The sequence below is a fragment of the Loxodonta africana genome, chromosome 9 (genome assembly GCF_030014295.1).
Source record: "Loxodonta africana isolate mLoxAfr1 chromosome 9, mLoxAfr1.hap2, whole genome shotgun sequence".
In the NCBI taxonomy this organism is placed as follows: Eukaryota; Metazoa; Chordata; class Mammalia; order Proboscidea; family Elephantidae; genus Loxodonta; species Loxodonta africana.
In genome coordinates this window covers 33,169,323-33,232,729 of record NC_087350.1, presented here as the reverse complement: position 1 = coordinate 33,232,729, position 63,407 = coordinate 33,169,323, and the positions used below count along the sequence as shown (strand labels likewise).

Below are 63,407 nucleotides of genomic sequence, written 5' to 3'. Positions count from 1 at the left end.
CAGGGCCGGCCTCCTCCCGCCCACTTCACACCACCTTTAGGGTTGCGTCTGGGAAAGGTACTCGCCCAGGAGTCAGGTGGGGATCTGGAGGCCGGGCAGGGTGACAGGGAAGGCGCCTAGGAGGAGTCCAAACGTAACTAACGCAGACAACCTTTGGCACCTCAGAGGTCAGCGCGTAGACAGAACCCATGAAAACTGAGATGTGCGTGTGTACCTTTGCCTTCCTCCCGGTCCTGCGCGTCGTCCTACCCGGTCGGTGTTCTGCGCGCCTCCTCACGCAGTGCACAGCTGTCTGCGGAAGCCTTGGGATGGCCTGGCCTAGATCCAGGGTGAGGACTGCGTAGGACCCGCCGCGGGCTGGAGGGATAGAAGAGAGGGAATGAATAAAAAGCTGCTCCTAAAGTCCCACATCTTTTTTTTCTGGTAAATTTCTACTCCCCTCCACAGAGCCAATTAAACGCAATAAAATCTAGCAAAGCGTCGCCAACAATTGCCTAAGGGGTAAACCAAATACGCCTGAGATAATTACACTAAGCCCGGAGCAATGATTTGCCTGCCAGCGTCCTCAGCGCCAGCCAGTATTTGGACAGTGTAGTAGTTGTTTTTAAAAAAAAATTACATGCAGAAATTTGAAACCGACTGGTTGGTGCCAGGGTGGTTACATGATCTGTTTTTCTTGAACTGAGGTCTGCAAGCAACTGGAGCGCGCGCGTACAGGCCCCCGCTACTGCTGCCGCGCGCCTGCAAAACTTGCCCGAAATAAATCAGCCTCCTGGGAGGGAGAAAAAAGAGGGAGGGTACGCCCTCGACAACGGCCCCAGAGAGACAGCCGAGCCCCGCGCCAAGCGCGGAATCCGCTAGGATCCTCCGCTACAGTGGCTGACGGCCCCTCTCCAAAATGGACACACGCCTCTCGCACACAGTGTCGGAAGTACTTTCTACCCCTGCCAAGCCCACTCTGAACGCGGAAGCACGAGGCTCGGGGCACTTCGCTCGGCCCTTGCGGCGCTATTTTAGTTCAAGTTGTGCGCAGCCGCCGGGCCAGAGGAACTCAGTTGGCTAGCCAAAGCAGATGGCTCTGGCCGCGCGGCTGGATTCCCCAGGAGCCGAACCCAAGGCCGTGGTGGGGGGGTCGGCCGGCTCTAACTAGCTCACTCAGGAAACGCCTAGCTCACAGCTTCAGTGCTTAGGGGTCGGGTTACGTGTGAATAAAAGCCTTGCGGCGTGCCCTTGAAGGGCCACTTGCCTCACTCGGTCCCCAGACTCCGCGGAGTTCACTTGCCGGAAAGGACACCGCCCCCAGCTGCTTCCAAGGAGCAGGCACTGCTGTGCCGGGAGCCCCCCTGCCACTCCCAAAAGAGATGCTCTCGCGAGGCGTCAACAAAAGATCCCTTTGCCTGAGCCGCGCGCGGGGCGGGGACCTGGAGAACCTTTGAGTTCCCTGCGCCCGAAACTCCCACCAGCTGCCTTACCGCAGCCCCAGTGACCCCAAACCCCTGGGCAGGAACAGGGCTGTCTTCGCACCACTTTGGCCAAAGGAGGTCGTCTCGGCCCCAACGGGCTCTAGTCACGGGAACGACGGTCATCCTCTGAATCTTCCATGGCTTCGTGGGACCAAGAGGCCGCCAGCTCCACGGCTCCTTAAACTGTCTCAGTGGGTCGAAAATACCCTAGAAACTCCTTTGGCGGGAGGAACGTTCTCGACATGGAGTGACATTGAGAGCGTCCTCATCTGAGAGGGTGCCCTTTCCTCAGGACAGGCCAAGAGGTTGTTCCTCGCTCTTCCCCCCCTCCCCCACCCCCATCACCGGCTGTCTTGCACGCTTTACCTTAACGCTTATTCTAAGATGTGTGCTGGTCTGTACAAAGTAGCCAAACTAGCTTCTACCTAAAATGAAATTATGAGTTTACCCCGACCACCTTGCACCTGCGACTGGGCGATGCTGTTTTCGACGTACAGACAACCCCTCCTGCCCCCCTGCCCTCCTCCCCTTGTACAGCTCACTTAGAGCCGGAAGCTGAAAACACTCGACCTGGTGTCACCGAGGTTTTGGGGAACCCGGAGCCTCCATGCAGTCTGAGTCAACGACCTTCTACCTTCGGGTTTAGGTACGGAAAAGAAATTTTAAAAAACGAGCGAACCTCGGTCCCTAACTGCTCTATCACTGAACTGGAAGGAAACCGTGAAATTTCCAACTTCAGACACCTCATTTCACAAATAATGAAACTGAGGCCTCAAAATGGGAAGAGGGCATATTTGTTTCTAAACTTGGCTTCTCCTTCTAGCCTGCGAGCAAAGGCAGTCAAAACCAGAATATAACTTCAGGTTTCCTGCAGTCAGTTGGGCTTCGATGCAGGACGTGCGGATAAGTGTAGAGAGGAACGTGCTGCGGGGACCCGGGCAAACAGGAGGGCCTCAGAGCTGCGGCTCATCCATCTTTCCTTCGCAGGTCACACCATAGCCCTTTGTATTGATAATCTGACCTATTTTAGTTCTCTCCCATTCCTTCGACATCCTAAGAATAGCAGTTTCGTCGACACACCCAGGTGATGGGACCCCAGGAGCGCCTCCTTCCGGCCGCAGCTCAGACGTCACCACTCCAGAGAAACGTCTCACCCTGTCCCACCCACCCGCTCCTGGGAAACACGGTGGAGCCTCCATCCACCCTTAGTACCTATTCTAATTTCCTGGGTTTTGGTCAGTCTATCCTCCTAGACCGCTGTCTGGAAATGCGGAGAGCGCGTCTCGTGCTTCCCTTCCTTGGCGCCGAGCACCAGGCCTGACATGTAGTACGCGCTCAAGAATATTGTGATGAACCTGACATTTGACGAAAGTGTCCCAGGCACTCCTCCCCCAAAGCTTTTCCCTCCAACCCTCCAGGCAACCGGATCTCTTGCAGAGAAGAGGTCTTGAGGAAATGGTGCCCCTGACTTGGCCCAGAGTGCTAGTCGCGGTAAAAGGGAGTTTAAGGAGGGAAAAGCTTGGAGTGCGTAGGTGCGGAGACGTAAGGGTAAAAGGGCGGGGACAGGAGGGAGATGCAGGAGAAAAAGGGAGAGAATGCAGTGTGCTGTACCCCTCGGTCATGCGTTGCCGCCCGGGTGGGACGCAGCAGCGGAGACTGCACCCGGCGCTTTGCCCCCTCCCGACGGGCAGCCGGCGCTGGCGGCCCTACCCAGCCGCGGATGGGGGCTGCAGAGCCGGTGGTGAATGCGGGGGGTGGGAGCGCCTGAGCGGAGGCGGAGGAGGGGGCGGGAGCGAGGCACCGCGCCTTCTTGCCCCTTGCTCTGTAAGAGACGCCGCGGCGGCGGCGTCCCTCAGCCTCGGTCATGTGATAGTCTCGAAGCGCGAGCTGCGGGGGTCTCGGCATCTCGGGGACCATTACAAAACGCAGTCAGAAGAGCGCGTCGCTGCCACAGCCGCCGCCGCCGCCGCCGCCTCTCCTCCTCTAGCCGGGCCGGGAGAGCGGCGGCAGCTGCATCGCTGACTGCAAGCGCGTCCAGGTCAGCTCCGCACTCGCCTCGCGTTCGGAGACACCCCCACCGGCCCGCAGCTCGTGCCAGGCGTCCAGCGCCCCCGCCCCTCCGCAGAGCTTGCAGGCGCTGCTGCCGCAGAAACCACCAAACTTTTTTCCCCGAGCGACCGCTTTGGGCTCTGGTGTCTCTTCTATCCCTGACTCTGCCACAAGCCGCCGGAGAAAAGGGAGGCGCAGGCTGCCAGGAGCGGAGTTTCCCTCCGCTTACCTTGCCTCTCCCCTCCAGGAAAACCCGAACTCCAGAGCAGGCTAGCTAAGTGCTACGACAGAGGGCTGAGTCCAGAGCGCACGCTAATCTCGCCGTCCCCGGCTCCAGGACCGCAAGCAGCAACTCAAATGTAAAGGGCCAGAGTCCCAACAGCCCAGTCCTTCTTCCAAGCAGACTTGCCCTGGGCTTCCATCCGGCGGAGAAAAAGCTAAGAGGCTGGAGGGGAGCACAGCCTGTGGCCACTCGCATCTCATCTTTCAGCTCCGGCGCTCAGCCTCTGGCCGCCGCGCGGGGAAGACACCGAGAGGGCGGCGGGTAAAACTGGAGCGTCCCGCCCGCGACTGTGCGCGCCGGGCCTCGACCGTCGGGGTCAGAAGTTGCGGGCGTCTGAGAGCTGAGTTGCCCCGAGAGCCCAAACCAGGCGACCCCAAGCAGCTCGGAGAAGGCCGGAGACAGACGACTAGAGGACCTAGGTGGAGAGAGGGTGGGGCGCGGGGCTGGGCGGACGCAGTGCGGGTTAGTGAGGGCAGCCAGGCCTCGGGAGCCGGGTGCGGAGCGACGTTGAGGCCCAGTGTGGGCCGGAGGGCAGTGGAGACGCCGGAGGCGATGCCGCGGCCGGGGAAGAGCTCGTACAGCGACCAAAAGCCGCCCTACTCGTACATCTCGCTGACCGCCATGGCCATCCAACACTCGGCGGAGAAGATGCTGCCGCTGAGCGACATCTACAAGTTCATCATGGAGCGCTTCCCCTACTATCGCGAGCACACGCAGCGCTGGCAGAACAGCCTGCGCCACAACCTCTCCTTCAACGACTGCTTCATCAAGATCCCGCGGCGGCCGGACCAGCCCGGCAAGGGCAGCTTCTGGGCGCTGCACCCCGACTGCGGCGACATGTTCGAGAACGGCAGCTTCCTGCGGCGCCGCAAGCGCTTTAAGGTGCTACGTGCGGACCACGCTCACCTGCACGCAGGTAACACCAAGAGCGCGCCCGGCACTGGGCCCGGAGGGCACCTCCATCCCCACCATCCGCACCACGCGCACCACCACCACCACCACCACCACGCTGCCGCGCATCACCACCATCACCACCACCCGCCCCAGCCGCCCCCGCCCCCGCCGCCGCCGCACATGGTGCACTATTTCCACCAGCAGCCGCCGCCAGCTCCGCAGCCGCCGCCACACCTCTCGTCGCAGCCCCCGCAGCAGCCGCCCCAGCAGTCGCAGCCTCAACAGCCGTCCCACCCTGGCAAGATGCAGGAGGCAGCGGCTGTGGCGGCAGCAGCAGCGGCGGCGGCTGCAGCTGCAGTGGGCAGCGTGGGGCGCCTGTCACAATTCCCGCCCTACGGGCTGGGCTCCGCTGCCGCCGCGGCAGCCGCCGCCGCCGCATCCACGTCGGGCTTTAAGCACCCGTTCGCCATCGAGAACATCATCGGCGGGGACTACAAGGGCGTGCTGCAAGCCGGCGGGCTGCCCTTGGCATCGGTCATGCACCACCTGGGCTACCCGGTGCCCAGCCAGCTCGGCAACGTCGTCAGCTCTGTTTGGCCGCACGTCGGCGTCATGGATTCTGTGGCCGCGGCCGCTGCCGCTGCTGCAGCTGCGGGGGTCCCTGTGGGCCCCGAGTATGGGGCCTTCGGGGTGCCGGTCAAGGCCCTGTGCCACTCGGCAAGTCAGAGCTTGCCTGCAGTGCCTGTGCCCATCAAGCCCACGCCTGCACTGCCGCCGGTGACCGCGCTGCCCCCGGCGCTCACCGTCCCCGCGGCTGCTCAGCAGCCGCCAGCACAGTCCACAGTGTGCCCAGCGGCCGCGGCCTCGCCCGCAGTCTCCCTGCAGCCCACGGCCCCGAGTGCAGCCGAGAGCAAGGGCAGCGCCCTGCACTCGGTGCTGGTGCATTCCTAGGGGGGCCCGGCGGGATGGCAGGCACTAACGCGCGGGGAGAGACCTGGCCCTGGACAGCACCAACCCCACCCCCCACGCCACCCCCAAGAGGGAGAGGGCGCCCTTACCGCGCGGGGCAGAGCCGGTGACCCCGAACCTTTGCGGGAAAGGAAGGTATTGAAACAGACAAACCCAGAAGTGGATTCCCTAGTAATCTGAATAAATATAACACTTCTGGTATCTGTGTTTATACTATGTTGTACAATCAGATTAATGAAAGCCGATTTTCAGGTAAGAGTTTGTATTGTAATTAATATCATAAACCAATAAGTTATGGAGAGAGGGAGCGAAGGTGATGGGAGAAGGCCTCATTCCCTGGCAAACTGAAAATCAATTCCGACCCTTATTCCTGGAAGCAGAAGCTGGTGGAGGTAAACCTCCCGGGGAAAAATCCAACAGAGAGGGCCACTGAAACCAATGTCAGCCACCGAGGTTCTCTCGGCTGGTATCTTCCCCAGGCAACCGCCTCTCGTGAACGCTGAAGACAAAACTGCTGTTCACTACGGATCTCTCGTTTTAATTGAGGAGAAGAGGCAGCGTTTTATACCGTTATTTTCCTGGCCAGTTAAATGGGCGACGACATGGTGGCATGAATAAAGTCGCTTTGGGAGTGGGTGGGGACCTCACGAAGGATCTTTGGGAAATGCAGTTAAGTTTCTCGGCTCTGACCTGGGGATCCAGAAGGATGGAAGGAGCCGCTAAAGCAACTAGTTTGCACAAAAGAGAACGGCAGCGGCTTAAAGAGCAAAGCCCCAGATTCCAAAAGTAAAGCCCGTGGAACACAGCCAAAGAGAGACCCACAAAGGCGACTTTCAACGTGAAATTCGTTTGTATATCAATCCGGTGAGAGCGTTAAGGCGCCCAAGAATAATGTGAATTACCACGATCCGTTCCAGTTGGAATTTAAAAAAATCTCTCCTATAACGAGATTTTGTTCCCCTAATTTATGAAAGCAAGGAAAACCTGGCACATCACTGCAACTATAGCTCTTCACGCTCGCGAGAGCGTTTCCTGGCAGTTCCCTTCCAGCTTCCTCCGGACAGACGCGAGGGAATGACCCTGTCGCCTTAGCAAGCAGTCGTCAGTTTGATATTCTGTGTGGGTGGGTACGTCTTTAAAGCGAATTCTTCAGTTTCATTTCGTGAATGAAAAAGAAACTTGCCTTGTTGCTGTTGGCGCTGCCCCCCCCGCCCCTATTTTTTTTTTTTTTTTCCCTGAGCCCTGGGAATAGCACTTTAAATAAACTTTTAGAAACCAAGGGGGGTGGGGTGAGGAGGAGGCAGCTGCCCTTTGCCTCTGTCACCTCTGGCTTGTGTCCGCGCCGCGTTCGGGTTGTGACTTTGTGACAGGTTCTTTATGTCTGCGGGTATTGTACGCGGTGTTCTCCATTAAAGCTTCTCTCTGGATATGCCGGTGCGGATGTGAACGTGTCTCGCTTCTCAGGAGAGGAAGCTGCGATTTGAGAATCCAGTGGTGGGTCAGGGGACTTTGCACATCCTCTCCTCCTCCACAAACACGTTATTTCTTAAATTGAGAACTTCAAAGGGGTGAGTTCACAGGCGTGCCACCAGGAGGGACAGGTTTGCTCCTTGGCTCCTTTTTCCTGCTGACGGAATTGTTCCTGTTCTTACTTTTTACCCATCTTTATCATAAGTCCCTAATTGAGCTCTAGCTCATCTCAATGCTAGAGAATAAAATAGCAAAACCCGGCCACAATGAATTGTTTTTCTATTCTTTTTTTATACCTGAGATTGATCTCCACACGCCATGAACGCGACCACTGACCACCCTTCTCTTTTGTGAGGTTCCGGGGGGCGGACCACGGCCGGGCTGAGCGCAGCACAGGGCTCTGGGCCAACCGCGTGGGTGCCCGGTGGCGTCCCCTTAACCTGCAGGCGGGGCCTGGGGCCCGGGAGGTTGGCGCCGGGACGCTGCCGCAGCCGCCGCGGCTGTTGTAAATGAGGCCAGGCGGGACCTGTTGCGCGCGGGCGCGGTGCTGCGTTCTGGGGCAGCGGCAGCCTGGAGCCGGGAACCGCCGGCCGCAGCCTCTGCGGAGCTGCGCGGGAAGCGGCCCTGGCGGCCCCGGCTGCGTGTCTGGGTCCCCGCTGCCCTGCCCACACCCTCTAGCCTCTGGTTAAGGCTTCATCTTGAACCGGCTTCTTTCTGCCCAGGCAGGCCCAACCGAAACCTCCTCTGACCTTTCATCAGAAGAAAATAAAAAGCCAAGAAGATGATCCGTACGTAGCAATGACGCTGGTGGGATTTCTGTTACATTTTTACGGGATATTTCCACTCACTCTTTATTACAAGTCCCAAAATTGCTGCGTGCAGCTAAGTTTTGGCCGCTGCCTCCTTGAGGGCTCAGACAATTCGGGAGTCTATTCCATTCTTTGGAACTCTGCAGGGTTTTCCTCACTAGTCTGAAGCTGTTGAAAGAGAGAAAGCAGGGAGGAAAGGACGCTGACATGGGGGTCATGTATTTGGGGCAATTTAGGAGTCTGGCTTCTGTGTACTTCACACGAGTTGGTGGCTGGAAGCCTTGGGCCCGGATCCTAGTTTAGGAGCGGCGAGTCACTGTGTCCCAAGAAGGGGACTGTGGATCCCACGGGTTTCTTTAAAAGACGGTCCTTCTTCCTTCCCCACTTGGCCGAAAGGTCCAGCGTGTTTTCTAGCGGTGGCCGCGATCCCACTTCCAGGAGAGAGGGACTGCCTAAGGTGAGGTTCGGGACTGAGGGCTGGCCCAAGTGACAGCGCCCTGGAGAAGTAAGGAACCTGTGGGTTGCAGCCACTGAGAAGGATAAAGAACTGATCACCCTTCTCCCAAATTCAACCTCTATCGTGGAACTCCTACCACAATGGTTGGGGAAACACTGTTGATTTGTTTTCATGGTAAAGGGAAAGAAAGGAAACGGGAGGGAGAGCAAGCTCAGAGATGATTCTACTAAACTTTTCATACAGGAAGGAGTCCCTGATACCCAAAAGAAGTGCAGCTTTTAGGGGGAGGGGCTTTTCTGCCAAAGCCCTAATCTCAAAAAACCAAAACTTGGTGCCCTGGGGTGACTCCAGCTCATATCGTCCCTATAGGACATAGTAGAACTGCCCCATATGTTTCCAAGGCAGTAATCTTTACTAAAGCTGACTGCTACATCTTTCTCCAGCAGAGTGACTAAACTCTGACCCTTTGGTTAGCAGCCTAGTACTTAACCACTGCATCACCAACGCTCCTTTCTGACCCCAAGGGAGGCCTCAATTACAGCCCTCAACACCACCCTGAAAACCCCTCTTGACTAAGATGGGATCTACTCTTGAACCAACTGTGAAACTCTTCATCCCCACAAACAACCACTGCCTCCCCATGGCCAAGCTGGGAAACTGGCCGGATTAGTCTCCACAGACCTCTGCAAGGTGCCGGGACTGGTTGAATTCCAGGCCCTTGTGCACTGCCCCTCACCAGAATCAGATTCTCACACCCATGTGCCAAAAAACACCATTCAAAAGCATTGAAGCCAGATTCAGTGCTTATTTTAAACATGTTAATAGGAGTCAAGCCATTAAAAATTATGTCCTGGTGAGAAATGAGAGCCACTAAAACTGGTACAAGAATAATTAATTAACTGTGATATATTGGTTACTCTTAACTAAGTTAGGCATATAATCTGACCTTATGGGTATTCTAGAACTCTGTAGGTACATGTTGGAATAAAGGGAAAATAAGTTGGGACAAATGTGACACAGAAGTAGAAGCACTTATAAAATAGTAACAATCTCAGTTTACATTAACAGAAATCACTCTTGGTGGGCTAACCACTGGTGGGGATGGTATGAATTATGCTCCTGGTTTCCAGGATGGTAGGAAAGACTGTAGTTGCTTACTATCCCTCTTACCTGAATGAATGCACAGAACCCTGAGAAAGGTAGGAAGAAGCAATGCGGAGAAAGAAAAGCTGTCTTTTAATTTTATTAAAATAAAAGGAAAAAAGCAACCTGGAATGATCTATTTGATTATGTTTCCTTGGGAAGCCGAGAAGAGAGCTGAGGGCAGATGAAGCTATTTTAGCTGTGGTCCCAAAGAGAACAGGACCTCCTGCAAAGGCCGGAATTGGCACAGTTGGCATCAGGCACTTAGGAAGCCTGTCAGTCAGGCTGGCTTGTGGTCAATTATCTCCTTAAGTAGACTGGCATTAGTCCAGACAGGGAGGAGGGCTAGTACCATCCACCGGAATCGGAGCCAGTTAGCTGGAAGTGGCATTGCTGAACTCCAAGCATCTTTGCATTGGGGGGCTTTGTATAGCTGATCAACACATCTCCTGGGACTCAGGGGTGGCATTTGCCTGTTTGGCACTAGTACAGAGAGACTCCAGAAGAGAAAGGGAATAGAATGACTTAGGAGAAAAAACATCACAGCCACTAATTCCCCTTAAATTTCTTTCGCCTGACGAAATTGCCATTTCTGATATGCACAAAATTACGCAGACAGCCTTGTAAATCATGATGGGATTGAGATCCTCCATTGGAAAAGAATTCTCACTCTTCATCATACCCGACTGTGAAATGCGGAGAAGGGATAGTATGGAGGCATGTTCGGGTTTGGATGACGTGACAAGAGTTTGAAGAAGTATTAGTATTACCTCAACTGGGTATCTGTGATTCTGCACAGGAGTGTAGGGGCAGGCTGGAGTTGACATTGAGCACAGGAAAGTAAAGAAATGGTTTCAAAAACCAATGATAATCACTATGTGGGTGAAAAAGCAGAGTGGGGATCCAAGTTTAAATGGGAAGGCTTGCATTCCAATGGACAAACCAGTTCTATCAAGTCCAACTTTCTCATTTTGCTCATTTAAAGTATTTTCATTAACTTTATCTTTCAACACTGAAATGGTACCTTATACCCTTTGGGGGAGAGTGAAGAGATCTGCCTGGGATTTGAATTCAATCTTCAACCCTTGTGTACATGGTATGAGTCTGGCAAAATTCCAGATGTACTCTGTCCCAATCACTTTCCCCCTTAACTATCCCTTGTGTATTTTATGGAAAATTTAAGCCACATGTTGCTCTTTCCCCCTTGCATATGAATGCAGTTTTATTGAATTTTAGCATGGTCCATGAAATTCAAATTCTGAGTCGTAACCCATAATATGATCTACACACAGTCACATGATATGCATACATGGTATCATTAAGCAGAAAATAAAGCATGTGAGAACTATAGTTGTGTTATTTTAGTAACATTTCTTTATACCGAAGTGCCATTCTAAGAATGCCATAGTAAAAAGGATTTTGTACAGTTATCAAAAAGTTCAAAAACCCTAACTTAGTAATATGAAAATATTTTAAAAGAATATCACTAAGAATGTATTTTGGTTGTTTAATTTGATCCAAATAGCTTTCTCCTCCCACAAGGAACAGGTTTTGTGTGTGTGTGTGTGTGTGTGTGTGCATGTGTGTGCATGAGACGCCCAAGTTTTGCTTGTAAGTCATCAGACCTCACTACTGTGGCATCATTTTAAAAATGCATTAGAATATGCTTTGCCATCTGAGCTGCTTCCGGTCCTGTCAGCACCTTCACTGACGGTGTGTTTGTACTGTTACTGCAGGATGGATGCTTAGTGAGAAGGGAGCTGCAGAGCTTCACTCCAGGCAGCTCAACTCAGATTCATTCCAGAAAGGATTCACAAACATTCAAACATGCAAATGAAAAATGAAAAGAAAGGGAGAGGGAGGGAGAGAAGAGAGAAGGAGGAAAGAAGGGAAGGCAGAAGGAAAGAAAGAGAGAAGGAACAGAGAAAAAGACATGTGCATCTAATATGGATAAAACAAAAAATATATATTTTAGTTATAATTTTCTAACCTAATGTCATTGCTTTGATTTTCTCTCAGGAAACTACAGATCAGTTATTTTAATGTATCTGACAGTATCTATCATGCTACTTACCCGAAGTAATCTTGCCTTAAAAATAATATTCCTATTCTCTTAAAAATGTTTCTAAGATAGAGGGGACAGTGCCTTGTATAATTCTTTCAGCCTTACTTACTGCCTAAAAAGATGACGCTTTGGTCTAGGTAAGACTTCATCCCAGGTGAGGCATTTACTACGTTAACTTTGTTGCAATTTATTTTATAGGGCTTAGCCTAAATCTCCATAGGGGAATGTTTAAATAAATTATACTATTTGCATACTATGAAATATGCAGCCATTACAAATAATGTTTATGAAATTTTACTCACAAAGTTTTATGAAATCTAATTGAAGGAAAATACTATATACAGTATGCTATATTTTTTTTATATGTATAAATATGAACTCAACCATACAACGTGCACTGAAAACATATTGGAAGGGACTAACTAACTATACCAAATACAAGAAGTGCTAGCTTTAGACTGGTGAAACTTTAAGTAATTTTATTTTCTTGTTTTCTACATGTCCTAGGTGTTTTGTTCTTATTTGTTTTTTTGATTGTCTACATTGATCATATTTTATTTTTATAATCAAGGAGCCAAAAAAAAAAAAATCATTGCTGTGAAGCTGATTCTAACTCATAGCAATCCTATGGGACAGAGTAGAAGTGCCCCATAGGGTTTCCAAGGAGTAGCTGGTAGATTCGAACTGCCAGCCTTTTGGTTAACAGCTGTAGCTCTTAACCACTGCGCCACCAGGGCTCCAATCAAGGAAAGGATTACTCAAAAATCTATTCAGCCATTCTAACTGGCATTTCAACAAAATGTAAATTATTACTTAAAAACCTAGTATCTTAAGTATTTGGGGGAGGTGTAAAGAATCACCTGATATAAATATACTTTGAAACCAAAGGGCAGCAAAGACAAATGGAACTGCACACATAGTGCCGTCTTCCTGCTGTGCCTCTGCCAGGAGTCCTAATATAGCAGACATTTCCATGTGAAGAAAAGAAGGCTGTCACTTTAAGCTACCACTCAGTGAATTTTTTTAGAATGGCTGTCCCATAAAACTGGAGTGGGAATATATTAAGCTGTTAGAATTACCAAAACGGCTTGCCAGAGAATAAATCTCATATTCTTCTATCACTTCTTCTAGGGGCTTCCTCTCTTTTCGTCTTTTGCACTTTATGAATTTTTGAACTAGCCTCAAACCCTTTAGGAAACTAGGCAGATAATGAACATAACGATAATTTTATTCTGTGAGTTTAAACACTTCCTTCCAACTGAAACACAACACTCTTCTAAAATAGCAATATAATTTTTCTTTTTCCTAGCTGACAAATTCTTTTTGTGTAGTGACAAGGTCTTCAAGAGGAATGCTACTTATATTAGTCTGAGTAAACCTGTATGATGTCTTACCCGTCTAAACTGAAATAGTTCTTTTCAAAAAAAAAATGCAAAAGTCTACAACTACCAAGAATATTGCATGTTTTCAGAAGACTGAACCTGTCTCAACTTCTATAGACAAATATATCCTGCTTCACCAACCTGGGGTACAAAACAAGATCATATGGCTTTAATATATAGAAAATTTGAACTCTTATCCTGGGTGCTATTGGGAAGTTTTTCCTCTTCTTCCCCAAGTCAGAGAACCACAAAGGGCTGACTCAAGCCTGGTTATTCTCACCTTACAAAGAAAAAATGGAAAGTCTGTCAGTCTGCTAGCATTGCTTCTCAAACTCTACCAGTTGCTGTTGAGTTGACACCCACTCACGACCCAAGCGTGTCAGAGTAGAACTGCACCCCACAGGGCTTTCAATGGCTGATTTTATGTGCCAGGCCTTTCAGTTAACAGCCCAGTGCATTATAACCATTTGGACCACAACTTTAGGATACAAATTATCTGGAGAGGCTTTTATAACACAGATTGCTGGGCTCCGGATCACACTTGGGGAAGTTCTGTGCAAAAGGACTCTGTCCTTCATCTGCTATCACTGCCATATGGGAGTTTTACTTCAAGGGTCCCAGAGATTTCTTTTCTTTTTTTTTTTGTCAGTTTACTCTGACTGCAGACATCTCAGTCCATCCAAGACAGCCAAATGAATTTCAGCATCATAGGGAAAGTGTTAAGATCTCTAACCCCTTCCTTTCAAAAACTCATTGGTGCTTACCAAATCCACCCATCTTCAACCTAGTCATCTTTGAGTACTTATCTTAACTTGATATAATAGTAATGTTTGAGGTGTGGTAAGATTGAACATGTACCGAGAGAGACAGAGAGAGAGAGAGAGAGAGAGGCAGGAAACTTTTAAAGACATCACTCTCACAGTCCCTGGTGTTCACAACATGGTGGGTGGGGCCATACAGGGAAAACAAGGTGGATGGTCACAAGGCAGAGATGGAGCAGAGGTGTGGGCAAGCCCCTTTATTGGATTTTTTTTTTTTTTTTTTTTTTTGCCTGAAATGCAACAGAGAGAGATGTGAGCACACAGGGACCTGTCAACTACGTTTGAATCTCATGCCTTGGGGGTTGCAGTGTTTACAAAGGGAAAGTGAGGGAGCTTTTTTAAATCTAGGTATAGCAGACCTAGGTGGAGAAGGGTAACTTGGTGTGGATGTTAAAACATCATATTACAGAAGCTAGAATATACGGTTAATAGTCCAAAAATCAAACTACGTGTTGCATCGGGCAAATCTGTTGCAAAAGACCTCTTTAAAGTCTTAAAAAGCAAAGATGTCATCTTGAGGATTAAGGTGCGCCTGACCCAAGCCATGATATTTTCAAATGCCTCATATGTATGGGAGAGCTGGGCGATGAATAAGGAAGACCAAAGAAGAATTGATGCCTTCAAATGATGGTGTTGGTAAACAATATTGACTATGCCAGGGACTGCCAGAAGAATAAAAAATCTGTCTTGAAAGAAGTACAGCCAGAATGCTCCTTGGAAGCAAGCATGGCAAGACTTCATCTCACATACTTAGAACATGTTATTAGGAGGGACCGGTCCCTGGAGAAGGACACCATGCTTGCTAAAGTAGAGGGTCAGCGAAAAAAAGGAAGACCCTCAACAAGATGGACTGACACAGTGGCTGCGACAACAGGCGCAAACATAGCAACGATTGTGAGGATGGTCAGGATCAGGCAGTGTTTCATTCTGCTGTACATGAGGTAGGTATGAGTAGAAGCTGACTCAAAGGCACCTAACAACAACAATATATATTAATGCAAAGGGGGAACATAGAAAAACTCCGTATGTCTCCAGAATTGAGTCATCCTCATAAAGACATAGAAAAGTAGGGTTGGAAAGGAGCAGCCTTCTTATTCTTTCGACAAGGCAGCTGAGGCACAGAGAGTTACTTGAGAGTACAGTTCAATCTTCTTTCCATTTCCACATTATGAGTCTTGCCTCCATTACATCATAAGGCAGACCCACCACAAAAGTATCGTTTTAACCAATGAGCTAAGGGAGATATTACTTCACTTCTTTCCTTCACATGATGCAATTATAATGTTCACATGTCATGCTTTAGTGTGGCACTTCATGCCTTATATTGAGAGATTTTTATATTTACTATTTCACTTAGGATACCCTGGTGGTGTAGTGGTTAAGTGCTACGGCTGCTAACTAAAATGTCGGCAGTTCGAATCCGCCAGGTGCTCCTTGGAAACTCTACGGGGCAGTTCTACTCTGTCCTATAGGGCCGCTATGAGTTGGAATCGACTGGACGGCAGTGGGTTTTTTGGTATTATACTTAGAGAAATGGGCTTTATTCACTGCACCCAGGCTCAGATCCACAACTTGTAGGTTGAGACTCACCCTGTTTCATGCCTCTGTCTCCTACCTTCTGGTGGCTGCCAACAATCCAAGGCATTCCTTTACTGATTATAGATACATCTGCTTCAGTCATCACATGGTATCTTCCCCCTGTGTGTGGCTCTGTGTTTGTCCTTCTCTTTCATAAGATACCACGCAGAAGGGGTTAGGTCTAGGACCCACCCTACTCCAGAATGGTTTAACTGATAACATCTTCAAAAGACTGCTTCCTCAAACAAGGTCACATTCACAGGTACAGGGGTTAGAACTTCGCCATATCTTCTGAGGGGTACAAAACAAGTATTACCAGGACACCAAACAAGATCCCCCTGATCTTTGAAAGCCCATGGAATTATCTAGACCCCTTTCCCAGGTACTGCGGCCAACTCACACCCTGGTCCTTCTGGGGAGTTTCAGTCAGTGACAAAGAAGATATAGAGCCTTTTATTTCTCCTGGTTATCTCTGGCTTAAAGATCTGCTCCCCGAGATTTGGTTCAATTTACAGATTAGCTCACTGTTCAAAGCAGACCGCTCCTTTATTCATGAATACTTTAGGTGTTAACTGGTGTGCCACCACCCATCTGTCAGTTTGTTGTACCGTGGTGGCTTGTGTGTTGCTATGATGCTGGAAATTATGCTACCTATATTTCAAATTCTAGCAGGGTCACCCATGGTGGACAAGTTTCATTAGAGCTTCCAGACTAAGACAGACTAGGAAGAAAATATGATGATCTACATCCAAAAGTTAGCCAATGAAAACCCTGTGGATCACAACACAACATTGTCTGATATAGTGCTGGAAGATAAGCCCCCTATGTTAGAAGGCAATCAAAATACATGGTGGCAGCAACAATGGACTCGAACATACTAACGATCATGGAGATGGTGCAGGACCAGGCAACTTTTTGTTCTGTTATACATGAGGTCACCATGAGTAGGAGCCAGCTAAACAGCAACAAATAGCAACAACAAAACCAGTATGAGTAGCAAACTGTAGTGCCTTGAAGATTTGAGTTACTTTAGGGCCACACGCATAAACTTAAATTCAAATATTAAAATTCCTACTTCTAAACGTCTTTGCATCATCTCTCCACCAGAAATGTCTCAATGGTTACCCTTCTCCACCCATTGTAGTCTTTTTACAGATTGCTTGCCCCCTGACTCTTGGGCTTTCTGTTCTCCCCTGTCCTCTCTAGCCATGGCTTTGCCCCTCACTCAAAAAAATATAAAAAAATTTTCTTTTTCTACCCCAAAACAAAACCAAAAAAACAAACCCGCTGCCGTGGAGTTGATTCCAACTCACAGCAACCCTATAGGACAGAGTAGAACTGCCCCATAGGGTTTCCAAGGAGCACGTGGTGGATTCAAACTGCCAGTCTTTTGGTTAGCAGCCGTAACACTCAACCACTGTGCCGCCAGGGTTTCCCTACTCTCTCCCAATTTCTGCTAACCGCTTAATTCTCTCTCTTTCCTTCTTTCCAGACTTTAACATTGGGCCCTCACAGTCTACATTGAAAGTGGTCTGTCAAGTAATTTTCCTAAACAAAGACAGCTCTTTGAATAAGAGGAACTAAGGTATTAGCTGTTAAGATCACATTTTTAATTTAACTACACACACATATTCATTCCACAAGGACTTATTCAATACTGTATTTTAGAAATTGTGCCAGGTGCTGAGAACAAGACGTGTTCCCTACTGTGCCAATTATTAAGCTGTTGTGTCTCACCTCTAGACCCACCCTTTCCCACTCTGCTCTGAGACGCAGGGGCTGGGACTCTGCAAACCACATTTCTGTTTCACCAGCTGACAATATATTAAACCAGTTGCCGTTGAGTCAGCTCTGACTCGTGGCAGCTCCATGTGTGTCAGAGTAAAACTGTGCTCCATAAGGTTTCCGATGGCTGGTTTTTTGGAAGTAGGTGGCCAGGCCTTTTTTCTGAGGCATCTGGGGTTGGACTTGAACCTCCAGCCATTTGGTTAGCAGCCAAGAGAGTTGACCTTTTGCACCACATGAGAACTTCTGGCAATATGTGACCCTAGTGGGAGCAGCAAATAGATTTGCTCCTTTCTGTTTGCTCCCTCTGGGACTTCCTTTCTGCTTGTGATCCCTGGGATCCTCCACCCCCACCCCTTACCCCCCCCACCCCCACACACAAGGCTCCTTCACCCTGCTAGCAACAGTTCCTTCCTGTAGCAGCAGCTGAATCCGTTTTGAAGCTTTTCCAACACTTTCAGAACAGCTTCATCAAGCCCCATCTCAGAGACACTAGCACCTATCAGCAGCCACCCCTGGAGGTTCTGAGGTTTAGCTCCAGAGAGGATCTCCTCTAAGTTTCTGTTAGTAATTCCAACCTCTTCCCTTTGTATTCTCTGCGTTGGGGATGAGAGTTGCTTCCTGAAATGGCTAATTTTGTGATACAGATCTCTCTCTCTTTTTTAAAAATTTTCTTGGGGTAAAATATATATAATAATAATTTTCCATTATAATCATTTTTAAGTGTATAATTCAGTGACATTACTTACATTCACAGCGTTGTGCTACCATCACCACTATCCATTTCCAAAAGATTTTCATCACCCCAAAGAGAAACTCAGTACCCCTAAAGCAACATCTCCCCATCCCCCACCCCCACCTCCCACTGCCCCTGGTAACCGCTAATAAGCTTTTGACTCTATGCATTGCCTTTTCTAGATATTTCCATATAGGTGGGATCATACAACATTTTTCCTTTTGTGTCTGACTTATCTCACCCAGCATAATGTTTTCAAGGCTCATCCACCACATAGCATGTATCAGAACTTCATTTATTTTGAAGGCTGAATAATATCCCATTGTGTGTATATACCATGATTTTTTTATCCATTCCTCTGTTGGTGGACACGTGGGTTGTCTCCACCTTTTGGCTATTGTGAGTATCGCTGCAATGAACACTGATGTAGCAAGTATCTGTTTGAATCCCTGCTTTCAATTCTTTTTGGGTATACACCCAGGAGTGGAGTTGCTGGAGTCAAATGGTAATTTTATGTTTAACTATGAAGAAGCTCCACCATTTTACATTCCTACCAGCAATGCAATTTCTCCCCATCATCACCAACTGAGTTCTCTTTTCACCCTTTCAGTTATTAACATCCTTAAAATGTAATTCATTATAGTAAAGTCTGTCTGTTAAACAAAAAAAAAAACTAGTAGTTCTGTCTCCTGACAGTCTGAAGCAGAAGACTGTCTGACAAAGGTGTGTACAAACTGCAAGAAGGGGATGTGGAGGAGAAAGTCAGGGTTCAAATGTATACTGTGAAACAGTATGTATAGATACAGATATGTTAACACATACCAAGCAAGAAAAACATTTTTGAGATTCTTCATTTTTGCAAATAATAAAATGTACTCTTAAAAACAAAAGACAAAAAAGACCCGTTAGACAATGTATAAAGCAGTATTAAAACAATACTGCATGACCTCGTATTTTCCCTGCATGACTTCGTTGTTACCTGGCTTTGAAAAGTTGCATCTGTTTGCAAATAGACTCCACAATCTCAGCGTGAGGGCCAGTGTAGAAGCTAATTGCCTGGAGCAAGGCTACTCCAGACCACACTGTTTGACCTCCATCCTCCAGGAATCAGGGAACATAAAGAACTCAAGTCTGCCTGGGAAGGTAGGAGACTAGAGAACAAGGTGCTGAAAACATCACATAGTCAGGAACAAACGAACTAACCAAATAAGTTGAAGAGAAATAAGTTATTTTTCAAAATTTCTGAATATGACAATTCTGTTCATAGATGTAAAGTGAGTTATTAAAATTTTTGTAATTATTTACAATAATAAAAGCTAGTATTTATTGAGCATCTACTAAGCTAAATGTGTTACATCCCAAATCTCATTTAAACTCACAGCAACCCTTTGGGTTAACCCATTGCCATCGAGTCGATTCTGACTCATAGCTACACAACAGGACAGAGTAGAACTGCGGCATCGTGTTTCTAAGGAGTGGCTGATAGATTCAAACTGCCGACCTTTTGGTTCGCAGCCAAACGCTAGACCACTGTGCCACCAGAGCTTCTCTCTAAGTTAGGGGCTACTATTATCCTCATTTTACGAAAGAGAAAACTGAGAGATGGTTGAAGTAACCTACCCAATACCATGCAACCAGCAAGTGGAGGGTTGGGAATAAGAACTCAGGTTTGTCTGATCCAAAGCCAGAGCTCTTTGCTGACAGGAATACTGGCTCACATTTACACTCCTTAAGAGCATCACATGAAACTATAACAAGTTGAAATAAACACAGTTCAGGAGCTTTTGTATTGTTTCCTTTCAGAGCAGCACAGATATATTTAGAAACGGTAACTCTGAAAGAGTATTCAAGTGTTCAATAAACGAAGCAGCTAATGAATGAGCTCAAGAAAAACTTGAGCAATATGGGGTCCGTGCAACATTTAATTTAGATGTTAGAGACCAAGTTGACACACTGCCTATTATTTTGCTAGTTTGACTTAATATTTGTGGAAACTTTCTCGAAGTTTCTGAAGATATGTATCATTTTTCACCTTTGTATCACCACTGCCTAGTATAATACTTGGCTCATGGTCTTTTTTTTTCATGGTAAATTCTCAATAAAGGCTTGTTGAAGAATTTGACTAATACCTCCATCCTGATTTAACAAATATTCACATGAGTAGGCTGTCTGCCTAAGTGGTTAATTAAAAAAAAAAAAACTTAGATAACTCAATTCTGTTAGTTGTTGTTAGTTCTTATCAAGTTTTTTTTTTTTTAAGTCCTGCACCATCTTCGCTATTGTTAGTATATTTGAGTCCATGTTGTATCTGTTGTGTCAACCCATCTCCTTGGAGGTTTCCTTCGTTTTCACCGACCCTTTCCTTTATCAAACATGGCATCCTTTTCTAGCAATTGTCTTTTCCTGATGATGTGCCCAAAGTAAGCAAGTCAAAGTCTCATCATCCTCGCTTCTAAGCAGCATTCTGGTTGTATTTCTTCTAAGACTGATTTGTTCATTCTTCTGGCAGTCCACTCTATATTCAATGTTTTTCTCCAACACCGCAATTCTAATGCATCAGTTCTTCCACTGTCTTTCCTTTTCATTGCCTACAATTCACGTGTGTATGAGGTGATTGAAGAGATCATGGCTTGAGTCAGGCATGCTTTAGTCATCAAAGTGATGTCTTTGCTTTTTAACACTGAAAAGCAGTCTTTTGAGGCAGATTTGCCTAATGCAACACACCATTTGATTTCCTGATTGCTGCTTCCATGGACATCGATGGTTGATTTAAGTAGAATGAAATTATTGACAACTTCAATTTTTTCTCCATTTATCATGATGTTCTTTATAAGTTCAGTTGTGAGGACCAGCACTCAATCATAATGAGTTTATATGGCTTTAAGACAGGCACACAGAGATTCAGTTACTTTGCCAAGGTCACACAGCTAGTTTGTGACAGAATTAGGATTAGATCTCAAGACAGTCAAACTCAAGCCCAACTCTTATGCACAGTGTTATACCACTTTGAGAAACCTCTTGACTTCTCTGTTCTAGGTTTTTATAGCTGTAAAATTCAACAAATAATACCTACTTTATTAGGTTTGGTTTAACCAATAAATAAAATCAAATATGTTGACAGTCAAAATTGAAATTCATATTTTCAAAAACCAATTGAAAAATGAGTCTTAGTAATTGGAGACAGATTGAAAAACTCTTTAAAAATGAATATGATTCAGTAAACAAGGTCAGCTGAAAAGAAGAAATTGTTTTGGACAATATTTCAAGAGTATTTTAGGAGTTAAAATTGGAACCATTATTCCCTGTCCTCGAGTATAAAGAATGTGACCCAGCGGGAGGTGGTCTCACAAGGACCCACAAGGACATATCAACTGGGCCCTGAGCTATAAACACAATAGCTAGGACAATCTTGGAAAACATCTTTTAGGGAACCTTTCACATAAATGGAAACCCTGGTGGTATAGTGGTTAAGAGCTATGGCTGCTAACCAAAAGGTCAGCAGTTCAAATCCACCAGGCATTCTTTGGAAACTCTATGGGGCAGTTCTACCCTGTACTCTAGGGTTGCTATGAATTGGAATCGACTCGATGGCAACAGGTTTGGTTTTTGTTTTATTCTGTTTTTTTGTTTTTACATAAACAAATCTTAGAGTATTTTTCACTCTTATCTTTTTCTATTACAATTTAATAAACAGTATTTGTTGGACCAATGAAGGAAACCCTGGTGGCATAGTGATTAAGAGTTACACCTGCTAACCAAAAGGTTGGCAGTTCAAATCTACCAGGTGCTCCTTGGAAACCCTATGGGACAGTTGTACTCTGTCCTATAGGGTTGCTGTGAGTTGGAATCGATTCAAGGGCAACGAGTTTGGTTTTATTTATTTATTTGTTTTGTTTTTTTGGATCATTGAAGACCCTCCTGACTGTTGCCACTGTAACCTGTACAATTCAAAATGTAGAATCACGATGATTTGGCAGCTTTTAGCCAATGTGTGAAAGGATGAAGCTTTTAATGATTTTATCCACTTGTAATATTAATATATACTGACATAACGTTCCTCATACTCAGGCAGACATGGCTCTGGCCTCTTGGAACATATGCCAAATAAAATATTTCTTCTTGCTGTATTATAACTTTGTGGTGTTTTTACCCTAGGACAAGAAAACTAGATCCAGGCAACATTTCTTACACGTTTTGAAAGCTATGTGATGATTTAAAAACCATACTTACAGAAACAATTTCCTGGCTTTAAAATTAATGTTGGTGTAATATGAGATTTACTTAACAGTAAGTTTCCTGGCTTCAAAAATATTAGAAGTATATTAAGAGAAAAATTATAAAATGATTTGAACATTATTTAAAATGGAAGTTTAGGATATATAATGGTGAGAAGGCAGACCTTGAAATTGAGTATAATTGAAAGTTCCCGAGAAAATGTGGATTCACCCACGATGATGACTAGCTACGCGCCATGTACAAAGGGCTTCAAACTGGAATGGAACCAAAAACTGACACCAAAAACACCTGAAATCTTCACTGAAGTGAAACCGAAACCCAAACCACAAAAAAAAAAAAAAGCTTTTCTGAACCCCAACAGAAATCGGAAACTATTAATTGTTTTCACTTGCTATTTTCTGTTCCATGATAATTTTTAAGTTGTGAGGAAGACTATAGGACTATTTACGTTTGACTCACATTTGGCATCCATGTATGCCGAATGCTTCTCTGGCACATGGCCGGTAAGTGCACAGTTCGTCACTTCTCTGTAAGCGACATTACGCAGCCACAGCTGTAGGTGACGACTGCTGTTACAGGAGATGATTCACAGGCTACTGAGAGCTGGCTGCTTCGGTCCGTGCTTGACCTGTCTCACAGTAACTCAAGCTGTGCCTATCGAAGCTGTGAGAAAGAAACACTTGGTGATGGAGAAGACTCTTGGTCAGAAATCTGAAAGAGCTGGCTAAACTGCAGTGAGTTCTAAATAGAGTTTTGTGTGAATGAAATTTGTCAGGTGAGTGTAGAGGTTTTAAAAGTGCATTATTCACATTTTTTAAGTGTGGTATTTAAATTCAAGAAATAGAAAATATTGTTTAATTTTTTGATGATTCCATTATGCATTCAATCTCAATTTAAATGTACTGTCACACATTGTTTGTACTTTACGTGTTTAAATTTGGTATTTATCTTACAAATCAAAACGTTAACAAACATCAGCAGCTAGTGGCAAGCAAATTAATGTTTCAATTGTGATATACCATTATGTCACTGGGAACAACCTGATGGCATGACTATGAAGTGAGATTTTTTTCTAAAGGTGCGGGATAAATGTGTGAGAATGTTGTAAAGTGGAAACTCGAATAGAAGAAATTGGCAAACCCTGTCAATGTAAACTCAAAGTTATTCCAGTTTTTCTAATACAGCGATGATACATGGCTAGATGCAATTTAATACATACTGACTCTAATTCGTTTCTGCAAATATATTTGTGCATTCTATTCTCTTTAAGTTATCAAAGTCTAAGACTTGTTTTTATTGTAGTATATTGACTATAAAATATACCCTAATATCAATACTGTTCCTTACCCCTTGAATTCTAGTATGGGACTAACCAGAGAAAATTCATTTGAAGACTTTTTCAAGTGTAAAAAGATTGAAAATAAAAGCGCGTGTAAAATTTGCAACACAGATATGGTTGGAGACCATGCAGCGAATTTAGAGAGGCACCTGAAGCTTCACCATACAGATGAATGCAATACGGTGCAAAGCAAGAAGACAAAGAAAATTAAAATATCAGAAGTGTTCCCAATTTGCCACAAAAAACATCAGAAGAGCTTGCCATTCCAGAATGCCTTAAGGTGAAATTAGATAAACAAACAATTGTTTATGCATATGTTGAATCAGTTACTGTTAACAGTTGTTCGGCTATGTTAATTGAATATTCAGGATTCCGTAAAAATTTAAATACAATTGTTGCTTCAATTGGTCAAAAATTTTCAATTGCCTCAGAGAATATTAGGGAAATGATACCTCACTTGTCCTTAAAACTTAGTTCCAGAATTAGTAGTAATCTAGAAAAATGAATATTCTCTTTGAAAGTGAATGTTGCCAGTAGATTGAGCTGGTTAATTCTAGGAATTACTGCTCAATTTGCACAAGATGGTAAGACACATCTGTTGACACTGGGAATGAAAGGATTAAAAGAAAGACACACACAGGTCTATCCATGAAAAACATTGTGTATCAAATTTTAGAGTACAACATTGATTTACAACAGATATATTCTGTAACCATGGATAATGGTTCTAACATAATTAAATTTGTTCATATGCTCAGAAATGATAGTGAAATTGAATGACAAATGTCAACATAAAGTGACAATTTTGAAGACTGATTTAGAGCACGCCAACTTGCAGACATTAACCATCACAGAGTGCAATTAAAGCGACGAGGTCTGTAAGAAAAGATTGACTGGTATAAAGTGTGTTGTACACAAACTTCAATTCGTTATTAAAGACTCAGTAAAGAATGTGAAACTAGAAGGATTCTTAGGAGAATGTCGTGAACTTATTTGAATACTTTGTATTCTGGCATTGTCTACCAAATGTTCAGAAAATAACTTAAGGAAAACTGTACTAGACTGCCAAACAAGATGCAACAGTATATACAGCATGTAACCTTATTAAAACCCACTGCCGTCGAGTCGATTCCGACTCATAGCGACCCTATAGGACAGAGTAGAACTGCCCCACAGAATTTTCAAGGAGCGCCTGGTGGATTTGAACTGCCAACCTTTTGGTTAGCAGTCATAGTGCTAAAAAAAAAAGCCATAGCGCTAAAGCGCTAGGATGCAAAAAATCTCTGTCATGTATTAGCTGAGAATAATATGAAATATTACTTTTCTAATGACAAATGGGCATATATGAAATTAATTTTGGAAATTTTAAAGCCTTTAAGTAAAGTTATGGTAAGATTGCAAAGTGAACAATTAACCATGAGTGATGGTTTTGGTATGTGGGTGGAAACTAAGCTAAACTTAAGAACTCTTAATAACACATTTGGAAACATATTGATTGAAAAATTCAATGTCAGGGGAAAAGTTATCATTGAAAAATGATAGTGTATTAAAAAAAAGAAAGTGCTATCGAGTCGTTTCCGACTCATAGCGACCCTATGCAATGCCCCATAGGGTTTCCAAAGAGCGCCTGGCAGACTCGAACTGCCGACCATTTGGTTAGCAGCTGTAGTGTATTAGGACCAGTGTAATGGATTGAATTGTGTCCCCCAAAAATATGTGTATCAACTTGGCTAGGCCATGATTCCCAGTATTGTGTGATTGTCCACCATTTTGTCATCTGATGTGATTTTCCTGTGTGTTGTAAATCCTACCTCTATGATGTTAATGAGGTGGGATAGGTGGCAGTAATGTTAACGAGGCAAGACTCAATCTCAAGATCCCGTTGTGTCTTGAGCAGATTTCTTTTGCGATATAAAAGAGAGAAGCAAGCAGAGAGACAAGGAGACCTCATACAACTGAGAAAGCAGTGCTGGGAGCAGAGTGTGTCCTCTGGACCTGGGATTCCTTCAAGGAGAAGCTCCTAGTCCAGGGAAAGATTGATGGAGAAGGACCCTGTTCCAGAGCTGACAGACAGAAAGCCTTCCCCTGGAGCTGGAGCCCTGAATTTGGACTTCTAGCCTACTAGAGTGTGACAAAATTTCTCTTTGTTAAAGCCATCCACTTGTGGTATTTCTGTTATAACAGTGCTAGATAACTAAGACAACCAGTTTATTTAGGTCCTCGTTATCAAATTCTAATTAGTTCTGAAGTTAAGGTGATGACCATATTACATTTAAGAAGCATTTGGGAAATGATAGAAAATCTGAAAAGGAGCAATATTGAAAGTGTAACAAAGGAAAACAGTTTAGGAAATACTCTCATTTCAAATGACTGTGTTGATGAGATGGAATTATTTCTCAAAATGAAAGAAAAATAGTCAAATTGAGATCAAACAACTGTGCTGTGAATATTGACTATGTTGACAAGCTTTGATGATGTATAAAAGAGTTGAGAGAAAAAAAAGTATTCTTGAATTTTGGGAAGAAACCCATTCACAACATTCTCAGTTCCAAGAAATTGCCATGGTAGTTTTGGGTGCACCAGCTGCTTGGGACAGTGTTGAGAGAGCTTTCTCAGATTTGAAATTCACCTTGCAAGACAACAGGGATAGCTTAAATGAGAAAATATTAGAGAACATTCTTTGAATTAGGCGTAATGATGGTTTGGAAACCCTGGTGCCATAACGATTAATTGTTGGGCTGCTAACCAAAAGGTCGGCAGGCAGTTCGAATCCACCAGGCACTCCTTGGAAACCCTATGGGGTAGTTCTACTCTGCTTTATACAGTTGCTATGAGTCAGAATTGACTCAATGGCAACGGGTTTTAATGATGATTTACTGCAATGATATATTCTAAATGAACTGTATAATTGTATATGAATTAAATCTGTATTTGTAATAAAATGTTTATTTTATGTAATGCTCTGGTGTTTCTTCAGCTTAGAACTGGGGTGAATATTAAAGTATTAAATATTTGATTGTGCTTTGCCTTTATGTATTGATGTATTTTGCCTTCAAGTATTGATGTATGAGGTATGACAGCACACTTCTTATTTCTAGTATTTTGTGAATAAATTCTTACTAATTTTACTTGACTATTTATTAAGTGTTAGTAGCGAAATGTTGCCTACATCAAAATCAAGTTTGTTTTCAGTGTGTTCATACCATTAAGCTGAGAATTTCCAACTAAAAAAGTATTTTGAAACTTCAACTTAATATTCATACAGTATGTTAGGAGAGTTTTAATCATAATACTATTTTTTAATCGGCTCTGTACTACACTGAATTCTACTGTACCCATTGCTGTTGAGTCAATTCTGATTCATAGAGACCCTATAGGACAGAGTAGAGCTGCCCACAGAGTTTCCAAGGAGTGGCTGGTGGATTTGAACTGCTGACCTTTTGGTTAGCAGCCTAACACTTAACCACTGCGCCCCAGGCTCCAGTATATTTTTTTAAAAAATAGAATTAAAAAAATAATATGTTTTACATCGTATTTTTCTTTATATTGAAATGTTTTGGCGTTGATTAAAATTGAACATCATTGTCACTTTAGATTTAATTATTAATGAATGTGTATAAAGAGTTTAATATTGCTACTTTCAAAACTAGTTACGAAATCTTGGAAAGAACAAAATTCAAACTAATATAAAAATGCAATATTATTTTCAATGTAAGGAATGAATTTGGTAGCCATATTTCTTCAGATGAAATTGCCCCATATTATCCATTTACAGAATATATATTTAAGATTGGAGAGTAAAAAATGGGTTCAGTCATGGTCAATGAAGTGAAACCAGAACAGAACTGAGTTTTTTAAATTTGGGTGAAGCAGAGCAATAACCGGAACAGAAAAAATTATGGTTCAAAGCCTGGCATATAAATCATATCTGTTCTCTGCACTCCAGGCATATGCTCAATTTTCTGTCTCTCTGAAATTTGACTCTTTTTGTATCCAACTATTGGATTTTGCCTTTCCTTCAAAGCTTAATATAAAGACCAACTCCTACAGTGTCTGACATATTACAAAACCAAAAAAAAAAAAACAAACCCATTGCGATCAAGTCGATTCCGACTCATAGTGACCCTATACAACAGAGTAAAACTGCCCCATAGGAATTCCAAGGAGTGCCTGGTGGATTCAAACTGCCAACTTTTTGGTTAGCAGCCATAGCTCTTAACCACTACACCACCAGGGTTTCTATCTCTATTAAGTTAGAGGTCTCTATCAAGTTAGAGGTTTTTATTCATAGAGAACAAAGGTAACATAGTGGGTTAATGGTTGATTCATCTTCAGCTTTAGAATCCTTTGAAATGTAAAGCTCAGGTATCTGGCTAGGGGGTATGAAGGTTAAGGTTATGGGTCAACTTGGCTAGGCTATGATTATCAGTGTCTTGACAGATATTATGTAATCATCCTCTATTTTATGATCTAATGTGAGCAGCCAATCTGTTGAAAGGGGAGTTTCCTTGTGGGTGTGGCCTGCATCCAATATATATGGATATTCTGGCAAAGCTTGCCCTCTCTCAATCCTGCAACTGATTCATAATCCTCTGACCTCTGGTTCTTGGGACACGAGCCAGCAGCCTACCATCTGACCTGCTGATTTTGGGTTTATCGGCCCCTGTAGCCACGTGACTCAGGAGAAGCCTCCAGCCTGATGCCTGACTCATGGACTTGGAGCTTCTCAGCTGCCGCAACTGCATGAGCCATTTCCTTGAAATAAAAATCTATACATATAAGTTTATATATAGACATTTCCCTGGTTCTGCTATCGAGATAACCCAGCCTGAGATATTTGGTACCGAGAGTCATTCTAGAGAACAAAATCATAAGAATGAGTTTTCTGAATTGGTTCTCAACTCTGGCTACTCTTAAAGGTGCTAATGACTCTACCTCCAGTAGTAAAGAGGGCACTGATAATCTGTGGCATGAGGTGGCAATAGAAATATGCAAAATATCACCAATAGATGAAATATTTGTGAGAGACAAGGCTCAGGGTGATTGCATATTTGATACTTTTCTACAATTTCATCAGAATTAGAAGTATAAGGAAGCTGGTTGGTTGGTTCTACTTCTAGTAGACAAAGTGGTAAAAGAAAGGAATGAGCTCAAAACTTCAGAGTCACAGCTCAAGCACCACTAAACCTGGAAGTTGCCACTTGTGCCCTGAAAGTGTGCCTTATTTCTTGTAGTAACAGAGCTGATATTACCAAAAACAAAACTCAGAGTCTGATAGTAAGAATGGCTGAATTACAACGTCAGTTGAATTCCCAACCTCGAATGGTGTCTAAAGAGAAAAAGAGGGCATTGGTTGGGAAGAAACGGGATCCTGAAACTTGGGATGGGGACATATGGGCAGATAATCAGGAAGATGGAAACACTGAGCCTTTAAATTCCATTGAATCACTCCTTCCAACAGAACCAACCCTCTCACTCACATCTGAAGAGATTATTCCATCTTTGTCTGCTCACCCACCCTCCCCAGTAAACCATTATCCGTTCTACCCCCATCTGATGATATTTACCCAGCTATGCTTCAACAGTCTTTGTCTGAGATGCAGCCTGGGGTGGTGCCTGGGGCATTGCCTGAGGTAGATGCCTTACAAAACATTTTTGATTGTCCCCAGGATCCACTCTCACCACCCACTTTTGCTTCCAGACCAATAACTAGACTTAAGTCGCAGTGAACCCCAAGAGGTAAAGTACAAAGTAGGACCCAGGAGGAAGTACACTATACTCCAAAAGAACTGCTTGGTTTTTCTAATATACAAACAGAAACCTGGGATATATGTGTGGGAATAGCTATTAAGGGTGTGGGATAATGGTGCAAGGAACGTAAAGTTGGATCAGACTGAATTTATTGGTATGGGCCCATTAACCACAGATTCTTCATTCAGTGTTTCAGCTCAAGAGGTTAGAAAAGGATCTAATAGTTTACTAAAGCATGGATTAATCAGTGGCCTACACTAAATCAAGTGAAAATGCCAGTCCTGCCTTGGTATACTGTAGAAGAAGGTATCCAAAGACCTAGGGAAATTGGCATGTTAGAGTAGATTTATAGGTTGGACCCACACACCCATCCGTGGAGTGCCCAGAGGACACATCTTTTAACACAACAGTGAGGAACAAATTTGTGAAGGAGCCCCAGCATCCTTGAAGACTGCTGTGACTTGTGTTTTATGTACATCAGATTTAACAGTTGTGATTGCCCTAACGGATTTAAGACACGTAACTACAACGGGGCTGCTTGGATCCTGTGACGGTAGGAGCCAAGTGGCAGCACTTAATCAACAAAGACAGGTAGGCATGGTTACCATAATGGACAGCAGAGTCAAAGCAGTAATCAGAATAGTCTGACTCATATGTACTCATGGCATTGGCTATTTAGTCATGGTGTCCCTGTATGTGAAATATTTACTTGACCTGTAGAAGTAGAATTCTAGGCCAAATGAATGGCAGTCTAACTGAAATCACCATAATAGAGTCAAGGCCTCTCAGTCAATTCCCAGACTTAAGCCAGTTTACAGACCCACAACCCCTTGAATGAACGGTAGGCCAGATTCTCTTGAGGAAGAACCTCACTACACTGTCAAAAATGTGTACTGTTCAATTGGCAAAATAATTCTATTATGAAAACATTCTGCATTCCACTTTGAAATGTGGCGTCTGGGGTCTTAAATGCTAACAAGTGGCCATCTAAGATGCATCAATTGGTCTCAACCCACCTGGATCAAAGGAGAATGAAGAACACCAAGGTCACACGACAACTATGAACCCAAGAGACAGAAAGGGCCACATGAACCAGAGACCTACATCATCCTGAGACCAGAAGAACTAGTTGGTGCCTGGCCACAACCGATGACTGCCCTGACAGGGAGCACAGCAGAGAACCCCTAAGGGAGCAGGAGATCAGTGGGATGCAGACCCCAAATTCTCACAAAAAGACCATACTTAATGTTCTGACTGAGACTAGAGGAATCCTGGCGGTCGTGGTCCCCAAACCTTCTGTTGGCCCAGGACAGGAACCATTCCCGAAGACAACTCATCAGACATGAAAGGGACTGGACAGTGGATAGGAGAGAGACGCTGATGAGGAGTGAGCTAATGATATCAGGTGGACACTTGAGACTGTGTTGGCATCTCCTGTCTGGAGGGAGGGTGGGAGGATAGAGAGAGTTGGAAGCTGGCAAAATTGTCACGAAAGGATAGACTGGAAGGGCTGACTCATTAGGGGGAGAGCAAGTGGGAGTACGGAGTAAGGTGTATATAAACTTATATGTGACAGTCTGACTTGATTTGTAAACACTCACTTGAAGCTCAATAAAAGTTAATAAAATTAAAAAAAAAAAAATGTGTACTGTTAATCATCCTCCCAACCTTCCCTGAAGGGATCTATGACCTTTTACAACAGTGATTGTTCACTGGGGAAAAGGAAATAATCAGACTTTTTAGGGATTACTGGACACTGCTTCTGAACTGACACTAATTCCAGGAGACCCAAAACATCACTGTGGCCCACCAATCAGAGTAGGGGAATATGGAGATTAGGTTATTAATGGAGCCTTAGCTTAGGTTCATCTCCATTGTGTCCCCAAACCCATCTGTAGTTATTTCCCCAGTTCCAGAATGCATAATTTGAATAGACGTACTCAGCAACTGCAGAACTCCCACACTGGGCCCCTGACATGAGGAGCAAAGGCTACTGTCCCTTTCGTTACTACATTTTTTTCTCCTTAATTTTTTTTGTTTGTTTTGATGGCATATGTTTCCAGTATTAGAATGCACACTTACTAATTGAGTATGTTTAAATTTTGGGTTGGGATATGGATTTAGAGAAATATAGCCTGGTAATACAAGCCACCAGTAAGACAAGTGGCACTCTGGTGCCACCAATCTGCAGCATGACAATATACCAATGAGAGCTAGATAAGTAATTTATCGGATGCCTTTCCATTAGGCTACATGGGGGAAACTTTGGTTTTCCAAATATGACACAGAAAAGCCAAAACAGACTCACCAGGGCTCCCTAAACATCACACAGGGAAGTCATAACTTTTCTTGCAAGCCTCATCTCACAGAAATAAAGGGGGAAAAAAAGGTAAAAGTCTGTAAAACTAACACATCCAAAAAGCATCACCTAATAAAATGCTCTTCCTACACAACAATGAGGGTCCAACTCTGATCTGTTGAGCTTCATGCATTTCAAAAAAGACCCACCATGACACTAAATGCATTAAAACCAGAATAACTTCTTCCCTCTGAGGTCCAGTGGCATAAAAAGTGACTGACATACCATGCATGCCAAAGGTAAAGAAAGAGTTAAGGTAAGAAAAGCCAAGTAGAAGCCATTAGAACTGCTCCTACTGAGGAAAACGGTAAACCAAAAGTAATACTGCATTCATGGAGGGATTACAGAGATTACTGCCACCCTCAGGGAATCAAAGGCTGCAGGGGTGGTTATACCCAGCACATCCTCATTCAACTCGGCTATTTGGCCTGTGCAAAAATGAGATGGATCTTGGAGAATGACAGTGGATTATTGTAAACTTAACCAGTTGGTGACTCCAAATGTTCCAGGTGTGGTTTCATTGCTGCAGCAAATTAATACATCTTCTGGTACCTGGTACACAGCTATTGATCTGGCTAATGCTTTTTTTCTCAATTCTGGTTTCAAATGAACACAAGAAGCAGTTTGCTTTCAGCTGGTAAGGCCAATAATACACCTTCACTGTCCTACCTCAGAGGTATATCAACTCTCTAGCCCTATGTCATCATTTAGTTCACAGGGACCTTGAATGCCTTTCCTTTCCACAAGACATCACACTGGTTGATTACATCATGCTGATTGGACCTAGTAAGGAAGAAGCATTAATGACAGTGTTAATGACTCTGGACTTATTGGCAAAACATTTGGGTGCTAGAGGTTGGAAAATTAATTGCACAAAAATTCAGGTGCCTTCCACCTCAGTGAAATTTCTAGAAGTCCAGTGGTGTGGGGCATGTTGACATATTCCTTCTAAAGTGAAGAATAAGTTGTTTCATCTGGCCCCTCAAATTAAAAAGGAGGCACAACACTTGGTGAACCTCTTTAGGTTTTGGAGACAACATATTCCTCATTTGGGTGTGCTACTCTGGCCTATTTATCAAGTGACTCAAAAAGCTGCTAGTTTTGAGTGGGGCCCAGAACAAGAGAAGGTTCTGCAACAGGTTCAGGCTGCTGTGCAAGCTGCTGTGCCACTTGGACCATATGATCCAGCTGATCTGATGGTTATTAAAGTGTCAGTGGCAGATACAGATGCTGTTTGGAGTCTTTGCTAGGCCCCAATTGGTGAATCACAGCACAGACCCTTAGGATTTTGGAGTAAAGCCCTGCCATCATCTGCAGATAACTAACTACTCTCCTTTTGAGAAACAGCTTTTGGCTTGTTACTGGGCCCTAGTACAGACTGAATGCTTAACTTGACCATCATGCGACCTGAGCATCATGAACTGGGTGTTATCTAACCCACAGAGTCATAAAGCCGAACATGCACAGTGGTACTCCATTATCAAATAGCAGTGGTATATACAAGATCGGGCCCGAGCAGGACCTGAAGGCACAAGTAAGTTATATAAGGAAGTGGTCCAAATGCCTGCAGACCCAAGTTCCATCACATTACCTTCAATCTCCTAGTCTGCACCCATGGCCTCATGGGGAGTTCCTTATGATCAGTTGACTAAGAAAGAGAAAATTGGTGCCTGTTTTACAGATGGTTCTGCACGATACGCAGGCACCACTCAAAAGTGGACAGTGGCAGCACTACAGCCCCTTTCTGGGTCATCCCTGAAGGGTGATGATGAAGGGAAATCCTCCCAGTGGGCAGAACTTTGAGCAGTGCACCTGGTTGTTCATTTTGCTTGGAAGGAGGAATGGCCAGATAAGCAACTGTACACTGATTCACGGGCTGTGGCCAATGGTTTGGCTGGATGGTCAGGGACTTGGAAGGAACATGATTGGAAAACTGGTGACCAGGTGGTATAGGGAAGAGGCATGTGCATAGACCTCTCTGCATGGGCCAAAAAAGTGAAGATATTTGTGTCTCATGTGAATGCTCACCAAAGTGTGACCTTGGCAGAAGAGGATTTTAACAATCAAGTAGTCAGGGTAACATGTTCTGTGGAAATGAGTCAGCATCTTTCCCCAGCCTCTCCTGTCATTGAACTAAATGACCATGGTGGCAGAGATGGAGGTTATGCATGGGCTCAGCAACACAGACTTTTGCTGACCAAGACTGATTTGGCTACAGCTACTTGTGAGTGCCCAATCTGCCGGTCACAGATACCAACACTGAGTCCCTGATATTGCACCATTCTTAGGGAAGATCCAACAACCTGGTGTCAGGTTGATTACATTGGACTTTTTCCATCATGGAAAGGGCAGCATTTTGTTCCTACTGGGATAGACACTTACTCTGGATATGAATTTGCCTTCCCTGCATGCAATGCTTCTACCAAAACTGCCATCCGTGGGACTTACAGAATGTCTTATCATGGTATCCTACACAGCATTGCCTTGGATCAATGAACTCACTTTACCTGGTCTTATCATGTTCCCCATCATCCTGAATCAGCTGGCTTGATACAGTGATGGAATGGCCTTCTAAACATACAATTATGGCACCAGCTAGGTGGCAATATCTTGCAGGGTTGGGCAATGTTCTCCAGGAGGCTATATATGCTCTAAACTGGCATCCCATGTATGCTGCTGTTTCTCTCATAGCCAAGATTCATAGGTCCAGGAATCAAGGGGTGGGAATAGGACTGACACTACTCACTATTACCTTTAGTGAACCACTTGCAAAATTTTTGCTTCCTGTCCTCATGACCTTATGCTCTGTGGGCCTGGAGGTCTTAGTTCCAAAGGGAAGAATGCTCCCACCTGGAGACACAACACTGATTCTTTGAAGTGAAAGTTTAGAATGCCACCGGGCCACTTTGGGGCCCTCATTCCTCTGGATGATCAGGCAAATAATGTAGTTACCATATTGGCTGGTATGATTGATCCTCATTACCGAGGGTAAGTCCATTGATATTACATAATGGAGGTGTAAAAGAATGTCCAGAATACAGGAGATCTCTTAGGACATCTCTCAGTACTACCATGCCCTATGATTCAAGTCAGCGGAAAACTACAGCAACCCAGTTCTGACATGACTACTAATGGCCTAGACCCTTCACAAATGAAGATTTGAGTCACCCCACCAAGCAAGGAACCACAACCAGCTGATGTGCTTTCTGAGGGCAAAGTGAATATAAAATGGGTGGTGGAAGAAGGTAGTTCTAAATACCAGCTACGACCACGTGACCAATTGCAGAAATGAGGATCGTAATGGTTTTTAGTATTTCTTCCTTGTTTTGTTCTACGTGTGTATGTGTCCTTGTTCTGTTATATGTGTGTATGTGTATATGGTTGTACACATGTTAGTTGTATCATGTTAGGCACAAATATGACTTTGTTATTGTCTTTACTGATAGATTATATATGGTTTAAGGAGATGTGTACAGGTGCCAAGTTGACAAGGGGTGGACTGTGATGGTTAAGGTTATATGTGAACTTGGCTAGACCATGATTCTCAGTGGTCTGGCAAATATTATGTAATTACTCTCCATTTTGTGATCTGATGTGAACAGCCAATCAATTGAAAGGTGAGTTTCCTTGGGAGTGTGGCCTGCATCCAATGTATATTGACGTCCTGACAAAGCTTACTGTATCTCGAACCTGCATCCAACTCATCATCCTCTGACCTCCGGTTCTTGGGACATGAGCCAGCAGCCTGCCATCTGACCTGCCAATTTTGGATTTGTCAATCCTTGCAACCGTTTGAGTCAGGAGAAGCCTCCAGCCTAATGCCTGACTCATAGATTTGGAACTTGCCAGCGTCTACAACTGGATGAGTTATTTTCTTGAAATAAATCTCTCTCTTTTTTTATCTATATGCTTCACTGGTTTTGCTCCTCTAGAGAACCCAGCTTAAGACAGAGGGAGTGAGTTTTACTGCCTAGGTGAGTGGCATTAGCTGATCTGGTTTTACACATTCTTTCCAGGGACAAATTGTTTATATCCTGACGTTTTGTTTCCTGGAAATGCATGTTGATCCTGCCATTCCTGGCCTGAGATGAGTGCCTACATGTCTGAAAATTTCTATCTGTAGTTCTAATGCAAGACATCTAACCACGAGAAATTCTTGCCCTTGTGAACATCATCTAAAGGGCAACATGGTGCAATAAGAAGAACTTGAGGTTTGAATCCCATCTGTGAAATTTACTACCTCAATCATTTCAATGGTTATAATTCATTGAGTATTCATAGTCTGACACTGACCATCAAAATAACTTTATGCAGCAGGTCCTGATCCCCACCCTCATTTTACCAGTTAAGAAACTGAGGCTCAGAGAATCAATTTTCTACCCAAGGTCACAAATTAGCTCATGATTGTGTCAGGAATGGAACTCAAGGCAATTAAACTCCAGCCCCAGCTCTTAACTTCAGTGTTATACTGCTTTGCAAAGTTCCTTAGCCATCTATTTCCCAGTTTTCCCATCTTAAAAACAGAATTAATAATGCTTTACCTATTGGGTTTTGACGTATTGGTTTTGAGGTAGCAGCCCAATAAATATCAGCTCTTTTTACGTGAAATTGTGGAACTTCATCAAGCTAGATCAATCTGAATTAAGACCTTTGATAGGTACATTAGGCTATGTAATACCCTAAATTTCATCCTCTGTTTTTCCAATTAATTACTGGCTTCCCGGTGACCCAGGTGCTGGGTGGATACAGAATTGGGTCTCCAGCAGAGAGCAAGATTTGGAGATGCCTTCATTGGTCCTTGCCAGTTTAAACACATTTGCTGTGAATGATTGAGGACTTTTCAAGAGAACACTTCTCACATTTTATTGACAATAGCTTTTTTCCTTTACAAATAGAAACAATTGTGTAAATTTACATACGTATCAACCTGAGATGGGTTAGCTGTGTATTAACTGCTGGTGAAGAAAACTGAAGTCTAGAAAGGGAAACTGTCTTCAGTTTCACAAAGGAGAGGAAATCTTACTCCTGCTTCCCACTGAGAAAAAGAAAGGACACAGAAAGTACTAATGACCTACAGCCACATTGCTGAGTTCCTTCCTCTTTTCACAACAAACCATCAACATCCAGTGACAATATTATGATGTTGATTTTTTGTTTTTAAAGCTGGTTCAGGCATCATCAATTTTCATTACTTTCTTCTCCCCACCCCCATTCTTCAAATGTGGTGAAATAAGGCCATTGAATGCGTACTTTTTGATGAATCATTGCCTCTTGATCCTCTCCTTACCATTCAAATAAGACACCGTAGAGCCATTTCCATGGGTTCAGACATACTGGATTGAGAGACTTGAGTTCTAGTGTCAGCAATTCTCTTTCTGCCTGTCAGATAATGGGGAAACTACAGAACTTCGCTGAGTTTTAATTTCCTTATTTGCAAGCATTCTTTCCACAAACATTTATCAAACATTCTTTACGTAACAAGGAGCCCTGGTAGTGCAATGGTTAAGCGCTTGGCTGCTAACCCAAAGGTTGGCAGTTCGAACCCATCAACAGCTCCACGGGAGAAAAGACCCAGTGATTGTTTCCATAAAGATTATAGCCTAGGAAACCCCCTGGGGAAGTTCAGCTCTGTCATATAGGGTTGCTATGAGTCAGAATCAACTTGAAGGCACAAAACAACAAAACCTAATGTAACACACACTCTGTTGGGAGTTGTGCAATGAAGATAATAATGCCTGCTGCCCTGTTTATCCACGAAAGTTTTGCGAGATGAAGTGCTCAAATGCTCCATCCAACTCCAAATGTCAGTAAAGGTCACATGAATGAAAGCCCTTTGTAAACTGTTAAGTTCACTACAAATATTAGTGATGGTGATGGCAATGAGGAGGAGGAAGAGGAGAATCCTGAAGAACAGTCACTCCCCTATGCTTATGAAAGTGTTGATGCTGCCCTTCTGGACTCGCTGAACATTTCAGAGAGTGTCAGAAAGCCTTCATGGGCACGGAAGTGAGATACAAAATGAGAGTTCTGCCTTGATGTAATAGAACGTTGCTTCTTGGAGCCTACAGTATATATGTACAATTGACTTTGAGTTCTCAGAGATCAGCTTCTTCAGAGCGCTCTATGACATGCAACAGCGACCTTTCTCTTAATACATTTTACACAGAAGGTCCCAGGCCATGTTAGAAATTAAGATGTGTAAGGGACTACTGAATTGTTTGTAATTTTCTAGGCTGCCCAGTGATATTTACAGGTTGAAAATCTTTCATTACATCTCACCGGAATAACAATCCCAGAACTGATTATTTGCCCCCTATATGGAGTGTTATTTGGAATTCATTGAGTACCCTGTGCCATAAAAGATAAAAATGAAACACTTGATGGCCACTACTACTACTTTGTCTCTTGAATCAATAAGATCAAAATCTAGGGTTTAGAGAATATTCTTTTGTATATATGTAAATGCTATGAATGTTGTTAGGTGCTGTTGAGTCAATGTTGACTCATAGCGACCCCATGTGACAGGGTAGAACTTCTCCATAGGGTTTTCTAGACTGTAATCTTTACAGGGAGTCCTGGTGGCACCATGGTTAAAGTGCTTGACCAGCTAACTGAAAGGTTGGTGGTTCCAACCCACCAGCTGCTCCACAGGGGAAAGATGTGGCAGTCTGCCTCTATGAAGATTATAGCCTTGGGGACCCTATGGGGCAGTTCTACTCTGTCCTATAGGGTCGCTATGATTTGGAATTGACTCAAGGGCAACAGGTGTGCATAATCTTTACAGAAGCAGATCACCAGGTCTTTCTCTCACAGAGTTGCTGGGTAGGTTTAAGCCGCCAATCTCTCGGTTAGCTGCGAGTGAGTGCTTAACTGTTGCACCACCAGGGCTCTTTATGCTACTTATTTACTTTCTAAAAGGAATCTCAAAGTCATTAAATTCTATTACTATTATTCTTCAGCTAAACATAATTAAGATCCCTGAATTTCTACATTAAACAACTCACGGAGCCCTGGTGGCACAGTGGTTAAGAGCTCAGCTGCTAACCAATAGGTCAGAAGTTCGAATCCACCAGCTGCTCCTTGGAAACCCTATGGGACAGTTCTACTGTATCCTATAGGGTCATGATGAGTCAGAATCGACTCGGCAGCAATGGACATATATGAGTACATATGTTATATTGTGATTCACATTAAAGTTAAGATTTAGGACCCTACAGCCAAATATCCGTTCTGCTTTTTTTTTGTAGTGATGTGTCATTACAAATACAATCTGTCTGGCTAGGAATCCAAAATAAGAGTTAATTCAAAACTATTTGGACACACACAAATCAAAAGGGTTAATGTCATGTATGTGTTTGTTTCCTGTTGCTGTTGTAGCAAATTACCACAAACTTAGTGGCCAAGAACAACACAAATTTCTGGATGTTCGAAGTCCAAAATTGTTTCACCGAGCTAAGTCAAGGTGTCAACAGGTCTGGTTCCTTCTGTAGGTTCTGAGGGGAGAATTCATTTCCTGCCTTATTCAGCTTCTATTGGCCGGCTGTATCCCTTGGCTTGTGGCTCCTTCCTTCATCTTCGAAGTCTGCTTCCGTCATCACATCACCTTCTTTTCTATAGACAAATTCCCCTCTGTTCGGTCCCCTGTGATAAAAATGCTCACGATAACACCTAAGGCTGCCTGGATAATCAAGAGTAATCTCCCTATCTCAAGGCCCTTAATTTAATCATATCTGCAAAGTCCCTTTTTCTGTCTAAGGTATCAACCACAGGTTCCAGGGGTTAGATGTGGACATCTTGGAGGGCCGTTTTACTGTCTTTCACACAAGATGTTGTTGTTGTTATTTATTGCTGTCAAATCGGCTCCTACTCACTGCAATCCTATGTACAACAGAAGGAAACATTGCCCAGTCCTGCACCATCTTTACAATTGTTAGTATGCTCAAGTCCACTGTTGCGGCCACTGTATATTTTGAGTGCCTTCTAACCTAGGGGCTCATCTTCCAGCACTGTATAGGATAATATTCTGTTGTGATCCTTAGGTTTTTCATTGGTTAATTTTTGGAAGTAGATCACCAGGCCTTTCTTCCTGGTCTGTCTTAGTTCAAAAGCCCCATTGAAACCTGTCCACCATGGATGATTCTGCTGGTATTTGAAATACCGGTAGCATAGCTTCTAGCAGCATAGCAACATACAAACCACTACAGTACAATAAACTGACAGGTAAGTCATCCATTAATTTGGGTTAGACGACCTCACCCAGATTTCCTATTATATGGAAATGATAAGACAACTTCTCATTTCATGTTTTGATTTGTTCATCACAGTGAGCTTCAACTAGAACAGTTAGCAGCCAAGATTATGAGGCCGGAACGAGTAGAATAAAATAGAAAGTAACAACTGAAATGTCTCACTATACAACCCTCAGACTAATTGAGGACAAGATGATTTTATATTCACAAGGATCTGTTGCTTGTCCTCAATCTCCATCTCTTTAATTAAAGAGACACTCGAAGCCAATGGGAGCCATCCTTGTGTTGAAAAGCCTCAGAAGGAAATGAAAGATATTCAGTGGGGATGTATCAGTTCTTTGTCCAAGTGGTTGCTCCTGGAAAAAAAAAAAAACTTTTTTTTTCTTTCAGTTTTTGATAGTAGCATAATATGAAAAATCAAGTCAGAAATCTGATTCAGAACAATTACCTTAGAAAAGAAGCTAAATTTTCCAGGAATAACTAATTCCTGGAATTTGAAATGAGTCCTCAAATATCTAAACCAAGTGGGTATAATCTGACTAGTCTCTAAAACCAAACCCATTGCCATCCAGTCAATTCTCTGTTGGACATAAAAGAACTGCCCCCATAGGGTTTCCAAGGAGCAGGCTGGTGGATTCCAACTGCCCACCTTTTGGTTAGCAGCCTGAGCTCTTAACCACTCCACACCAGAGCTCCAAATAGTCCTATAAGGTGTTTTTGAAAGGGCCCTTTACAACCTGATTTTAGGTGAACAATAGAGATATTTAGATTTGGTAGGAAAATGCAGACCAGTGACAAGAGAGGTCTTCATTTGACCTTTGAAATAAGGATTACAAGAGAGGGAGAGTTTGATTCTTCCAACATTTAGAATCTGATCCCTTAAGAAAAGAAAAAAAAATCTGACCTTAACAATAGGTCCACCCCTAAGTATTGATATGCAAGAACCAGCATAGAAAGGGAAAGACAGGTGGGGGATCGTGGTCCTCACTTGAAAGAAAAGGCAAAGGTTTAGAGTGCCTGGCAAGAGGATCTTCACGTTTCCACTTTTAAAGAAGAGAAGCTCAGGCGGTGTTCTTGTTTTGTTTTGTTTTCTTTTGTTTACCTAATTATTTGAAAGAGCTGACTCTCCGTGGTTGATATTAAAAATAGATTTCAGGAGTTTAGGTAATAATACCTGGGTGTCTAGTAGCTCCTTTTCAAACCATGTAACACAGAGCCGACATGTGTTGGAAATCAGACAAGCTTTAACTTTTATAAAATTGCACAGGAGGCTATTTTATCTGCAAGAGGCTATATGACATGCGCTCAAGTAATACGGATCAGCTCATTTAAAACTAACATAAAGCCCCTGTTTCTACTGTTTTCCTTACTAAGCATATGGAAGAAAATGTTTTTAATTTCAAATAGTATTATTATTTTTTTATTCTCAAATCATCTTATGTATCCTTTTCAATCCAAACCTACTGTTGTCAAGTTGATTCTGACTCACAGCGACCCTATCGGACAGAGGAGAACTGCCCCATAGAGTTTCCAAGGGGCACCTGGTGGATTTGAACAGCTGACATTTTGGTTAGCAACCATTGTGCTTAACCACTACACCACCAGGTTTTCCTTCTTTCCAATAAGAAAAAAAAAAAAACTATAGTAGCATGGAAAGGTGCACTTGTCTCAATAGTTGTGTTCCTGAAATACAAATTACATCTTCTATAACTCAACCTGAAATTTAATACTCTCAGACTCACCACTATGTAAAGAAACTAGTATGTGTGTGCCTAAAGCAGAGCATATATAGATTACGCATTATGTTCAATAACAGAAAAATTGAGCCATAAGGAGGCGGAAAACCACAGCAGACAATAGTAGCATTGAGAACAGACACCAGACTTTTGACTTCCAGCCAGGACTGGGAAAAACATACCAACTTCCCTCCCTGAAGCAGAGCCATTCTCTATTAAGATTATTGACTGTAGATTTAAAATCTAAAAAATCCAAAGGAAAAAAGAGGCTTTTAACCTTCTAATGTATTGTTGCAAGCACACGCTACCTGGAAATTTATTTCAGTTATGTACTTTGTTGTGTCTTACGTTGACCCATTGATATGGATGGGTTTTGTTTTTATTATTCAATTGAGTCTCACCCAACTCTTCTCATTGACAGTCAGGGAAATCATCTATCCTGGATAGAACGTTTAGATTTGCTCGTTGTTACCTTAAGGATTAACTCTGTACTTGGGGAGTCTTTGGGCAGCATCAAACCTACCCTACAGAGTTCTGTGATTTAATTTCACTTACGCATTTAAAGGGCTTACAGCTATCTTCACACTTAAATGAGGATTTACTGAGATGCTGGCCTCTCTGGTGGCAGAGATAATTCCCCAACCAGGAGGACTTCTGTGTTCCCAGGAGGAAATGGTTTGACCAAGGAGGATGAAATTAGTACACACAGACAAAACCATACCATCTGAGACTTTCAGAAAATGCCGATCCGGAGGGAAATCTCAGAGCATAAATTACTTTCTTTTTTTTTTTTTTTCCTTCTTTCCCTCTCCTGCCCCCATCTTAGTTGGAGAGATTTGTGTTCTTTCACATGCACAGCTGTGGAGTCTCCAGGGAATTTCTTGCTCTTTTTCATTTTTGCATATCTGCCAAAAACCAAAATCTAAGCACCAAATGTAAGATCATATGCTCCACATGTGATGCGGGTGGATTTTCCAAAGAATGCTAGACAAGGAACTGAGTAAAACCCAAGGTGGAGATTCTAACAGTGAGGCTGCACCACGGGTGGCATGATGGAGGGGAAAAACAGCCAAACAAGTGGGGATCACTGGCTCTGTTTTGTGGTCGTTGTCTTTGTTGTCTGTTTGTTTTGTTCTTGCTCTGGTGCTAGCCATTTGTCTGAACTTGGCTAAATTACTGAGTATTTTGCTGTCTCCGTTACATTGGTGAAGTACATATTTGTTGCACGAATGAATCAGTGAACAAACCTGAGATTAGTCTTTGCCCTTCTTGTAATCAGTTGTAATTAGGACCTGGTCTTTAGTCCTTTACCTCTTTGTCTGAGACTTTAGCTCTGAGGTCCATTCTGGTTCCAAATGTTAATAGGTAACACTTACAGACCCCTTACTAGGGACTGGGCACTGTTCTAAGCACTTCCATGGACCAATTATTTTAATTTTCACAATGCCCTTAGGAAACAGATAATAGTATTATCCACATTTAACAGACAAGGAAATTGATACACAGGTTAAATGACTTATCCAATGTCATATAGCTAGAAGCGGCAGAACTAGGATTCAACTAGAAAGACTGACTCCGAAGTCCAAGTTTTAAAGTTAATCCCATGCTGCCCCTCTAAAATTCTACGGAAAAAAAGTGAAGAAGAGCATTTCTAGGTACTACAGCAAACTAGGCCTCACCAAGATGGAAACGATTTATTTTTATTAACTAGTAATGCATGGAACCCTGGTGCTGCAGCGGTTGAGAGCTTGACTGCTAACCAAAAGGCCTGCAATTCGAATCCACCAGCCGCTCCTTGGAAACCCTATGGGGCTATCCTACTCTGTCCTATAGAGTTGCTCTTAGTCCGAAATGACAACAGGTTTGGTTTGGTAGTAATGCCTAGCCCATATCCTGAAACTCCATCCTGTCCTTAATATTCACGCCTTTCCAAAAATTAATCCATCTTTGGTAGCTCATCCTTTATGTCATCTCTGAGCCTATCCCATCCCGGACTCTTATCCTGGGTCTTTTGTTGTGGCTTGGAGATGATAGGAAAGAAGGCATTGTCCATCATTTGGAAATAAATAAATATGTTGGAAATAATAGAATAAAAAGCAAGTCGAGTGTTGTGCTTTGGGGAATGCATAGAAATGTTCCAAATGTCTAACGAAAATGCAAATCTATGTATACTATATGTCTTAGTCATCTAGTGCTGCTATAACAGAAATACCACAAGTGGATGGCTTTAACAAAGAGAAGTTTATTCTCTCACAGTCCAGTAGGCTAGACGTCCAAACTCCGGCACCGGCTCCAAGGGAAGGCTTTCTCTGTCAGCTCTGGAGGAAGGTCCTTGTCATCAATTTTCCGTTGGTCTGGGGGCATCTCAGCGCAGGAACCTCAGGTTCAAAGGACGTGCTCTGCCCCCAACGATTTCTTGGTGGTATGAGGTTCTCAACTCTCTGCTTGCTTCTTTTTCCTTTTGTCTCTTGTAAGACAAAAGGTGGTACAGGCCACACCCCAGGGAAATTCCCTTTACATTGGATTAGGGATGTGGCCTGAGCAAAGGTGTTATATGTCACCCTAATCCTCTTTAACCACAGACAAAGATTATGATTTTAGTACATAGGAAACTCACAAAATGGAGGACAACCACACATGGCCTAACGAAATTGACACATATTTTTGGGGAACATAATTCAATCCATTACACTATGCAAATCTAATAGTAAACAGAGGACACATTTTAATTGGAGTAATTAGCAGGGTTTATTTATAAAGAGACTATTTGTGTGGGGTTTAAGGAAACCGTAAGGAAAAATACATTAGCCTGGGGTTAGTAGCAATAGGGCTGTTACCTCATCTAGGTCTGAAGGGGAAGAAGTGGTTACCAGAACTAAGATGAAGAGAGTTGTGTTGAGGAAGCACTTTTGGGGGCACAGTGATCTTCAATAAAGGGCTCAGCCAGCCTGAGACCACCCGTCAGGGAGAGGACTAGGAGATTAAACATCCTGACCTCGCCTTTCTCCCTCGTCTGATTTCCTGCCATGGTTCCCCACTGGCCACACCCAACAGGAAGCCATAGGCAAGAAAAAAAAAAAAAAAGCAAGGGAGGCTATGTAATCCACACAGGTGAGCCTCCTGGGGAAGGACGAAGGGTGGAAAAGAATGGAGAGTGTAGGGAGGAAAAAACGAAGATACCTGCAGACTGGTATTCACCAGAGAGCTGCTGTGTGTCCAGTCAGCGTTAGACTTAGCCAGAAAAAAAATTTTGAAGTCTGATAGGTGCCCCAACTCCCTGACCACCCCCACTGGTTTTCTTTTTCATCATCTTTTATCCAGCAAAGTCTAGTTTGTAAGTAATTTTGAAACAATTTCTTCTTTTGTGCTCTAGTCTAGGACCTAAGAGTACAAATTTTATAGTATTCCTAGGAACATTGTTTGAGGCCCTGGTGGCACAGTGGTTAAGCATTCGCCTGCTAACCAAGAGGACAGCAGTTCAAACCCACCAGCTGCTCCTTGGAAACCCTATGGGGCAGCTCTATTCTGTCCTACAGGGTCCCCATGAGTCGGAATCCACTCGACGGCAACTAGTTAGTTTTAAGAACATTGTATAAAATTTTCAGTGAACCAATGAATCAATTTTCAATGAACCAATGTGACTCTGTTGGAGGGTTTGACCATCTCTCCAACAGACCCTTCACTGAGTTGCAGAATATAGTCAATCAATAGTTTTCTCATATAAGTACTGAGAGCTTTCAAAGAGAAAGAACCAATGCTGTGTATTCATGTAGCACCCACCAGCAAAGCCCCTAGCAGCTTCATATCCTTTCCATTCAAAACATCTTTAAATGCTGGTAGGAATACAAAATGGTATAGCCACTGTAGAAAACAGTTTGAACATAGAACTGCCATATGACCCAGCAATCTCAATCTTAGGTATATACCCAAAAGATTTCAAAGCAGAAACACAAACAGAAACCTGTACATCAGTGTTCATTGCAGCGGTATTCACAATAGCCAAAAGGTGGAAACAACCTAAATGTCCGTCAACAGATGAAAAGATAAACAAAATGTGGCATATACGATGAAAACTGTGAGAGCCGGAACTTGATGGGACTGCCTTGCTTTTCTGGGTCTCCTAAGTTTTCTGTCTTTAACAAGGTACAGTCTTACCGCTTTTCTACCTTTCATTTTAGTGGAGAATGTATGAGTTTTTCTTCTCTGACAGGTTGCTGCCTTTTACAGTTACTGGCTCTCACAGGTTTTACTGTACATACCATGGAATATTTTTTACCATGGAATATTACTCAGCCATAAAGAAAAATGAAGTCCTGATACATGCTATAACATGGATGAACCCTGAAAACATTATGCTGTGTGCAATGAGCCAGATACAAAAGGACAAATACTGTATGATCTCACTTACATGAAATAGGCAAATATATAGAAACCAAAGGTTATTAGTGGTTACTGTAGGTGGGAGGGAGAGGAGAAGGGAAAGTTAGTATTTAGGAGGCACTGAGTTTCTGTTGGTGGCGCAGTGGTTAAGAGCTTAGCCGATAAGCAAAAGGCCAGCAGTTTGAATACACCAGCCACTACTTGTAAACCCTACGGGGCAGTTTTACTCTGTTGTATAGGGTCAAAAAAAAAAAAAAAATTTTTTTTTTATAGGGTCAATATGAGTCGGAATTGACTCGACGGCAGTGGGCTTGGTTTTATATGGTCACTGTGAGTCAGAATTGCCTTGGCAGCAATGGGTTCGGTTTTGGTTTTGAGTTTCTGTTAATGGAAATACAATGATTTGGAAAAGATTAGTGATACCACATGTACAACAAGCGAAGTGTAATCAACGTCACTGAGTTATACATGTAGAAATTGTTGAATTAACAGATGTTTATTATGTATACTTGTACCACAATAAAAAAATAGTGATTTAAAAAAAAAAACGGCTAATTTTTCTCCTTGTATAAAATATCTTAAGTTTGACAACCATGAGTCATTAACAAGACACTATCAGAGACTGCCATTGATAATACAGTTTTGTTTTTTTCAGAAAGCACTCCATTACACTTGTCATTTGAAAATGAAAGCCACATTTTTGTGTGACGTACAAAACAAATTGCAGCAGACAAATAAAGGCATGGGGCAGCTGATGCCTTCAACTGGGTTCCTGTAATTCCTTATTATTTTGTTTCACTTTCTTTTGTTTTTTCTTTTTAAACAGATTTAATTCAAACTCTGCAGTTCAATCAAAAGAAATAAAGAAATTTAGATGTCAAAAAGCAAAGAGACAACCATTTGGAACCGCAAGTGCCCTAGTTTTGCTGGGAAGGTTTTAAATGGCCTGAGTTTTTGCTGTCTTTCCCATGGATTGTAGTTCACAGAGCAGCAAACAAGCACAAAGTGGCAGAGAGAAGCATACAGTAAAAATATGACCAGCAGTAAGTATACCAAATGCTAAGGGATTTTTTTTTAATCGGGAAGGAATTTTAAGGCAATGCAAATAATTCAAATTCATCCAATTGCTGGATAAAATGCACTATGGTTTTTCAAAACTGCTCTCAATTATTAGCCCGCTGAAGTTTTGAAAATACCTGTTGATCTGAGCAGAAGAAGCACCTGAAGCCTTGAGGCATAGTTGCTTTCTGAAGAAAAAACACTTTAATATTTCATATGGGAGGAATTTTTCAAGGTGCATATCAAAACCAGGGAGAGAGCTCACACTTAACCTGAAGTATTGGTCTTCCGGGTTCCATTGGAGCAAGGGTGTCTGGCAAATTCTCCATATTACGCACTTGCTTTTCTGGTGAGCAAAAGCACAGCACTCTGAAAGATAATGAGATCTCCAAATCTGGAAGCTAAAAGAAAATATGATAATAATAGTGGTTGCTAACATTTTTAAGTGCTTACTACAGAGTCTCCATGAGTCGGAATTTTTTTTTTTTTTTTTGGTTTTGTGTGTCAGGCACTGTATTAAGCATTTTATCTGGATTATCAGAAAATTTCTTAATCACCTCAACTCTTTGAGATGGGTGCTCATCCTCTGTTTTACAGAGCGGCAAACGGGGGTTAGAGAAGTTACGTTACTAAACAAATGTTGTACAGCTAGTATGTGTTAAAGGGTTTGAACACATTATGTTTTTAAAATTCTCTCCTAATCTAAGACAAATTCCCTTAGCATTTGGTATATTTCCTGCTGCTCTTGTTTTTACTGTGTACTTGTCCCATAGAGGTAGTTATCATTATATAGTAATAATAATAATAATTTAAAAAGATATATTTTTCCTCTGAACATTACACATTTTGTTGGCTACCACTACATAATCTTCATGGCCACTGAACTAGGTAGAATAATGTCCCCCAAAAGGTGTTCATTTCCTAATCCACGAACCTGGAGGTGGAGAGATTATCCTGGATTATCCGGATGGACCTAATCTAATCCCATGGATCCTTAAACGTGGAAAATCTTTCCCACCTGGGGTCAGAGGAAGATGTGATTACAGAAGAAAGGTCAGAGAGATGCAAGTCTGCTGACTTTGAAGATGGAGGGAGAGGCCACAAGCTAAGGGATGTATATGGCTTCTAGGAGCTGGAAAAGGCAAGATAATTGATTTCTGCTTTAGAGCCTCTAGAAAGGAACACAATCCTGCTGACACCTTGATTTTTAACCCAGCGAAACCCAGGTCAGACTGCTAACCTACAGAACTGTAACATAATATATTTGTGTTGTTTTAAGCAACTTTGTGGTAATTTGTTACAGCAATAACAGAAAACAAATATAGCTAATATAGCCATAATTTCTATGATAAAATATCGTACTTAGATAATATTCCATCATTTACTATAACAAGTGCCACATGGTTGGCTATTTAGGTTCTTTCTTCTAATTGTTTTCTCTTATGAGCCTTACATGTATCAATGTGTCATGTATCAATGTATTACATGTATTTGGCCTTATCCATATCTATCTCTATCTCACTTAGGAAGTTGCACAGCACAGAGTAAGCACTCTGTAAAATTTAGCTGCTGTTATTACCTCCTTGGAATAGAACCTCAGAAGTGGGATAATTGAGCCAAGAGATACAAACGTTTTGTTACAAGTTTCTTGATACGTATTATTAATTTTCTTCTCAAAAGAGATTGAACCAATTGCTGCTGTCTTTTACTTTCAAGATGACAAAAATTACAAAGAATAATAATAACTTTGGGGGTGGTGGTGTTCGTAGATGTCCTATTGGCTATGGGAAAAATGGGACTCATGGGAGGCTTAGTGTTGGAATAATAATTTGAATTTGGAAGACAGGATACAGAGAAAAGGAATAAGAGATATTTAGACTTTCTTGAAGGGGGAGAACTTTGACTAATTGACGTTATTTATATTTCTGTTTGGCAACAAGAGAAGAGCGATTCACCACTTTCTTTCTTTCTGTAATATGTCCAAACATGGGAAAGTTTTTATTACTGGCATTGTATTATTTAGGCTATGTTCTGGTGTCATGTAAAATTCCTAGTGAGCTAGACTGAACAACTTAGCAGGGCGTACTTCAAAATTAAAAATGGAATAAGTAGCTAACTCTAGTATAGTTTAATCTTATGGTTACCTTCATTTATGTCCTATTTTGACAGATGTTTCTAGAGCCAGTCTCTGAAGTGCCCTTCTGATTGTATCCTGGTGGATAGGCAAGAGCTGTGATAAATATTGGGGTAGTGATCGCAGAAAAGTGGAGGCAGGACTTCTCTGAAGACACAGTAATCTCCTCCTTCAAGGTGGACAGCCACATATTGGTTGACTAGATGCATGATCTTCAACTCCAATAAGTTTTAGCTATTAGTAATTAATTGTGACTTGAGGGAATATTCCATAGCCGTTAAAATTATTATGTATATTTCTTTGTTATATAAAAAAAATTTTTTTTTTCTTATAGGTGCTCATAATATGTTGGTAGAAAAAGTAGACAATAGGACAGTATAAGTGTACTATCCAACTTTTATTTGGAAAAATTTGGAAGGATATGTACCAAAATATTTACAATGGCAACTCTGAGTGGGAGGCTTTCAGGAGAAGTTTTTTTTTTTTGTTTGTTTGTTTGCTTATCGATATTATTTTTTTTTCCTACCATGGGTGTGAACTACTTATGATATAAAAAATAGTATAGATTTTTAATAGTATAACAAACACTAATGTGAAGGTTCTGGAGTCAGATTTCTACTAGTAGCTCTGCAGATACTTTGGGGGCATAACAATCCTCTTGGAGCCACTTAGAGCTGGCCACCCTCATGGTGATCAAAAGTAGGAGTCTGGCCAGGGTTGAAAGATACCAGTCACATTTCTTGTCAGGACATCCTGAGTATGATTAAAAAAATTTTCATTGAAGACTGACTGTCACATCTGCTTCTTTATAATCCCCCAGGTACAGGAAAGAGACTATACTAGTCTGTGTTAAACAACTGGGCAAAGATAAGGAATTCATCTCCATGGTCTGGGAGTAATAGATATCATTTTGGGACCAATTCTGAACTTTGCTAGCACAAGGCAATGCTTAAGAAAGGCTTTAACTTAGTGGTCCTGGAAAAAGCTATACCATGACTCAAGACTCTCAGGATGCCTGGAGTAGTGTGACTGAGAAATACGTGGAGAATACCATATTTTGCCTCGTCTCTATCTGTCAAAGATCATCCCTGCATTGCAGTCCTGGTGTATGAGGTTGCAAGTTAGTCCTCTGACTCTGGAACCCATGGTTCCCTGTGTGAGACATGTCCTAGAAGAAGAGAAAGTTGACATACGTGAAGATGAATTGAAAGCACTTGTAACTCTATCCCATAGAGATATGTGAAGGGCTCTGAATGTCTTGCAGAGCACCAATATGGTTTTTGGGAAGGGGACAGAAGAGACTGTGTACATATGTACAGGACACTCCCTCAAGTCTGACATCACCAAATTCTAGACTGGATGTTAGGTCAACACCTCACCACAGCTGTCTAAGTTATCTAGAGCTCCTATAACAGAAATACTACAAGTGGGTGATGTTAACAAACAGAAATTTATTTTCTCATAATTTAGGAGGCTAGAAATTTGAATTCAGGGCATTGGCTCTAGGGGAACACTTTCTTGCTCTGTTGGCTCTGGGGGAAGGTCCCTGTCTCTTTTCAGCTTCTGTTCCTTGGTACCTTGGCGATCTTCATGTGGCTTATGCCTTCCCCTCTGTGCTTGTTTCTCTGTACCTAATCTGCTCTTTTTATATCTCAGAGATGATTGGTTTAAGACAATGATAGGACCTCATTAACATAACAAAGAAAACTCTATTCCCAAGTGGGATTACATCCATAAGTATAGGGGTTAGGATTTACAGCACATATTTTTGGGGCATACGATTCAAACTATAACAACAGCCTGTAGAAGAGAGATCACATCCCCATCCCTCAACCATTCACTGTGTCCAGGAAGAGTCAAGCTTTTCATTGGCTAGGCTTAGGTCACCTGACCACCCTTGAGCTGGTGCCCTGACTTTGCACTTCTAGCCTCCTTATCCATGAGAAAATAAGTTTCTGTTTGTTCAAGCCACCCACTTGCAGATAACTAAGACAGGAAGGGATGCTGGAAGAATTTTCAGGAAGCTCATGGAAAATGATTAAAATCGCAGGTAAACTTGATCTAAGCTATTGAAAAACCACAATTTCCTTCCTGTCTATGGACTCTACCTTTCAATTTGTTCATATGAGTTCACTTCTCTTCAATGAGTAATAATTATAATAATAGTTATTAAAATTCTGGAGTTACTCTTTGCTAGGGACTGTGCTAGTAATGTTACATGCATTATTGATAGGTCTTACCCTCACAGGACTGTTGAGGTAGGTACTGTCATTATCTCCATCTACATATAGGGGAAATGGTATAGACAGTTCCCATTTCATACAGTAACTAAGTGGTGGAGCCGGGTGTTGAACCCAGGCAGTCTAACTCTAGAGCCTATTCTCTTAACCACTATTCTACACAACTTCTTCACTCTATAACTGAAAAAGTATTAATCATCCACAAAAATCTTATAGATCATACTTATGCCAGTGCTCTATTCATCACTACCAACTAAATAACCACGTCATACCCTTTAAGAGCCTCTCTGGGTTTTGTAAGAAGTCTCATTCTTGCCCCAGGCATAAACATTGGAATGGGGGGTGGATGCAGGAAGAAGGGGGCCTTCTCTCCACTGGAGAGCTGATTAATTTATAAGTAACAAAGGCTAAAATGTTTTTTAAAATGTCCCTTTCTAAAACTTTAGTTTGGGAGCCTGGAATTAAAATTTAGTCACTGAATCCTGTCTTTCTTTGGGGGAGGAAGGTCCATCACTGGAGAATTACTAACTTTCTAGGTCTCAAGTCTCCTCTCCAAGGCTTATCTAAGCCAATTCCCTGCCAGATTTTTGGTATGGAGCCTCTGCCATGCCTTTTATACTGATTCTCAAAACTGTATCTTTTACTTTCTCAACTGTATATTATAAGAAAAAAAAATTTTTTTGTATATTATAAGAAATATTAAACGTATAGGAAAGATGAAAGTACTAAAAGAATAGTAAGGTGGGCAGCCACAGACCCATCGCCGACATTCAGCACACACGTCCGTCTACTACCAACTAAGTCGACTCCGACTCGTGGCAACCGCATGTGGGTCAGAGTAGAGTCGTGCTCTGTTGGGTTTTCAGTGGCTGATTTTTCAGAAGTAGCTTGCCAGACCTTTCTTTTGAGGCACCTCTGAATGCACTCGAACCTCCCACCTTTAGGTTAGTAGCTGAGTGCTTAACTGTTTGCACCATCCACAAATCCCAGGCCCATTGCCTTCAAATTGATTCCTACTCACACCGATCCTGTAGGACAAAGTAGAACTGCCTCATAGGGTTTCCAAGGAGCGTCTGGTGGATTTGAACTCTGACCTTTTGGTTAGCAGCCGAGCTTTTAACCACTGTGCCACCAGGGCTCCTTGCATCACTGAGGGACTCCTATATTCCCCTCTAGATATTAATCTATTTTCCTATATTTGCCCTGTTTATGAGTATAAATAAGCTCCTTAGAAGCAAGGATGGCGAGACTTTGTCTCACATACTATGGACATGTTATCAGGAGGGATCAGTCTCTGGAGAAGGACATCATGCTTGGTAAAGTAGAGGGTCATTGAAAAAGAGGGAGCTCCTCAACAAAGATGGATTGATACAGTGGCTGCAACAATGTGCTCAAGCATAACAACAATTGTGAAGATGGCACAGGACTGGGCACTGTTTCGTTTTGTTAGTACATAGGGTCACAACAAGTCAGAACCAACTTGACGGCATCTAACAACATGAATATATCTATTTATCTATGGTGAATTTCTGACCTTTCACCTCTAAATACTGCAGCATATATCTCCTAAGAGTAAGATATTCGCTTATATGATCACATACCGTTAACAAACCTAAGAAAATTAACAATACATCTCTAGTAGCATATAAGACCCAGTCCAAATTAAAATTTCCCCATATTTTTCCAAAACTGGTTTTTATGGCTGGTTTTTTAAACCAACATTAAAACAGGAGTTATGAATTGCATTTCACTATTGTATTGCTTTAGTCTCTTTTGTTCTAGAAGACTTTCCCTCCAGCCCTGCTTTTTTTTCATGGCATTGACATTTTGAAGATGACAGGAAGTTCTTGTAGAATGTTCTATATTCTTTCTGTATGTGCCTAATTGCTTCTTCTTGGTGTCATTTAGCTTGTTCCTCGAGTTTTTATATTTCCTGTAAACTGGAAGTTTCAGGGTTTGGGTAGATTTTGGTTTAAGCTTTTTGGAAGGAATACTTCCTAGGTAATGCTTCCATGATAGGAGAATACAATGTCAGATGTGTCCTTCTTTTAGATATAAGTTTGATCGCTGGTTATTATGGTGGTGACAATGGGCTTTCTCCTTTGTAAAGTTCTCTCTACATACAGGGAACTTTGAAGTTAAAAAGAAAGCTGCAGGGTTATACTTTGGTTCATTAAAATATATTGTTTCACAACAACTTTTCACTTAATGGTTTATAATCCATTGATGATCCTTGCCTAAATCAATTGTTTCATTAGGGGTTGCAAATGGTGATGTTTCTATTTACCTTTTCATCTATATTGATTAGTTTGTATTCTTCCGTAGGGAGTTTAAAATCATTGTTTTTCTCTGTGTGGTTATGATATTAATTTGGTAAGTTTGTGTTTTCAGTGTGCTGGCTTGATTTTACTTTTGGGCTTTACCCTTTTTTCACTATTTTTATTTTTTAATATAAATATTTATAGAGTTTACGGTTAAAAGTATATGAAAAGATAGGCTCAGAATAATCACACTTCCTTCACTTTTTTGTGTGTGAATATATACACAGCAAAACATACATCAATTCAACAACTGCTACATGTAAAATTCAGTGACATTGGTTACATTCTCCAAGTTGCGCCACTTTTCTCAATATCTTTTTCTGAATTGTTTCACCATCAACACAAACTCACTGACCCCTAAGCTTCTCATCTAAGCTTTCTAGTTGTTATTGTCAATTTGATCTCATATAGATCATTCTTTAAAAGAGCACAATGCTAAAGGCAGACATGCTTTTCTAATCAAGCTAAATTCTTGTTGGGTTTAAAGATGACTTCAAGGAAGAAATTTTTGGTTTAAGGTTTAAAGATTATCTCAGGGCAATAGTTTTGGGGAATCATCTAGTCTCAATGGCTCCAGAAAGTCTGGATTCCATAAGAATTTGAAATTGTGGTCTATATTTCCCCTTTTTGATCAGGATTCTTCTAGAGAATCTTTGATCAAAATGTACAGTTATGGTAGTTGGGCACCATCCAGTTCCTCTGATCTCCTGCCAAAGAAGGCAATTGTCATAGAGGGAATTTGTAGGTAGATAGATCTGCACCTTTCTTTTTTTCACTTAACAATATATCCCAGGGATCATTCCTTGTCTGTATAAAGAGATCTTTATTCTTTGTGGAGCTCTTTACAGATGGATATTTGCTATCTCAAATAACGCTACAATAAAAAACCTTCGAGATACGTAATTTCTTATTTTTAGAAGTATGCCTTCAGGGCAGATTCCTAAAGGTAGAATTACTTGATGAAGGGGAATATATACATATCTTCACTTTTGTTAGATATTGCCAATTCCCTTCCATAAGGGTTGTACCATTTGCACTTCTACCAGCTATATGTGAGAGTGCATTTCCCCAGAGCCCAATAGAGTGTGTTGTCTAGTCTGGTAGGTAAAAAACAGTATTTCAGTAGTTATTTACAGTCTTACTATAAGAATGATGAGTATCTTTTAGGTGTAAGGACCTTTTGATCTCCTTTACTGTCCATGACTTTTGCCAATTTCTAACTTTTTGGGTTTTTTTGGTCTTTTTCTTCTTTTAATAGCTTTTTACATACCAAAAAGATTATTCCTCTGTGATATAAAATATAAATATTTTGACTCAGATTGGTGTTTGTTTTCTGATTTTGGCTATGGTGTTTATTATGGGTTGAACTGTGTCTGCCAGAAATATATGTTGAAGTCCTAACCCCCAGTATACATGACTGTAACCTTATTTGGGTAAGATCACTGCAGATATAATTAGTTAACCTGAGGTCATACTGAAGTAGGTTGGTTAGTAATCCAACATGACTAGTGTTCTTATAAGAAGAGGTGAAAAAACATAGAGACAGAGAGACGTGGAGGGAGAACACCAGGTGAAGATGGAGGTGGAGATCACACTTACGTTGCCACAAGCCAAGGAACTCCCGGGGTGACCAAAAGCTGGGAGAGGCAAGAAAGTAACTTCCCCTAGAGCCTCTGTAGGGAGTATGGCCCAGCCAACACCCTGAATTCAGACTTCTAGTCTCCAGAACTGTGAGAAAATAACTTTCTATTGTTTTAAACCACCCACCTTGTGGTCCTCTGTTATGGCGGTCCTAGGACACAAATACAGTGGGTGTGGTGTAGTGGTTAAGAGCTTGGCTGCTAACCAAAAAGGTCTGCAGTTCGAACCCACCAGCTGCTCCTTGAAAACCCTAGGGGGCAGTTCTACTCTGTCCTATAGGGTCACTATGAGTCCAAATCGACTCGAGGGCAATGGGTTTAGTTTTTTGGTTTCTTGGGGAAAGTGCAGGAGGTTGCCGTTCAAAGTTGTGTGTGTGTGTGTGTGTGTGTGTGTGTAGTGGAATTTATCAGACTTTCCTTTTAGTGCTTTTGGATTTTAAGTCTTAAGAAAGTTTTCCTTCATTCCATTTATGAGGCATTCACGCTTACATTCTTCTACTATTTTCATGTTTTATTTTTTACATTCAGTTCTCTGATCTATTTCGAATTCATCCTGGTGTACAATGTGAGGTGTAGATCTAGTTTTACCTCTTTCCAAATGGCTATCCAATTGTACCAACATCATTTATTAAAAAGTCCATCTTTTTCCCAGTGATTTGAGATGTCACCTTTATCATACACTTATGGATTTGGGCCCATTTCTTATGATTCTGTAGCCACTACCTTAATCTGGTATGTATAATTGTCACGATAGTTCTTTTTAAAAACAATTTTAAACCATTTAGCTATTTAAACAAATTTTATTTACTTAGCCCTTTATTTCTGCCCTTCAAAAACACTCAAGGAGTGTTTCTCAGAAACTTCTCACTCAAGGGGCTCTAAATAAGCTCAGCTTGTAATATTGTTTCTAAGCTTTGCTACTTCTTTCTTTTAAGTTCTTAGTACTAGATATTATCTTTAAAGATTACAGCTCAACTGGAGCTTTCCTTTTACGTAAAGGAAAAACAAGATGTCTTACTGAATATGAGCAAACTCAAAGGCCACTATATCCACAGTAGTGGTAAACTTTCATCTAAGGCCATATATTACAAAAATTACTATATACATTTCATAGGATAAACTGAGTTTATTTACCCTGTAGGAAGCTCCAAGAACCATGCTCATAGCTTCTACCTTCTCTTCCTATGTCCTCCATTAAATAGGCAGTCAGTCAACAAATCTGTCCATCTATTCCAAGTACTAGTATTTCTTCTTTCTTTCTCCCTGTTTCAGAGAAGAGTGAGTAGATTGTTATAAACGGGATTCATAGTTTCAATATGTTCAGGTCTTTTACAAAAGATATCTCCTCTTCTTGACAGAGATAATGGAAGTTACATAAACCTTTTAAGGAGAGTCTCTAGTGAATTTTATTTGCACTGTTACTGAAACTGAGAGGACTACTGGTACACCCTGACACATGCTGACACACATACACACACACACACACAGTCTTAGATTTTAATAACAAATATCACCAGTTCTAGTTCATACTATTCTACTAATCTCTTTGTCAAAGTCCCTACCCTTGTTCTCTTGTTTTTGCCTTTTGTATCTCCTAAAAACTGTTTACAATATAACCCTAAGAAAACAATGAATGTTTACACATTCACCACTAATGCAGAGAACTCCAAAATACATGAAGCAGAAACTAGAGAACTAAATGGAGAAATAACCAAATTCACAATTATAGTTAGAGATTTCAGCACCGTTTTCTCAGTAATTTTTGATCAAGTAGGCAGAAAGCCTGTGCAGAATAAGTAGAGTTGGAGCTAGTTTAAAAAAAATGTTCAGTGCAACTCACAGTGATTCTAGCTAGTGGGTTTGAACTCCTGACCTTTTGGGTTAGTAGCTGTAGCTCTTAACCACTGTGCCATCAGGCAACCCTTATTAATAGTGGTTGATATTTCTCTACTTCTGTTCCATTTGCCTTGACTACCAATGCTATTCCTTCCCCTGATATCTCGTATGGAGTATGCTTAAAGTGGTCTTTAGGCTTTTGATAGAGTGATAACTTGGGAAAATGAAGGTGCATTTTGGAAAGCTGTGAAACAGCAGTCTAGGTCATGGAGAACATGTTAAACAATCAATCACTTTCTCTGAGGCTTGTAGAATTTCTAAGAACTGCACTGATTGAAACTGGAGCCCTGGTGGTACAGTGTCGTTAAAGCACTTGGCTGCTAACCAAAAGATCTATAGTTCAAACCCTCCAGCTGCTCAATGAGAGGAAGATGTAGTAGTCTGCTTCCATATAGATTTATGGCCTTGAAAATCCTATGGGGCAGTTCTACTCTGTCCTGTAAGGTCACTATGAGTTGAATTGACTCAACAGCAGTGGCTTTGGTCTTTCTTTTTTTTGCATTGATTGAAGAATGTTTCAAGATACCTCCCTCCCTCACCTTACCACCTTAAAGATTCAGGAGCACCACCCAGAGCTACTGTCCTACAAGGACCTTCCAGGGCCTCTTGACCCATTAAAGTTGCCCCTTTCCTCAACGTCCTAGAAATCCCCCACCAGATAGGTTTCCAGAACCTCATCAAGAAATAAAATCTTTCCGTTAAATCTTGTAGGATTTACATGACAGCAACAATGCCTGAAATCAGACCTGAAGAACATGCCCTAATGGAAGATGGAACTCTGGTGATTAAAAAGTCCAAAAGTTCCCCTCTGGGTCAGGCCTAGAAGAAATCCAGCAGGAATGTGTGTGCTGGTGTGCAAGTCATGGGGAAAGAATGCCTGACCCATGGCTGCTATTCTGCAGTGGGGCAGCCAAGCAAACGTCACACCCACCAGTTCCCCCCACAGTTGTTACCAAAGGCAGAACCTTTGCCTGAGGTCACCAAGTAGTCAATATTCAAGGGAAGGTGATTCATATGTTATTGTCAACCACGGAGGATTTTTGAGGAAAAGGGAAAGAAATCATACAGGTCTGGTCTTACCTGGTCTTAAAAGAAAGAATTCCTTGGTTGTCCAGAACAGAAAGGACTTTGAAGATAAAAGTGAGAAATCTGCAAATACTGACACTGAGCAAAAAGACAGGTTTCCTGACCGAATACTTCACAGAGGCAAGTTTATTTTAACAGTTTGGTTAAGAGCTATGGTGAGCTATAGCTGCTAACCAAAAGGTCAGCAATTTGAATCCACTAGCCACTCCTTGGAAACCCTATGGGGCAGTTCTACTCTGTCCTATGGGGTTGCTATGAGTAGGAATCCACTCAACGGCAACAGGTTTGATTTTGGTTAGTAAGTGGCTTACACTCTGAAAACCCCACATTTGTAACTTGTTTGCACGAGTTCATGTTTTCTTCAACAGAATAACTAAATAATTGACCTTTATTACATTTAACCAAATAACTTCTAAGGTAAATATATGAACATAAAATTGAGGAGTGTGGAAAGAGGTAAAACAGGCTGGTGTAAGACATCAGGGGTGCTCTGACTTCTAAGCCATTCAGATTCTTAAGTTTCCTTCTTAGAGCCAGACTTTTCTAGAAAATGGTAAGATACACTTGAGGACTCCAAATGTGACATAGCAAAGATCTACCAGCTGGGTAAAGTGGATCAATGTTTGTGTTAAACTTGGATAAATGCAAGGAGATTAAAGAATTCTTTGACTGTTAAACCAGTTCCTGTAGCGTTCACTCAGACTCACGGTGACTTCATGTGTGTCAGAGTAGAAATGTTCTCCATAGGATTTTCAATGGCTGATTTTTTGGCAGTAGAGCTCCAGGCCTTTCTTCCAACGTGCCTCTCTGTGTTTGGACTGTAACCTACAACTTTAACAGCCAAGCATGTTAACCTTTTGCTCCACCCAGGGACTCCCTTTAACGGTTAGGCAGAGGTATTGTTCAGAATGGAACACAGGGCTTGGTGTGATGGCTTGCCATCCTTTTGCTGTGTCTTCTCTCTTTGGAGGTGTGCTAATCATAGTATATAGAGAACCACAGCGCTCAATGAGATCCTCTACTAAAAAGACTGAGAATACAGACAGGAACTTTTCATGGTCGTTGAACTGAAATAACTAAGTTTGTCAGAAATTGTAATACCCTCAATAAAAGATTTTGTTTCATTTTTTCACTTCACAAAGTAAGAGAAAAAGACAAAGTAAGGTGGGGCTCCAATACAGCAGTTTTGTCTAAAGGCTGTATTTATACCCCAGGCTTACTAGTTTTGGTGCTAAAGAAAGAGTTTTCTAACAGTCAGTCTGTGTGATAAACTAGGCCAGAGCACTTCATTTTGGCCCTTGGGAGATTAACCAGCCACTTGAATGCTGATTTAGTGCTTAAAGAACTAAGGACTTTAAAAGTCATGGGCTTGTAGCTTTCAGAGTTTTGAAAATAAATCTTCCCAGCAACAAGGGGAAGCAGTGCAGTGGTCTATATTTTTAAAGGGCCAAGGTTTGTATTCACCCCAAACAATGTCTATGAATTCCAAAGAAAATGATGCCTTCCAATTACAGTACACTTTCTTCCTGCAAATCTTCGCTCCCCAAAGAAACTATTTGTTGAACAATTTTTTTAAGCCTATCACTTCCATGTGAATACATGTATCCTATATCCCTTTGGGGCCCTTTGGGGCAGGGTGAACACAAATACCATCGTTTGTTATGAGGCAAGAAATTTGAATGGCAATTAACATCTGAAGGAAATATTTGTTACTGGTGTTGAAGTTAGCTATTTCTAGTCTTTGCTGATAGTAAAGGAAACGTACTTAAAATCTCATTAAAGAACCATCCCAACATCACAAGGCTTAAAAGGAAGACTTAACATATTAATTTGCAGAACAAAGCCAGCTCAAGCCTACAAACAATCTATTAGCACATTTGGCAATGCTGGGCTTTAAAAGGCCCAGTTATTCCTTCAACCTCAGGAAACGGGGGCCTTCCTTGCAGCCTTCCCCCACCCGCACCCCGCCCCCTGGCCCTTTTGCACCTGGACCCTGGTTTTTGTGTGTGTGTTATGAAGAGGGTTATTTTGCCACAGAGAGAGGAGGACTTTCATGACTTCAAACATGGACATTAGATCAAGTTTTTATCTTCTCCCATAATCCTGTCTTTGATGTCACCAGACTGAAACCTCTCAGAATAGAAAGGGGGAACTGTGAAAAGAGACCTAGTTAATTTATATGTTTAAGTGCTGCGGCCTTAATTCGCCCGGGTAGCATTTTCATTGTCTTCTGCTTTGCATCCTAAAGGCAGGCTTACAGCAGGCAATTATGAAAAGCCTCTCTGAACAAATAATTGAAATTCACAAGTTGTGGGGTATGGTTAAACAATGTCTGGGTTGGAGGTGTGAGGTCATACATATTCCCTCCGGCATTATTAAAGTTCCAGGCACTCCCCTCACAGGAAGAGTATTTGTCTTACATTAGCTTTAATAGCAACTAATCAGGTAAGCTACATGTGCTAAATGATAAGAGATCTCCAGGAGTTGCTCTTTACAAAGCAATCAGGCATCTGGGGCTCCTTTGGGCTGTAAAAACAGCAAATTCTCCAGGAAAACTTGGGCCTCCAGTGTGGTTATCTGATTTCAGAAATAGAGGTAACTGTAAAGTGAATTCGATTTGGGGACGGATAAGGGTGATGGTTGAATAACTTGAACAGAACTAACGTCACTAAAGTGTACACGAGGAGCTTGTTAAAATGGCAAACGTTTTGTTACCTACATATTTACCACAATTTCTGTAAAAAGTAGATTTAATTTCTAAAAAAAAAAAACAAAGACATGTTTTTGAGGGTAAGATAAAACTGGTGACATGGAATTCTAAGAATTCTATAATTTTAGGAGTTCTCCCTCAAACATATTCATCTTTTGTCTTCAGCACAGGGTGGAGTCATCTGTGCAGCAGGCCTGGGGGAAAGTGTGATGGCGAGTTTATTTACACACGCATAATTGTACTCAAACACCCTTAGCTGACTAACTACAAATTCATTACTTCAAGCCGAATTCCACCCTTTGCCTTCTGTAGATCCAAATTGTTTTAATATAGTGTTGTGTTCTCCAAGGAAAAGATTTGTGTTGGCATATAGAACATACTAGGATCTTGCCTGAAGACTGTCGCTTTTAAAGAAGAATTCAACGTAAGGAAGCACAAGGCAGCAGTCTTGAATGGGTCCTGTTTAGTGAGGTTCTAAAAGAAGCTCTTGATAATGTAAGGAGACTCATCTCTGAGGCCGTCCTACAACATAGGGCTCCAGATTTGTTTCCTGATACTGCATCCTGGTAGCAGAGTGATTAAGTGATATGGCTGCTGATCAAAATGTCGGGAATTTGAATCCACCAGCAAATCCTTGGAAACCCTATGGGGCAGTTCTACTCTGTCCTATGGGGTTGCCAGGAGTCAGAGTCCACTCGACTGCAACGTATTTGTTTGTTTTTTGTTGTTGTTATTGTATCCTAGTGAAAAATCCGGTGTATATTATCAGGTCTGTTGTGATAATAAGCATCAACGGCGAGTCTTGTCCCTCCTCTTTATTTCCTGTTAACTAGTGGAGCCCTGGTGGTGCAGTGGTTAAGAGCTTGGCTGCTAACCAAAAGGTCAGCAGTTCAAATCCACCAGCCTCTTTGGAAACCCTATGGGGCAGTTCTACTCTGTTCTATAGGGCCACTGTGAGTCAGAATTGACTCCATGGCAACATGTTAACTACGGGCTACTGGAGCCCTGGTGGCACAGTGGTTAAAGCACTCAGCTGCTAACCAAAAGGGCAGTGGTTAAAACCCACCAGCTGCTCCCCAGAAGAAAGATGTGGCAGTCTGCTTCTGTAAAGATTTTGAGCCTTGGAAACCCGAGGAGGCAGTTCTACTCTGTCCTATAGGGTAGCGTCTCTTTGAATTGGAATCGACTCAATGGCAGTGGGGTTTTAATGGTTTTGGATGGGCTACTGGGTGATGCAAAAGGTAACACTTTCAACTTCTAACTAAAAGCTTGGAGGTTTAAGCCCAGAGATGTCTACGAAGAAAGGCCTGGTGACCTACTTCCAAAAAATCAGCCATTGAAAACTGTATGGAACACAGATCTACTCTGATACACATGGGGTTGCCGTAGTCCTAATCAACACACAGGCAACTGGTTTGTTGCATAAGCTCTTTGAATCCCTGAGTCCTTTGTGGTGGAGGTGGAATACCACTGCTCTAGCTGGAGCAGCGCGTGTCTCAAACTTTAACACACACATGAATAATCTGAGCATCTTGTAAAAATGCAGATTCTGATTCAACAGATCTGGAGTAGGGCCTGGGAATCTGTGCTTCTAACCAGCTCTCTGGTGATCCAGAGACTTTGACTAGCGAAGGTACAGGTAATCGAACTAACTGTGTGATCCCTTGGATTACTTGCTGGCCCATTGAATATTTTGGGGTATAACATTCCCAAAAGCTGAAACTCCACTTCCTGTGGTGTGCTGGAGTCAGCTCATACCAGCACCAAGAGCCAGCTAAGTTTTCAGGAATTTTGCGAATCAGTTGTTAACACTGATGTTGTTGTTGTTGTTGTTAGGTGCTCCCAAATAGGTTCCGACTCTTCAGAGGCCCTATGTACAACACAACAAAAACACTACCTGGTCCTGTGCCATCCTCATAATCATTGTTATGCCTGAGCCCATTGTTGCAGCTACTGTGTCAATCCATCTCATTGAGGGTCTTCCTCTTTTTCCCATGACCCTCTATTCTACCAAGCATGATTTCTTTCTCCAGGGATTGATCCCTTCTGATAACATGTGCAAAGTATATGAGACGAAGTCTTACAATCCTTGCTTCTAAGGAGCATTCTGGCCGCACTTCTTCCAAGACAGATTTGTTCGTTCTCTCGGCAGTCCATGGCATATTCAATATTCTTTACCAACACTATAATTTAAAGGCAGCAATTCTTCCTCCGTCTTTGCTCAGCTTCTGCATGTATATGAGGCAATTGAAAACACCATGGCTGGATCAGGCACACCCTTAGTCCTTAAAGTGACATCTTCGTTTTTTAACATTTTAAAGAGGTCTTTTGCAGCCGATTTGCCCAAGGTGATGCATCACTTGATTT

At 42.4% G+C, this 63,407-nt stretch overlaps 1 protein-coding gene and 1 pseudogene across 1 annotated transcript; both read left to right on the top strand.

Annotated features, from left to right (window-relative positions):
* Nucleotides 1–4,347: 4,347 nt before the first annotated feature.
* On the top strand, nt 4,348–5,640 carry FOXB2 (forkhead box B2). Its single transcript, XM_010587499.2, has one exon. The coding sequence runs from the start codon at nt 4,348–4,350 to the stop codon at nt 5,638–5,640; it is 1,293 nt and encodes a 430-aa protein (XP_010585801.2).
* A 27,408-nt stretch (nt 5,641–33,048) lies between these two features.
* Nucleotides 33,049–50,539, top strand: LOC100657232 (replication factor C subunit 5-like; annotated as a pseudogene).
* Nucleotides 50,540–63,407: the final 12,868 nt, after the last annotated feature.

Bases quoted from the DNA above. Each gene is read 5' to 3' on its own strand.
- FOXB2 (XM_010587499.2), top strand. From the start codon at position 4,348: ATGCCGCGGCCGGGGAAGAGCTCGTACAGCGACCAAAAGCCGCCCTAC.